This window comes from Triticum urartu, chromosome 6A, assembly GCF_056163025.1.
Source record: "Triticum urartu cultivar PI428250 chromosome 6A, HENAU_Tu73, whole genome shotgun sequence".
NCBI classification, from domain to species: Eukaryota; Viridiplantae; Streptophyta; class Magnoliopsida; order Poales; family Poaceae; genus Triticum; species Triticum urartu.
Window position 1 is genome coordinate 342,020,733 of NC_141878.1, and position 72,089 is coordinate 342,092,821.

The 72,089-nt window shown below is 44.8% G+C and overlaps 2 protein-coding genes across 4 annotated transcripts; one reads left to right on the top strand and one right to left on the bottom strand.

The window, feature by feature from the left end:
- The first annotated feature begins 24,142 nt into the window (after positions 1 to 24,142).
- On the top strand, positions 24,143 to 31,425 carry ATH13 (ABC2 homolog 13). 2 transcript variants are annotated; one of them, XM_048678410.1, is made up of 20 exons: positions 24,143 to 24,757; positions 25,254 to 25,389; positions 25,975 to 26,141; positions 26,884 to 27,004; positions 27,113 to 27,213; positions 27,319 to 27,417; positions 27,870 to 27,980; positions 28,068 to 28,147; positions 28,243 to 28,312; positions 29,004 to 29,077; positions 29,153 to 29,222; positions 29,305 to 29,393; positions 29,511 to 29,635; positions 29,750 to 29,830; positions 29,941 to 30,001; positions 30,103 to 30,157; positions 30,256 to 30,354; positions 30,447 to 30,536; positions 30,919 to 30,978; positions 31,067 to 31,425. In XM_048678410.1, the coding sequence occupies exons 1-20, from the start codon at positions 24,158 to 24,160 to the stop codon at positions 31,181 to 31,183; spliced, it is 2,406 nt and encodes an 801-aa protein (XP_048534367.1). In that variant the 5' UTR covers positions 24,143 to 24,157; the 3' UTR covers positions 31,184 to 31,425. The 2 variants fall into 2 exon arrangements, with proteins under 2 accessions (XP_048534367.1, XP_048534366.2); XM_048678409.2 differs by having other exon boundaries at positions 29,004 to 29,222.
- A 1,505-nt stretch (positions 31,426 to 32,930) lies between these two features.
- On the bottom strand, positions 32,931 to 42,129 carry LOC125513321 (LRR receptor kinase SERK2). 2 transcript variants are annotated; one of them, XM_048678407.2, is made up of 12 exons: positions 41,992 to 42,129; positions 41,666 to 41,910; positions 40,925 to 41,057; positions 40,771 to 40,842; positions 37,879 to 38,022; positions 37,370 to 37,441; positions 37,214 to 37,285; positions 37,018 to 37,133; positions 36,794 to 36,922; positions 36,320 to 36,661; positions 35,786 to 36,180; positions 32,931 to 33,506 (listed from the first exon to the last, which is right to left on the bottom strand). In XM_048678407.2, exons 1-12 carry the CDS (start codon positions 42,024 to 42,026, stop codon positions 33,195 to 33,197), a joined length of 2,067 nt encoding a protein of 688 aa, XP_048534364.1. In that variant the 5' UTR covers positions 42,027 to 42,129; the 3' UTR covers positions 32,931 to 33,194. The 2 variants fall into 2 exon arrangements, with proteins under 2 accessions (XP_048534364.1, XP_048534365.1); XM_048678408.2 differs by lacking the exon at positions 32,931 to 33,506 and adding an exon at positions 33,541 to 35,545 and having other exon boundaries at positions 41,992 to 42,127.
- Positions 42,130 to 72,089: the final 29,960 nt, after the last annotated feature.

The following is a 72,089-nucleotide window of genomic DNA, read 5'->3' on the forward strand; positions in this document are numbered from 1 at the left end:
TTAACTTCAAAGCAATATGGTTGCTAGAAGTGCAAAATCCAAGCAGCACCATTCATCTGTTGGTATCCCGGCTAGAATCAACATGGGAACCAAGAAAGAATGGTGATGGCGAGAAGTATCACTATACCAATAATTCTAAAGAGGTGGAGCAATTCTCACGACCTTCTAGACATATAAGATAGTAATACTCCAAGGTAAAGAAGAATAATTGCTGGATAGCAAGGATCTCAAAGTATAACACAAAACACGAATAAGTGTGTGTTGGAGGGAAGTCAATAAAGTGGTCGATGATAACACAGATCATCGAGGGCAAGGATGGTATTTCTCATAATGAACTCAATTGACATCCTAGAAGAGCTCAGAATGTCGATGATGATCAAAACACAATTGTTGAGAGATTTCAAGAAGATGTAATCGGTCGACGATGACATCAAGCCAGAGGAAGGGCGAACCGGAAGTTATCAGAACGATGGGTATGAAACAAACTCGAAATAAAGTTTGCTATTTCAAGGAGAAATGATATGACAAGGAAGATCGACGTAAGATTAGCTCACTGTCGAAATTTGTGCTCCATAAAGCAGGACCAGGTAGCACAGTGAAAACTTAGCCCAATAATGGCATAGCCGATTAGGCTAGGAATGACTTGAAGGATTATTAAACTCATAAGCAACAACAATTACTTAAGAGTTATTGAATCAGAGTGCGGAATCGATTCACTTATTGGTGTCCTCGGTTGACGACAACCCAGAACCCAGGAAAATTGGAATCGGTGAGAAATAATAGTTGATGAAGAACCCATAAGAAGTTATGCAGTTCTATGATATTCTTGAGATACCAGAGTGTAATACACGACGGTAGATCAAAGTAAAGGTTGGTCGGGTGCAATGATCTGTAGAAGACAATTACTTCAACTTGTCCGAGAAATGGTATTTAAAGGAGAACATGGTCGGAACCACATCCACAGATACAAGATGAACTTATAACAAGGGGAAAATTATTTTAAGAGAAGCTTCCATGATAAGGTATACATCGAGTCCATGGGCATGAACACAGGGTTCAAGGTCGACTCCCACTTGTTCAACGTATAACCTTTCATTCACCTCTCGCTTTTCAAAAATGACATTAGTTGTTGAAAGTTTTACCTGGTGCAATACTAGATGATTATGACCCGTGGAATCTTTCGGGTTTACACAGAGTAAGGAAGGCATAGGTTTAATCCATCGGGGCATCTTACGAACACATACCCCCAACTTCAGGAGTGAATAACTCAAGCTCGGGAGCAGAGCATGGTTGACAAAAGTAGGGGATACAATTTACCAAAGGCATTATGTATCCGATGAAAGGCTCACAAGTTTAATGAATATGAAGGACGGTGTTGGACAAAATCCAACAAAGGATCTGGTGGTCCATAAGGGATCTGATGTGAGTATCGGTACTCAACCAGAGGAAGAAAGAATGCAAGGAGATCAGATTATAGAAACAACTGACTAACTCAAAGCTCAAATGCAAAGGAATTATGAATTCCAGGACAAGGGATCAGAAGCAATGCTCTGATTAGGGATGGATAAGTTGAATAGGCTTAGGGGTACAATCGATGGCAATTTGGTTGGTCGAGATCCAGCTCATGTTTAAAATGATGTCTGAGCCGGAAGGATAATCCTAGGATTCGACTGATGATTGTGAACATTTGAAACTTATTGAATCAATGGACTCAAAAATGATAGTGACCAAGGATGCCACTAGTATTTGTATACTTATGGGATTAACCATAATGCAAGCAAGCAAGAATTTCAAGAGCAATAGGCTGCTCAGGATTTTCGGAAGACCGAATGATATTTCGAAAACTTTTGTGAAACACATGATCAATGGGAATGATTGTATGAATGGCAAGTGTATGTCGTAGTTATCCATAAGGATATTACGGTGGTAGGGAATTGCAAAGGCGATGAGCACATGTTCTCGGGAGAACATCGAAGAGTATCTTTGGATTCTTCTGGTGTAGTAGTCGACCATCGGTAATAAGATGCTCTCCGGGTGAAAGTGATCACGAGATCCTAATGTTTGATTTACCAAAATTCATTTAACCCGAATAGAGGGGAGATCAGAGTCCCAGAGCATAGATCGAGGAGTAAAATATACTAATACCACCCAATGGTGACGTGGGCCCGTAAGGCACACAGCCATGTTAGTAAAAGTTTTTGTAATGTCTAGACTCGACTTCGGCCAAGGAGTGTGCAAGGGGGATTCCTACAGGCAGTCGGCTCTTATACCAACTTGTGACGCCCCCGATTCAATCGTACACTAATCATACACGCAAACGTGTACGATCAAGATCAGGGACTCACGGGAAGATATCACAACACAACTCTACAAATAAAATAAGTCATACAAGCATCATATTACAAGCCAGGGGCCTCGAAGGCTCGAATACAAGAGCTCGATCATAGACGAGTCAGCGGAAGCAACAATATCTGAGTACAGACATAAGTTAAACAAGTTTGCCTTAAGAAGGCTAGCACAAACTGGGATACAGATCGAAAGAGGCGCAGGCCTCCTACCTGGGATCCTCCTAAACTACTCCTGGTCATCGTCAGCGGGCTGCACGTAGTAGTAGGCACCTCCCGAGTAGTAGTAGTCGTCGTCGACAGTGGCGTCTGGCTCCTGGGCTCCAACGTCTGGTCGCAGCAATCAAGTATACAAAGGGGAAAAAGGGGGAGCAAAACAACCGTGAGTACTCATCCAAAGTACTCGCAAGCAAGGAGCTACACTACATATGTATGCATTGGTATCAAATGGATTAAGGGTATCATATGTGGACTGAACTGCAGAATGCCGGAATAAGGGGGGATAGCTAGTCCTTATCGAAGACTACGCTTCTGGTAACCATCATCTTGCGGCAGGAGAAGAGAGTAGATGGTAAGTTCACCAAGTATCATCGCATAGCATAATCCTAACTGATGATCCTCCCCTCGTCGCCCTGTGAGAGAGTGACCGGTTGTATCTGGCACTTGGAAGGGTGTGTTTTATTAAGTATCTGGTTCTAGTTGTCATAAGGTCAAGGTACAACTCCGGGTCGTCCTTTTACCGAGGGACACGGCTATTCGAATAGATCAACTTCCCTGTAGGGGTGCACCACATTTCCCAACACGCTCGATCCCATTTGGCCGGACACACTTTCCTGGGTCATGCCCGGCCTCGGAAGATCAACACGTCGCAGCCCTACCTAGGCACAACAGAGAGGTCAACACGCCGGTCTAAATCCTATGGCGCAGGGGCCTGGGCCCATCGCCCATTGCACACCTGCACGTTGCGTACGCGGCCGGTGAGCAGACCTAGCAACCTCCATTACAAAGGAAGTTGTGTTACACGGTCCAACCCGACGCGCGTCGCTCGGCCGCTGACGTCACGAAGGCTTCGGCTGATACCACGACGTCGAGTGCCCATAAATGTCCCCGCATAGATGGTTAGTGCATATAGGCCAGTAGCCAGACTCAGATCAAATACCAAGATCTCGTTAAGCGTGTTATGTATCCGCGAACGCCGACCAGGGCCAGGCCCACCTCTCTCCTAGGTGGTCTCAACCTGCCCTGTCGCTCCGCCTCAAAGTAACAGTCGGGGGCTATCGGGAACCCAGGCCCACCTCTACCGGGATGGAGCCACCTACCCCTTCAGCCCCCATCTCCGAACAGTATCATAAGTAATGTAACAGTGTAAGTATATATTATATGCCCATGATCACCTCCCGAAGTGATCACGGCCCAGTAGTATAGCATGGCAGACGGACAAGAGTGTAGGGCCACTGATGATAATCTAGCATCCTATACTAAGCATTTAGGATTGCAGGTAAGGTATCAACAGTTGTAGCAACAATGACAGGCTATGCATCAGAATAGGATTAACGAAAAGCAGTAACATGCTACACTACTCTAATGCAAGTAGTATAGAGGAGAGTAGGCGATATCTGGTGATCAAGGGGGGGCTTGCCTGGTTGCTCTGGCAAGTAGGGGTCGTCAACACCCTAGTCGATCGGGGGTACCGGCAGCGGTCTCGGGGTCTACCGGAAAGAAGTAACGGAGGGGGAACACAATAAATAACAGAGCAAACAAAGCAACACAAAGCATAATATGGCAATGTGCAGTGCTAGGGGTGACCTAACGCCGTATGAGGTGATACCGGTGAAGGGGGGAAACATCTGAGAAAATATCCTAGTGTTTCGCGTTTTCGGACAAATGAATCGGAGGGGGAAAGTTGCGTGTTCGCTATGCTAGGGATGTGTGACGGACGAACGGGTTGCGTATCCGGATTCGTCTCGTCGTTCTGAGCTACTTTCATGTACAAAGTTTTTCCATCCGAGCTACGATTTATTTTATTTTTAATTTTAAAAGATTTAAATCATTTTAGGATTTATTTAATTATTTAAATCAACATTATCCAGAATAGTGTTTGCTGACATCATCATGACGTCGGCAGTCAACAGAAGTGTTGACTGGGTCAAACTGACGGTGGGTCCCACATGTCATACACTGATAACTAATTAACTAAATTAATTAGTTTAATTAACAGATTAGTTAGGTTAATTAATTAATTAGGCTAATCTAATCAGGATTAATTAATTAATTATTATTTAGCTATTATTTATATCTTTTTTAACGTTTTGGGCATGGGCCCCGTTCGTCATAGGCCTAGGGGGCCTTAGTGGGTGCTGGGCACTGGGCGAGTGGGCGCGGTTGCGGGCGAACCGCAACCCGCCAGTAGCGAGGCGCGGCCGGTGGAGCCAGCCAGCACGGGCGCGGCCGGCGCGGTGCGTGCTGCGGCAAGGCGGGCAACGGCCGCAGTAGGTGGGAGGGCAGCAGCGCCGGCGGCCACCACAGCGAGCAGCAGCGGAGAGGAGGCCAGGGGCGGTGAGCGGGCACCGGCGAGCATGGCCACGACCAGCGAGGACAGAAGCGGGGCGCGGGGCGTGGCCCCTCCGGCAGGCGCGGGCGCTAGGTGGTAGGGGAGCGGCAGAGGCAGCGAGCAGGGAGCGGCGAGCGCGTCCGGATGAAGCAGCGCGCGGCCGGGGCGCAGCCCGACCGCGGTGAGTACGCAAGAGGAGGCCGGGGCGCTGGCACGGGGAGGGCGCAGCGGCAGGGGGAAGAGGGAGGCAGGGTGAGGCTAGCAGCGGCAGCGGTGCTGCGGGTGGCGAGCTACAGGCGAAGGCGGTGAAGCGGAGCAGGGCCCGGGCGGCATGGGTGCGCGGCCGTGGGCGTGCCCGGTGTGCGGCGGAAATGAGGCAGAGGAGAAGGAAGGGGGCCTCACGGGGTAGATGTAGGGTACGTGGCAGCGTCGGGTTCGAGGAGGAAGATGAGGACGACGACGACGACGGAGTGGTGGAGGCGCGTCGAGCTCCGGGCGATGAGGATCCGCGATGGGGGCGAGGCCGCGGCTTCCGGCGAAGTCGAGGCGGAGGGGCTCTGGGCGACGGCGAGGACGTCCTCGGGCACTAGGGACGGCAGTAGGCAGCGTTTCCTTAGGCGCGGTCGCGCCGGCGAGGTGGGGCTCTGGCGCAGGGTGCTCGGCGATGATGGAGAACGAGAGAGAGTGGTGGGGGTCGTTACAGCGGCCAGAAAGGTGGGGGATCGAGCGTGGGCTCTCCCCTGGCGGCGCTGGAGGGAGAGGGTGGGGATCGAGCGACGTGGGGGAAGTGGGGAGTCGGTGGGTAGGGTTACGGGCATGAGGGGGGTTAAGTGGTGGGGCGGGCCGGTTGGCTATAGCTGGGTCGGTTGGCCCAGCACGGGGGGGGGGGTGTTTCTCTTTCTTTTAATTATTCTTTTTACTATTTTATTTTATTTTACGCATTATTTTAGTTTATTAAAATATGACATTAGCTCCTAAAACAATGTTTCAAAATAACCCACTGCCATAAAAGTTTTACCCCGAAAAAAATGGTTTGGTATTTTTCAAAGTTTAATAAACATTTATTTAATTGCTTTAACTACTGTTTTAATCATTTTGGAACACTTAAACCTTTTATAAAAACTTGGTTTCTTCACCAACAAAACTTATGATTTATTTGCCACAGTTTGCACATTTTAGTTTGACATTTGAAAACTTTTATTTTTGACTTTATTTTAAATTTTAATTTGAATCATTTTTGAACCATCGTGAGATTAACAACAGTAACCGAGGTGACGTGGCATCATTAGCGTGGAATAATTGTAGCTTAATTATCCGGGCGTCACAATAAAATTTCTGAAAGAGGTATTGAAGTGGAGAAAGCTAAGGTTGATGCAATTGAGAAAATGCCATGTCCTAAAGACATCAAAGGTATTCATAGTTTTCTAGGTCATGCTGGTTTCTATAGGAGATTTATCAAAGACTTCTCTAAAATTTCTAGGCCTCTTACAAATATTTTGCAAAAGGATGTTCCTTTTGTTTTTTATGATGATTGTTTAGAAGCCTTCAAAACACTCAAGAAAGCCTTAATTTCTGCACCTATTGTTCAACCACTTGATTGGAACTTGCACTTTGAAATTATGTGTGATGCTAGTGATTATGTTGTTAGTGTTGTTCTAGGACAAAGAGTTAATAAGAAACTGAATGTTATTCATTATGCTAGTAAAAATCTAGACAATACTCAACGAAATTATGCTACTACTGAAAAAGAATTCTTAGCAATGGTGTTTGCTTGTGATAAATTTAGATCTTACATTGTTGATTCAAAAGTAATTGTTCACACCGACCATGATGCTATTAAATATCTTATGGAAAAGAAAGATGCTAAACCAAGACTTATTCGATGGGTTCTCTTGCTACAAGAATTTGATTTACGTATCACTGATAGAAAAGGAGCTAAGAACCCCCGTAGCCGATAATTTGTCTAGGCTTGAAAATGTGCTTGATGACCCACTACCTATTGATGATAGTTTTCTTGATGAGCAGTTAGCTACAATAAATGTTGCACATAACACTCCTTGGTATGTTTACTATGCTAATTAAATTTTTGCTAAATATTTACCACCTATTTTCACATACCAACGAAAGAAAAAAATCTTCTATGATTTAAGACACTACTTTTGGGATGGCCCACATCTTTATAAAGAAGGAGTAGATGGTATTATTAGACGTTGTGTAACTGAGCATGAACAGGGACAAATCCTACGGAAATGTCACTCCGAAGCTTATGGAGAGCATCATGCTGGAGATAGAACTGCTCACAAGGTATTGCAATCTGGATTTTATTGGCCTACTCTCTTCAAGGATGCCCGTAAGTTCGTCTTATCTTGTGATGAATGTCAAAGAATAAGTAATATCGGTAAGCGTCAAGAAATGCCTATGAATTATTCACTTGTTGTTGAACAATTTGATGTTTGGGGATTTGATTACATGGGACCTTCTCCTTCTTCTAATGGGTATACACATATTTTGGTTGTTGTTGATTATGTTACTAAATGGGAGAAGCTATTCCAACCAGTAGTGTTGATCACAACACCACTATTAAAATGCTTAAGGAAGTTATTTTCCCAAGGTTTGGAGTCCCTAGATATTTAATGACTGATGGTGGTTCACACTTTATTCATGGTGCTTTTCGTAAAATGCTTGCCAAGTATGATGTTAACCATGGAATTGCATCACCTTATCATCCTCAGTCTAGTAGTCAAGTTGAACTTAGTAATAGAGAAATAAAATTAATTTTGCAAAAGACTGTCAATGGGTCCCGGAATAATTGGTCTAAGAAATTAGATGATGCACTTTGGGCTTATAGAATAGCGTATAAAAATCCTATGGGTATGTCTCCTTATAAAATGGTTTATGGAAAAGCTTGTATTTGCCTCTTGAGTTAGAACATAAAGCATATTGGGAAATCAAAGAACTCAACTATGATTTCAAACTTGCCGGTCAAAAGAGGTTATTTGATATTAGCTCATTAGATGAATGGAGAACCCAAGCTTATGAAAATGCCAAGTTGTTTAAAGAAAATGTCAAAAGATGGCATGATAAGAGAATCCAAAAGCGTGAGTTTAAAGTCGGAGAATATGTTCTTTTGTACAACTCTCATTTCAGATTCCTTGCAGGAAAACTCCTCTCAAAATGGGAAGGACCCTATGTTATCGAGGAGGTTTATCGGTCTGGAGCCATCAAAATAAATAATGCCGAAGGTACTAACGCGCAGGTTGTTAACGGGCAACGAATAAAACATTATATCTCAGGTACGCCCATTAATGTTGAAAGTAATATTATCCAAACTTTGACACCGGAAGAACACATAAAAGAGTCCTTCCGGAACACTCCAGAATCATGAAAATAAGGAGGTACGTGATACGGTAAGTAAACAGACTCCGAAAAATCTACAAAAATATTTTTTGTCAGTTTTGGAATATTTAGAAAATTAGGAAAATAAGAAACTTCCAGGAAGCGTACCCTGGTGGGCACAAGACACCAGGGCGCGTCTGCCCACCTGGGGTACTTTCCGAACTCCGTTTTTCTACAGTTTGCTTGTTTCCCAAGATAAAAAAATCTTTATATACCCCCCGAACCTGTTGGCCACTGTATCACAGAGAAATCTTCTGTTCCCTTTCTTGATGTCTTTGGTCAGCTCTGTTAAGCCAGGCATCATGTCTTCTTCCTCCTCCAACAACGTAGAAGAGGATGCTTGGTTGATGAAGATCGAGCTGAAGAGAGAAGAGCCCGTAGAAGCCGTCAAGGGAGACGAGAGTAAGGAGGCTACCGTAGATAAACCCTCGGTGTTCGAGCAAGCACTGCCAGCTGAGGAGGAAGAAGAAGATATCCTTAAACCTTACTTTCTTACCCCTACTGAGATTGAAGCCTTTCGCATCATTGAAACGGTTCGTGTGCAAAATAAGTATCTCACCCGTGAAAATATTCTGGATCAAGAGCACATCATCCACCTCTGGAGCGTCATCCGTCAATTGGAGAATCTCTTGTCCTTAAGGACAGGATCGCTTCATCGCCACCTTCTTCTTTATCACGAAAAGAAAATTGAGTATCGGGTATGGGCACTCCCCTTGGCTTCCGCCAAGCTTGGGGGAGGTGTCCCGGTATCGTATCATCCCCGCTATCTTTTGCATTTACTTATTTTAGTTCGATCTTTTGCTTTAGAGGAATAAAAGTTTAGTTCGATCCTTTCTTTTTGAGAGTTTACTTAGTGATCTATCTTTGTAATCGTGTGCGAGATATATAATAAAGTTTAGTTTGAGTTTTTGCTTTCTTTACTTTCAGGTTGCAATAAAATAAAGGAAATAAATAAGGAGAAAGGAAAATAAATGAAAAGGATCACATGCTAATCTTATGGTAGGTGATGACATCACATAAGGAAAAGTATAAGTAGGAAATTTTATTAGAGATTGACAAACATAGCATTAGTCAATGATGCAACTCATGAAAGAATTAATAAGAGAAGAGAAGATTCACATATAAATATATTATCCTAGAAATCTTTTGTGATTGTGAGCCCCCATCAAAATATTGTATGCCAAAATTGTTGACGTTGGACAAGGAAGACAACTTAATGATTTATGTTTGTTCATATTCACATAGAAGTCATATTGTCATAGATCCTTTAACATGTGGTGCTTGCGCCTGTCTTTGCTAGCCAAAAAATCCGTACTAAGTAGAGATACTACTTGTGCACCCAAAAACCCTTAAACCCAAATCTTATTTTCAAGAGTCCACCATACCTACCTAGGGATTGAGCAAGATCCCTCAAGTAAGTTGTCATCGGTGTAGTAGGGCAATAAAAATTGCTTCTAAAAATGTGAGATCATTTAGTGTAAGAGAAAATTGAGCGTTGTACGAACTTGTGATGGTGAAGAATAAAAGCGGCAGACTACATAATAAAGGTTGCCATCACAAGGGGCAATACAACGTGACGTTCTTTTGCACTAAGGGGGTTGAGCATACAAACAAATAAGCGCATGGCAACCTCTGCTTCCCTCTGCGAAGGGCCTATCTTTTACTTTTATGTATTTACTTTTATGCAAAGAGTCAAAGTTTTCTCTCTATTTTTTTCTCCTTTGGCAAGCATCATGTGGTGAGGAAAGATCTAGGCACATATGTCCAATTGAATATGGGTAGCATGAGTTATTATTGTTGACATCACCCTTGAGGTGGATACGTTGGGAGGCAAAAGTATAAGCCCCTATCTTTCTATGTGTCCGGTTGAAACGTTTTGCTCATGTGTATGCGGTGAGTGTTAGCAATCATAGAAGACTATATGATGGTTGAGTATGTGGATTTGCCTAAAGGCTCCGATACGCGACCCTTCCTAAAAAGATGATGAATTGTAGTTGCAAAGTTGACTGAGAACATAGTTTGTTGGTTTCTAATAGAGTTTTTGCTTTATACTTTAATAGTGTGATGAATTGTCACTTATTCATGAGAAGTCTATGATAAAAGTTCTATGATAAGAGTCTTATGTTTAAGTTTGTTGCTGTTATAATAATGAACATGATGCTTCTATGTCCATATTTTGTTTTTATCGACACCTCTCTCTCTAAGCATGTGGACATGTTTTTCGGTTTCGGTTTTTGCTTGAGGACAAGCGAGGTCTAAGATTGGGGGAGTTGATACGTCCATTTTGCATCATGTTTTCCTACTATTATTTATGATGTTTTTGTACATAATAATGCTTTTTGGAGTAATTCTAATGCCTTTTCTCTCATAATTTGCAAGGTACACACAAAGAGGGAGAATTTCGGCAGCTGTAAATCTGGACCTGGAAAAGCTACGTCAGGCTACCTATTCTGCACAACTCCAAATAGGCTGAAACTTCACGAAGAATTTTTATGGAATATATGATGAATATTGGAGAAAATAAGTACCAGAGGAGGTCCACCGGGTGGGCACAACCCACTTGGGCGTGCTAGGGAGCCCAGGCGCTCCCTGGTGGGTTGTACTCACCCAGGCCCACCACCGGTGCCCATCTTCTCGTATATAAGTCATTTTGACCTAGAAAAATTAAGGGGGGGACTTTCGGGACGGAGCGCCGCCGTCTCGAGGCGGAACTTTGGGCAGGAGCACTTTTGCCCTCCGGCGGAGCGATTCCACCGGGGGAAATTCCCTCCCGGAGGGGGAAATCATCATCATCATCACCAACTACTATCCCATCTTAGGGAGGGTAATCTCCATCAACATCTTCAACAGCACCATCTCATCTCAAACCCTAGCTCATCTCTTGTGTTCAATCTTGTTACCGGAACTATAGATTGGTGCTTGTGGGTGACTAGTAGTGTTGATTACATCTTGTAGTTGATTACTATATGGTTTATTTGGTGGAAGATTATATGTTCAGATCCAATATGCTATTTAATACCACTCTAATCTTGAGCATGATTATCATTTGTGAGTAGTTACTTTTGTTCTTGAGGTCACGGGAGAAATCATGTTGCAAGTAATCATGTGAACTTGATATGTGTTCGATATTTTGATAGTATGTATGTTGTGATTCCCTTGGTGGTGTGACGTGAACATCGACTACATGACATTTCACCATATTTGGGTCTAAGGGAATGCATTGTGGAGTAGAAATTAGATGATGAGTTGCGAGAGTGATAGAAGCTTAAACCCCAGTTTATGCGTTATTCCGTAAGGGACCGATTGGATCCAAAAGTTTAATGCTGTGGTTAGAATTTATTCCTAATACTTTTCTCGTAGTTGCGGATGCTTGTGGGAGGGTTAACTATAAGTAGGAGGTTTGTTCAAGTAAGAACAGCACCTAAGCACCGGTCCACCCACATATCAAATTATCAAAGTAGCGAAGACAAATCGAACCAACATGGTGAAAGTGACTGAAATTCCCGTGTACCCCCAAGAATGCTTTGCTTATCATAAGAGATTGTTTTGGCCTATCCTTTGCCTCAAAAGGATTGGGCTACCTTGCTGCACTTTTGCTACTATCATCGTTACTTGCTCGTTACAAATGATCTTGCTATCAAACTACTCTGTTACTTACAATTTCGGCACTTGCAGACTTTACCTTGTTGAAAACCACTTGTCATTTCCTTTTGCTCCTCGTTGGGTTCGACATTCTTACTTATCGAAAAGAGCTACAATTGATCCCATATACTTGTGGGTCATCAACTAGTGTCGTGCTCAAGTTGTCGTTAATGGCGAGATTTTCGCTCATCCCGACGTCCATGACGCCATTGGTGAACGCCGAGATTATGGCTTCGTCCGAGGCCTTCGGGATCTTATGGTGCACCTGGGTGAAGCGCTGAATGTACTTGAGGAGGGTCTCACCAGGGCGTTGCTTCAGAGCGGGAGGTTGTTGATGGTGAGGGCGCGGTCACGAGTGCCCTGGAAGTTGGCGATGAACTGCTCGCGGAGCTCATCCCACGAAGAGATTGACTCCTCAGGCAGGTTCATGAGCCAAGAGCATGCGCCATCTTGAGGGCCATGGGAAACAAGTTCGCCATGACCTTGTCATCGCAGTTCACTGCCTCGATGCTCAGGGCGTAGAGCTGGAGGAACTTCGTGGGGTCGGGGATGCTGTCGTACCATGGGGGAAGATCCGTCTTGAATTTGACCGGCCAAACCATCCGATGCAGCTCGCGAGTGAAGGCTGGCAGCCGGCGGTGCTCGCGGGCGCGCCTCGCGCGGGGAAGCGCAGTCTTGGCACCCTGGTGCTATGAATTCTTGGACGGCCCGGTCCTGACGCTGGCACTGCGGCTCGGGGGTGCATGCGTGCCGAGCGGCGCACGGTGCACAATCTTGCTGTTGGCCTCATCTCGGGTCGGCGCATGGACTCCACACTGCGGGTCACATGGCTGCACGTCATGCCGGCACTAGGTGTTGTCACCGCGAGGGGAGAAGACGGGGTCGCGCTGTGTGCCACATCACCAGCGCGAGACGGTGGAGGACGGAGCGAGTGAGAGGGCGTTGGGGCCTCGCCCGTGGCATTAACGAGCTCGGTGATATGATCAAGCCAGGCGTCGTAGCCCTCATAGGTAGGGCGGTAGCGCAGCAACTCGCATGCTGTGAGCAGCGTAGCATGCGTGTTCACCGGCCCGCGACGAGCATGGGAGGACGAGGCCGTAGCTGGGGTGAGCGAAGGCGTAGCGGTGCGGCCGTCGTGCTGCACAGAGGGGGCAGGGAGGAGTCCTGCTGCTTGTGAGCGGCAGGGTCCATGGCGGTGTTAGCCGCCGCCGAGGCGGAGTGGCAGCGGTCGCCACGTCCCGCAGACTCCATCTGGGCGACGCGAGCTGCTCGGCGCTCGGCACGAACGCGGCGAGCGTCGGCCATGGAGATGGTGGAGCAAGAACTGGAACGGAGCGGAAGAACTTCGGCACACCCCAACCTGGCGCGCCAAATGTTGGAATCGGGGCTCCGCGGACCCAAGAAAGGTTCGAACTCTCGGGTGTGCTCATAGAACTTCACTAAGCTACAACTCGCTGCCCACTACCTCATGACGATGCTCCAGCGTGCTCGGGCGAAAGGAAAGAAGAACATAGACATGGCAGTTTACCCAGGTTCTGGCCACCTTGCGGTGTAAGACCCTACTCCTTCTTTGTGTGGATTGCCTCGCGAGGGAGGATGAGTATGTGAGTACAAGGAATACGAACTACCTCGGGAGGCTCGGATGGCTCGAGGGATCCTTCAACTCGATCCCTCTCTATGGTGGTGTCTAGCCTATACTTATACCCACCTCGGTCCTCTTCCCCCGAAAACACTAGGCGGGAAGGGTTGCCACAATGACCAATTTCGAAGGGGAACAAGAGTACAACTTATCCTGACTAAAGGTGGTCTCCGTGTGCTAAAGCTTCCTGCCATGACGTGCTGGTGGGCTCGGCGATGGCCTCAGTCCTGGCGAGCCTGCTATCCTGGTCTTCTTGCACCAAAGTGGCAACCTTTGGGGATCGCTTCAGGAACCGACGTGCCGTCCATGCCCCCTTAGCACGAAATAGGAAAACCTCCTTATCTGCGCCTACTGGCGCCCTTCTGGCTCCGCTCGTCGCCACGCGCATCACCCACGTGGAGATGCAGGGTCACGTGACTCCTCCATCTGACCCTTGGGCTGCACGCCTCCGCGAGGGGCCTCGGGAGGCAACCTCGGGAAGCCGCCTCGCGAGAGAGCCTCGCGAGGCCCTTGGAGACACCCGATGATGCGCCCCTCGTGAGGTAGAGTCCTCGCGACGGCCCGGCTCATGAAGTCTGAAGGTGGGCCAACTTGGGCCTCTTAGTAGAGCCGCGCACTGGGCCACGAGCAGTCGGGCCTGGGTACCCCTAGTCTCACGAGCCCGACACATATGATTAAAATAGACTCGAGGGCCATAGTTTTCACTAGAGGCTTCTCTCTTGAACATAGCATACGGTGGGTAAAGAAATTACTGTTGGGAAATTGATAAAAAAGCGAATAATTATGACGATATCCAAGGCAATGATCATGTATATAGGCATCACGTCTGAGACAAGTAGACCGACTCCTGCCTGCATCTACTACTATTACTCCACTCATGAACCACTATCCAACATGCATCTAGAGTATTAAGTTCGTAAAGAATGGAGCCTTAAGCAAGATGACGTGATGTAGACAAAGTAAACCCAATTAATATGAATAAACCCCATCTTTTTTATTCTTAATGGCAATGATACAAATGTGTGTCATGTCCCTTCCTGTCACTGGGATTGAGCAACGCAAGATCGAACCCATCACAAAGCACCTCTCCTATTGCAAGATAAATCAATCTAGTTGGCCAAACCAATAGATTAGAGGGAAATACAAAGCTATAACAATCATACATATAAGAGTTCAGAGAAAACTGAAATAATATTCATACATAATCTGATCATAAACCCACAATTCATCAAATCCCAACAAACACACCGCAAAAAAGGATTACATCGAATAGATCTCCAAGAACATCAAGGAGAACATTGTATTGAAGATCAGAGAGAGAGAGAAGAAGCCATCTAGCTACTAGCTATGGACCCGTAGGTCTGCAGTAAACTACTCACACATCATCGAAAGGGCAGTAAGGTTGATGTAGAGGCCCTCTATGATCGATTCCCCCTCCGGCAGAGTACCGGAAAAGGTCTCCAGATGGGATCTCTGAAGAACAGAAACTTGCAGCGGACGAAAAAGTATTTGGGGTGGCTCTCAGATGTACGGGTAATATTTGGGAATTTATAGAGCTGGAATTAGGTTAGAAGGTGCCACAAGGGGCCAATAAGCCTGGGGGCGCCCCCCGGGGCGTGCCTGGCATGCTAGTCGCTGCCTTGTGGCACTTCAGGTCTTCTCCCGAAGCTTCTCGGGTCCCTTCTGGTCTAGAAAAAACCATCAAAAAGTTTCATAGCATTTGGACTCAGGTTGTTACTGATTTTCTGACAAGCCAAAAACAAGTAAAGAACAACAACTGGCACTGGGCACTAGGTTAATAGGTTAGTCCCAAAAAATATAAAATTGCATAATAAACATCCAGGGATGATACTATATTAGCATGGAACAATAAAAAAAATATGTTGGAGTATCAGAGTACGTGCTGGATTAGCCCCTGGGTGTTGCTCCCTCAAAGGATGAACCACCAGAAGAAGTTGCTGCTTATGTTTCTCATAGTGATGACTATGAGTCAATCTAGTGTCTCATGTTAACTTGCATGGATCATTAACTACAGAAGCGTTTTGAACGATCTACCACTCAATTTGTAATTAGGTCACTGGAAGTTCTGTACAAGAAATAGGCAAGGACCGAATGATTTGAATTAACCAAGGCCCTGATTGAGTGCAAGATGAAAGAGGGTTCCTTAATAAGTGAGAAAATAGTGAAGCTTGTTGAATATGTTGGTAGACTTGCTTCATTGGAATTTAGAATTCCACCAGCACTCAGTACAGATATTGTGCTTGCTTCACTACCCCCCATCTTACGATGGTTTACCATGAATTACAACATGAACGGGATGGAGAAAAGTGCAAACGAGTTGTTTGCTATGCTCAAAACTACGGAAGATGGGATGCCGAAGAACAAAGAAGTGTTGATGGTCAACAAGACTACCAGTTTCAAGAAGAAGGGCAAGTCCAAGAAGAAATCTACTAGTGTCGGTAAGACTGTCTCTCATAAGAAGAACAAGGGTGGAGCCACTAAGGAGACTGAATGTTTCTACTGCAAACAGAAGGGTCACTAGAAGCATAACTGCAAGAAGTACTTGGCAGATAAGAAGAACGGTTCTTCCAGTAAAGGTATAAAAGTTATACAAACTTAATGTCGTTTCATTTGTTTCTGTATGTCACAAGTATTTGATACTGATCGATTGCTCTCGTTTGCAATCTGATGCAGGGACTACTGAAAGCTCACAAGTTGAGAAGAAATAAAGACATAATGCTAGTCAAGGATGGTGATGGGATCGCTACTCAAGACTAATGGAGTCTATCTTCAAGATCTATCTTAGGATTGAATAATAGTTATTACGTTTTGGAGTTGTGTAAGACATTATGTTTTGGATTATGCGAAGGGTATTCTTATAAAGTTTAGAACAATAGTTGTTGAAGTGGTTAAAAGAATGTGTTTAGATTTACCTCAACTTTTGATGGTTTATTCATAAATCTTGATTTGAAAATTTCTATAACACTAAAGCTAAACGCCTTGAGAAGACTGATGAGCTCCACTTAAATGTGGCACTGCTTGGTTATATCGGGAAATAATCTTCATATAGATGAAGTATTGAATTATCTTGAACGAGAAATCAAATAAAAGAATACATAGTGATGTATAAAATCCGATCAATAACACATGAGCGATGGATAATTATGCTTCATTAAAGATTAGGAAAATATTATTTACTTACATAAAATCTAAAATATTTGAATAGTTCAAAGGAATTTCAGAATATATTATTTGAAGAGTTCAAATATTTTATAATGAAGATAAGGATCATTATGACAAAAGATAAAGTGATTCTTCAATATTGAAGAAAATTATCCGAGTCATAAGTTTAGCAAAACACTCGAATGATCGTGGTATTATTACCGATCTACTTATATAAAATTTAGGGGGTATAGTTGAAATAGCAAGATGTACACTAAATAGAGCACCGCATATTAATCTGGCTAATAGAAACCATATGAGTTATGGAATTTACAAAGTAGATAAATGTTGAATTGTAAGGTATCTCAAAAAAATTATTTGGATTCCTTCCATTGAAATGTTCAAAAGGCAAAGTGTTTGTCACAGATGAACACTTTTTCAAGAAAGGGTTTTCTTGTCAAAGAAATAAGTGGGAGGACATTACAGCCTGGAAAGGATTATTGGATCTCTAACAATAATAAGCAGGATTACCAAACCAGAAGTTGTTCCAATTTGTCTGAAAAATAAACCGTAAGTTACTACATTGGATGTAGAAACTCTAACATGATTATGCAAATCAGGAATATCGTTGAATTTTCTGAAATTTCACGATGAGATATTCATCTTAGAAGAAGATGAACTAGCACACTATAGGGAAGCGATGGCGGTGCCCAGCTCAAAGGAATGGCTCATAGCCATGCACACCAGAATGAAAACATATACAATTAAGTTTGGAACTTAGTTGTTACTTTTCATACATAATAAAAAAGTTTAGAACTTGGTTGATACTTCAAAGAGTATGAAGTAAATAGAATGGATATCAAAAAAGTTTCTTAAATAGGAAAAGAATGTATGAATGATACAACCAAAAAAGTTTTAAAATCCTTGGGATACCGGATAAATGTGCTCCTTGGGACACTTCAAAAGATTTTTTGGAGATTATAACAAGTGAGCTGGCATTGAGATCTTGATCTTGTCAAAATGATAAAAGTACTTAGTGTATATAAAAATCATTGGGAGCTATATAGTATTTCTGATCTCATATGTATATGAAATATTGTGGAATGGAAATAAAACTTCAGAGCACAAACAAAATGGTTTTGAAACATGGTTTCCATCAAATTGTAAGGTAGAATATTGGGCATAAAAGAATATGTAAAGATAGATCCAAAATGCATGATTGAGCTAAAATAAGTTTATATATTTTGACAAAGGTTTAAACAGAGAAAATGTTTTCTCTCAATGTCATATAACTCAATGCTTATCATAATCAATTGATAAGCATGGATATATGAATGAATTCATCTTGATAGTTATGATATATAAAAGGGCCAAATAGTTTTACTAAATGTTAGTAACAGATATCAAGGATCTCAAAGAATAAATGTATTATTTTGAGAGTATGAAGTTAAAGTTCATTATTGATATAATTGGGCTATGATAATTACATAGAATTATTTTATGAACAATATTGTTGATTCTATAACGATAGAAATATATGTTTTGAAAACATTAGATGTTTCAATATTGTCTGGATCAAGAAATGTCTTGATATAATTGGATGTTACAGAAGTTGTAAGAAACCCATAAACATTATATTATGAATATGGCTAATCAAGAAGAGGCTTGATATAAATGGGTGGATCCAGAGTATGATGTGAATATAATCAAGAAAAGTCTTGATATAATCGGTATGATTCAAAGTGCAATGAATTCAATAATATTTTATTTTGAATAAAATGTTAAAGCTCAAAGCAAGATGGATTGAGATCCTTAAAATCATACAATACTAACACAAATATTACAGTGTTTTGAATATGTTAAACCTAATGACAAAGGCTCTACCACAAGCAAAGCATGAGCAACACCAGATAAGACATAGGTGTTTCAGGACTATGCAGCTAGATTATTGACTCTAGTGCAAGTGGGAGACTGTTTGATATATGCCCTAGAGGCAATAATATTGTGTCATTATATTTCATTATTCATAATTAAGAGTTTATATTTCATGCTATAACTGCTATGATCATGGAATATGCCATTCAGTGGAAAACTCATATGCACGTGTGAAATGATAAATGGTTAAACAATAGGTTCCCGGTCTCACCTCTAAGGCTGGGTCAAGTGTTGTTGGTGGTCACATTTTCTGGATCTTAGGAACAACATTGAGGGTATGATGTTGGAAGAACGATCATATTGAATCGACCCAATACTTGTCTGTTATACTTTGTGATTATATCATCTGAAATCATCTATTATAACACAAAGTGTTAGCATGTTTTTAGTTACTCAAACCATGAGAGTGTCTCGGTCACTTCCTACCAGACGGTGGGCTTTGGGGTTGCTCAAACGTCATCTGTGACAAGGTGATCATAACGATAACTTTTAGGTTCACCAAAAAGTTTGACAAGTGACCGGATAGCTCGAGAGTGGGATTTGCTCCTCCGACGATGGGGATATATTCTTAGGGCCCTCTCGGTGTGAAGGCATCCATCATTGTCTGCCCAGACACAGGTGACTACGTCACAAGGATGCCGAAACACGTTAACGAGAAAGAAGAATAAAACCGGTAACATGAGCAATGGTATAGTGAGCATGGTGATGATTCAGGAGGATACCGACGCACACCGAGTTTTGTAAAGTATCGTGAAGCAAAGGGAACATCACATGATAACTAAAGGTTCACTCGAATACCATTCGTGTAATCGCAGGGACCGATATGGGTGTCCATGGTTCCGCTATCGGTCATTAAACGAAGAGGTTTTGTTCATGTCTATGATTTACCGAACCTACTAGGTCACAAGCTTAAGGTAATCATGATCTGATGAGTGTTAGTGGTATGGGAGTAATGAGAATATATTTGTGTAATTGTTTCACTAATACCCAGAATAGTTCCGAGAGGTTCCGGAAGCGTTTGGGGTCACCAATAGGGTTTCGGTGAATATTGAGTATTACCTGGTATTACCGATTAATTATATGTAGGTGGAAAATGTTTCCGGGGATGTTAAATTATATATAATGATTTGAAAATGTTTAGTATCAATTGGCCTAATAAGGCCAGGAGGTGGAGAAGGAATTGGGCCACAAGGGCCCAATAGGGAGGCGCCCCCCTTTCCCACTATGGGAGGCCTAATCCTACTAGGGGTGGGAGTCCAACTCCCCCCCTAGGCCGGCGCACCGAGGGGGACTCCTTCCCCCTTGGTGGCCGCCCCCTCCTCTCCCCTAAACCTATATATACTAGAGGATTTCCACCCTATGTTACACAAGTTTTGGAGCCTCCTCTAGGGTTGATCTAGTTCTAATTCTAGTTGGTCTCAGTTGACTAATTAGAGCTAGTCATATCCACCTCTAATCCTCATAATTAGAATCCCCGTGTTGTTCTAATTTCCTCCCTCTAATTCTCCGACGACGATTAGCTTTGGACGGCGAAGTGCTGCCAGATCGTGAAGACCGTACGCTTGCAACCAAGTAGAGAGACTATGCTTTTAGTCTTCCGTTCGAGGGATCATTAGAGGGAGGTTCACGAGATTGCCATCAACGTTCGAGGGTCTCCAAGTACGATCTACACCGACTCATCTACTTCCGGTACACTCTGGAGTCAGTAATGATCATTGATCTAAACCTGATATGCGTCTTCATATTGTTCCTGGGTGCTCGTAGGGCGTTTTTTTGTTTTCTACTACACTCCCCAACACTTTTCCTTTGCGGTTAACCACACTCGGACCCTTCCCTCTTCGTGTGTTCTCCTTCCCCCGAATCTAGGGCTAACAGGAGATACGACACTTGCCTGCCATAACCATGAGTCGGAGTGACAAGAGCACTTTAGCCCCCTACATGGCGTGCAAGATGCCGGAGTGTGTACTCAGGACACAAGGGACCGGGATACCATGTATTTGTGAGTTCGGCCAAGGGCTAAACGCCTTGTTAATCCATGGGCAGAGGCAAACCAGGACACATGGGGATTTTATACAAGTTCAGGCCACCATCTTAGCGTAAAACCCTACGCCATGTTGGTATTGATATAAACTGGGGGATACAAGTGCTTTTGTGTTACAAATGTGGTGGTCGGGCTAAGACCAGTGGTGGTCGGGGTACTAGTTAGAGTGCTTGAACACTCCTAAATATGCTCTTCCTCCTCTCTGCCTATCTTATCCTTGCCTTGTAGTTGCTGGTGGTGTGGTGGTAGCCAAGTGTTGTCCCCTTGTTCGACCATGGCCCTCCCCTTATATAGGTCTGGGGGATACCACATTTGGTCTACAAAATACATGTGAAAGTATACGAATAATGGTCGGCGAGGCGTACCACTTACCTCTGTCACATTGCAGTAGGTGAGCTGACACTGTTGCATGTGAGGTGCTCGAGTTTTTCCATCGACGTGACGCGCCGCACCGCCCTTCTCCTGCTTTACACCGCACCAACGTCCGGTCTTGTCATTCGTCCCTCCTGGTTGTTGTGATGATGACCCTACCCGTAGCCCTGCACCGGGCTAGGGGGGTAGGCCGACCGAGTATTTAATGCGTGGTTGATGGAGTACTCTACAAGGTCGTCCTCTCCGGTCGACGTGTGCCCCGTCTGCTCGGCGCCTCAACCCTCGAGTGTGTCATGGCTGGCATCATGAGTCTCTCCGGGGACCTTTTGTGACATATTTCACAGCGTGCGACCCGTTGCTCTGTAGTTCCTACACAAGTATTTTTACCAAGATACATTTTTGACCATAGTTATACTTTCCCAATGCTAGATATTTCCAAGGAGGCGCCGATGTATGGTTTTTGTGTATACCCTGATATCTAGTGTTCCGTCAACCTGCTGCAGCATGCGCCAGGGCAAACATCGTTCCGCCGCATGACTACACGGTGACCAACATGCATCCCTTGTTGAGAATCGTGACAGTTCGTCGGCTGTCGCCGCAGAAACCTCGTCAGGGATCGCCGAAGATTCGGCTGGGAGGGGTTGGATACGTGGGGGAATGCAAGGTGTTCTGTGGAGGGTGAGGAGAAAAGGGACAAGCCATTGGCTCCGATATGCACCGCAATGAACAATCCAATTGCGGTGACATGGCTGGTAGCATGCGCCAAGATCCCTGCAACAGAATCAAACAGCTACAACAGCGTTCACTAGGTAAGAGCAACTCTAGCAGACCCTGCATCCCGCCGCCGCAAAACGCGTTTGCAGTCGCGCAAAACCGCTTTTGCGGGCCGGCTTGGACGGCCATAGATGCAGACCCCTCAAACGGACCCGTAAAAAAGCATATGCGCGGAATATGCTTTTTTACTGGTCGGCTTTGCGGGGTCTGCTCTTTGCGCCGCTGCATCCCGCATCTTATCGGCCTGCAAATATCAAATCCAACATAAAGACAACAATCGAAAGCAAAACTTAATTATTCAAATCAAACATAATACAATAATCATCCACATTACAAATAATTATTCAAATCAGCATATCAAACTTAAATAATGCAATACAAAACTTGTCATGAATACAATTACAAATGAATACAAAAAAAGTCACTGTCCAACCCTTTGCCAATGGTGATCAATGAGATTCTCCTGAATTTAAAAGTGGGTGTTTGCATTTTCAATCTCCTTGTATGTTTGAAGGAAAGCTCTAATGCAGTTAGGGTCTCTAGCTGGTTTGACATGACTACCCACATTGTCATAGAAGAATTCCAAGTTCATTCCTCTGTCATCTTCAAGAATCATATTGTGCAGGATAACACAACATGCCATAATATTTTTCAAGGTTTTCTTTTCCCAAAAACGATCAGGACCATGGACAATGGCAAACCTAGATTGCAAAACACCGAATGCTCTTTCAATGTCTTTTCGGGCTGCCTCTTGCACCCTTGCAAATTCACATTGCTTTTTAGTTTTGGGTTCTTTGGTGCTTTTGACAAATGTGCACCAAGGAGGGTATATACCATTAGCAAGATAGTACCCCTTTGTGTATTCATGCCCATTGATAGTGTAGTTGCAAGCAGGAGCATCACCACTAGCAAGCCTAGCAAACAAATGAGACCGTTGCAACACATTGGTATCATTGAGAGTGCCCGACATACCAAAAAAGCAATGCCAAATCCATAAATCATCGGATGCTACGGCCTCAAGCACAATTATTGCATCACGAGACTTGCCACAATACATTCCTTGCCATGCCTTGGGGCAATTTTTCCAAGTCCAATGCATACAATCAATGCTACCTAGCATGCCAGGCCAACCTCCCCTCTCATTAGTTGCCATCAATTTCTTTGTGTCATTTTCGTTGGGTGCCCGAAGATACTCAGGACCAAAGACACGGATGATCACCTTTGCAAATCTACGCACAGACTCAATTGTAGTATCTTCACCAATGCGAAGGTACTCATCGGCATAGTCAGCCGGAATACCATATGCAATCACTCGCATTGCCGCGGAGATTTTTTGATATGCACTAAATCCCTTTAAGCCCGCAACATTTCTTCTTTGAGTAAAATACCGGTAATTTGCCTCGCAAGCTTGAACAATTTTGACACTCGACGCATTCGGTACCTTCTCCGGAAGAGGTGCGGTGGATACGTTGGATTCTCCGTGAAGTAGTCTTGCATCAACATCTCGTTCCTAAGATGACAATTCCGGGGAATGCAAAGACGCCCGACGGTCGATCCTCGCCTCCTCTTCCGGTTCTCGTCTTCGTGCTCCTTCACGGCAGGTGCCATGACCAAACTAAACCTAGATTGCAAAAATCACAACAAAACGCACTAACCAGTGGCGGACGCGGCGGGTGATCCCGGGCGGCGATTAGGAGGTGGGCACGACGGTGGTCGATCCCCGGCTGCGGCAGCGACGAGGGCGTCTCTTCTCGCCGGATCCGGGGGGCGGTGCAGCGTCTCGGGGCGGGAGGGTGTGGGCGGCCCCGTGGACCGATTCCGCCCGTAGATTTGGCCGGAAATCGCCGGCGGCGGGCGGGCAGAAGCAAGGGCGGTCGGTGGCGGAAGGAGGAGGGAAAGCGCGCGGGCTGAAATGTCCGTCCCGCCAACTGCTTCTATGTGACGCAGGGCACCGCAGCCGCGAGGGGGAAACCCGCGTATTCCCGGGTTGGGGTTGGGATTTTGCCGCGTCCCTCAAAAAATTTTGCGGATCGGGACGGGATGCGGGTTCTGATCGGGCAGGTTTTTCCGCCCCTACCCGCATTTTGACGGTTATTTTGTGGGTCGGGGACGGATGCGGGGTCTGCTAGAGTTGCTCTAAGTCTTAAAATTGGACGAACGCGAGATAAGATTTTTCAAAAAAAAAAAAAAGAAAGAAAGAAACTTTCCACGTGATCCTACCCCACCAACTGGGCCCCATCACTCACCGTCGCCCCAATCACCTCTCCACACGTGAGATCGCCTCATCCTCCGTGCCAACCATGTGGCTCCCCTCCCACCACCGCTCTCCTCTGGCCCTTCCCGCGCCTTGCTCCCTCCTCCACACCACTCCCTCCTCCGCCGCCTCCCCTCGCTTCCACCCCCTCGACCCCCACAGCCAAACCCTAGCTCTCCGCCCCGCCATGTCCGTCGCGACCGCGGCCGCCTCCCTCGTCGCCTCCTCTTCGCTCTCCGTTCCCGACCACCTCCGCCTCCGCCGCCCCCCGCCACCGCTCCGCTTCCGCCGCCGATCAAAGGACCGCCTCGTTCTTGCTGTTCTCGAGGAGAAATCCTCCTCTGCGTTTACTGAGGAGGAAGCCAGGAAGTTCGGGCTCAACGGGAGCGCGAGCAGGCTCGGGTACGACGATGCCGCGGTGGAGGCGTACCTCGGGTCCAACGGCAACGGAAACAGCAACAGCAACAGGAGTGCGAGTGGGAGTGGGAACGGCGCGAGCGTGAAGCCCGTGCCATCCGGGTCTGGCACTTCTGTGGTATCCGGCCGTGGGCCGGGTGAGGATGAGAGGAGGAGGAAGGAGAGAGTGGAGGAGATAGGCAGGGAGGACGCATGGTTTAAGCGAAGCGACGGAGAGGCCATGCCCAAGGTGAATATTTGTTTGCTCGGCGTTTTCTATTCCTAAGTATGCGTCTGTCAGTGTGTGCGATCAGTGCGTTGTGCCATTTTTGTTTTCCGAGACGGATGTGCGATATCTCCTGTAGTAAGCAGGACTGCCATGTTGTTTTGACTAAAGACTTCAGTGACACGTCAGTGTAAATGTGTAATGCAAGGAGTAGGTCATTCATATTTTGTTCTAGCTGGAATGAAGTTATATTCAGGGAAGGCCGGGTAATAGCATCGTCAGAAAGGAGTAATAGATTATGCACCGTGGTGGAGAGAAGTAAACAAGCTTGTCAGTTGTTTGTTCTGTCAGCCCTGTAGTGCTTTCAGCTTGTGCGGATGGAAGCATGACTTACCGTCATGCACATTTTGACTCCATGATTTGTGTTAATATTGTTGTTCATCTGGGATCAGCTGAAATGTTTATCTCATGCCATTATTAATGCTTCCTCATTCTGGGTTGAAAAATCTAAATCTTGCAGGTGTCTGTTGTTCCTGGTGGTCGTTGGAATCGGTTTAAAACCTATTCAACGATTCAAAGAACCTTGGAGATATGGGGCTCTGTCTTCGCATTTATATTCAAGGTTTGGCTCAACAACCAGAAGTTCACTTATCGAGGTTAGAACTTAATCACGCAAACAGAAACGACACGGTACTATATTAAAGGTTTTATACCACAAAGCTTAGGTACCTGGACTTCTATCTTTTCATACTCCACTACATGTCAGTCAGTTTCTTGCAAGTCTTTGGGTCATATTCCATAAAATAACAAATGATTGTTTTATGTGTCATATTTTTTTTGCACATTTAGGCTTTACTTGTCAACCACGTGCAGCCTCAGATGTTTATTTGTGTTAGTATATTCGTTACCAAGATACTTGAGAGGCAGATTTGGACTTATTTTTCTACTTGTGAAAATAATAGGCAATTCCATGGCTTTTGAGATGAAGTGTAATCCAACTACTTTAGCTTACATGTCATAAAAGGTGCCTTACTGTTTGAACATATAACAAGAAGTACTATATGATAACATGGAGAAAGGACGCCGGCTTAAAATCCTTCATCTTATAAACAGGGTGTATTGCATTTTAAACAATTCACTGACTTGCTGGATGCTGTTCGTTTGTGCCCTAAAGTTCCCTACATATTCTTAGTAAAATTGTCTGCATAAGGCATCCCTTCATGCCGATGAATTACCTGCAGGGGGGATGACGGAAGAGAAAAGGGTAATGAGGAGGAAAGTTCTTGCCAAGTGGCTCAAGGAGAGTATTTTGAGATTAGGCCCCACATTTATTAAAATAGGACAGCAATTCTCCACCAGGGTGGATATTCTTCCAAAAGAATATGTGGATCAATTATCTGAATTGCAGGTTTGCATGCACACTTCTATACTTCCGCATCTGGACACATCCAAAGCATCTGCGGTGAATATTGGATTATTGTTTATTAGCAAATCTGCATCTGTAATAGATTGCTATAGGGAACGTGTACTTAACCTATTAGAAAAACATAAGGGCTTGTTTCATTACTCGTAGCGAAAAGTCTGTGAATCTTAAAATAAGTATTCAGTACTCCCGCAAAAAAAAAGTATTCAGTAATGACCATGGGTAAAATCTGTACTAAGTGTCTTGACATAGATTAACTTCAAAAGATTATCTCTTGGATTTTAAATTGGGGGTCTATCAGAATCTCATAATACCTGCTATGAACCACCCTATCTGCATATGAAACATCGTTTGTTTTTTGGTGGTTTGATAAAACACAAGTATTTAAGGCCTATTAGAACACTTCCACCATCAGCTAACTGCTCTCAGTCGTTGAAATCTTACCGTCTCTTGTTTCTGTTAGCGCCGGCTAATCACGATCTCCTCCAGTAGCTTACGAGCTTCAGCTATATGCGCTTGATTGTTGCTGACCCAAATTCCCCAAAGTCCTCCAGTTGCAAATTTATGCATAAATATGTATCCAATTTAGTTAAATTGGTCAACAGATCAGCGTAGTAAAATAGTCGTTCTTGTCAGTTAAAAACTTCTCGCATTTCCTAGATTTTTGGTAACTAGCAGTGCTATATCTTTACTTTATACTAATGTTATCATGGACCCTCTTTTGCAGGATCAGGTCCCTCCATTCCCTTCAGAGACAGCTGTGTCAACTATTGAAGAAGAGCTGGGAGCATCTGTAAATGAGATATTTGAACGATTTGACGTTGAACCATTAGCTGCTGCTAGCCTCGGTAATAAGCTCGTAGACTAGATATGTAATCTTGAAATTTGACTAGAACAAAAGCATTTTATTTTCTTGTGTCAACTTGACACTGTAACAATACATCCCTTTTTGGCAGGCCAGGTTCATCGGGCAAGCCTAAATGGCCAAGAAGTTGTACTCAAGGTGCAAAGGCCTGGTCTGAAAGAGCTGTTTGATATTGATCTGAAGAATTTAAGGGCAAGTCTCTTAAAAGTGTACTTTTTCCCTAACAGATTGTGCCTCTCTATTATTTTTCTTTCTTTTCAAACCATCAGCTGATAGCCTCAACTGATGATGTTCTAGGTAATAGCAGAATACCTTCAGAAAGTGGATCCCAAGTCAGATGGTGCCAAGAGAGACTGGGTTGCTATTTATGATGAATGTGCAAATGTATTATATCAGGTGCGGCTGTCTTATGCTCACAACCTACGGTCTGTTACTATCTCACGCTTGTCAGATTTCAGGTTTTTGAAATAACACCTATTATATAACAGACTATCGGAAGCAAACGTATCCATTTTTTATGCATCTTTCCTCAGTGAGAGTAAATTGAGATAATTTGATGCGTAGGTAGAGTTCTCTAGGCATCATAAAACAGCGTTTTGGTGTCAATACTTCCATAATAGTGCGAGGATTGGGCTTGAGAGGCTTACATCTTGATGTTGACTTTGTTCTGTATTATTAGTCCATTTCATGATGCTCTTTCTTGCTTTGAGTTCTTTGTATCAAACTATCAATATATTTTCCTTAGATTGTATTAGATAAATTCTTTCAAATCAGCCATTTGATTTTCGGTGTTTCTTGTATATTTACATGAAAGCAAATTACATAATCATCTTATGGTTGTTTTTTAGGAAATAGACTATACCAAAGAAGCATTTAATGCTGAAAAGTTTGCTGAAAACTTCAAAAATATGGATTATGTGAAGGTTCCAGAAATTTACTGGGAGTATACTACACCTCAGGTTCCTTCCATGCAGAAATTTGTGAATAGACTCTCAAGCAACATAGAACAGAAGATAAGACTTAAGTTTATTTTGTATGCTTTGTAGGTTCTAACAATGGAGTATGTCCCAGGAATCAAAATAAATAGGATACAGCAGATAGATAAGTTAGGGCTTGATCGGAAAAGGTATCCTCTGAAGTCTGAATACTACTCGGCCATGACTTTTTTTGCAGTACCTACTAACATTGGTATCTTTTGTTGCCAACCGTAATCTTTTTCAGGTTAGGCCGGTATGCTGTTGAGTCCTACCTTGAGCAGATTTTATCGCATGGATTTTTCCACGCCGACCCGGTTAGTTGCACTATACATAAGCGAAATATGCTGTAGTTGTTTCAATTGGACTTCGGTGTCCAGGCAGGGAAGCTGCTTCCCTTTTGCAGTTTGAGAATTAAAGAATGTTCTACAAATTCTGATAAATTCATGGATACAGTACATATAAAGTAAAGCAGTGTCTGGGCTAATGGATGTCTTGTTCATTACTTCTCATTATATTCTCTTGTCCTCTTGATTACATGGATGAATTCGGGTATAACCTTTGCAGGTTCATTTTACTCTATATCTACTATATTAGTGTTTTATTTCCAGTGTTTTGGCAATGTCTTCTGCGCTCAAATAAAAAAAATGCAGTCAACCTTCTATTATTGCACTATAATGTTTTTTTGTGGGGGCGCTATAATGCATTCAAATGAATCACAAAAATTATTATGCACTAAGAGAAACTAGGTGTAGTTATGTGGTCATGCTCTGCCAGAGTCCCATCAGCAAAGCATATGTGCATTCCAAATCATCAAACGATCTCCAACCTTGGCAATTTTATTGGGTGCAGCTCTATTTATGTTAGCTATAGCCATAATGTCAAATATTATCATCTCTTAGATTATAAATTCCATGATATCAAATCATATGTACTCTATTTTGCTCCTTTTAAGTATCTCGATTAAATGCAGTAGCCGTGCACTGGTTAAATTGATTCCGTTTACAGCATCCAGGGAACATTGCTGTTGATGATGCCAATGGTGGGAGGCTTATCTTCTATGACTTTGGGATGATGGGAAGGTTGCTTATGATCATTTTGTTTCCTCCAAAGTCCATTTATGTAATCAATGTAATCTTCATTCTTTTTACTTGCAGTATTAGCCCAAATATCCGCGAAGGACTGCTTGAAGTATTTTATGGAGTTTATGAAAAAGATCCTGATAAAGTAAGTTTTTCTTGGTAGTTTACCTGCAGACAATAATGTAGACCCTATGAAGTTTGACAGAACATCATGTGTATCCATGCAGGTGCTTCAAGCAATGGTTCAAATGGGTGTCCTTGTTCCTACTGGAGATATGACAGCCGTCAGAAGAACAGCTCAATTTTTCCTGGATAGGTAATCTACTAGTCCTTTATCCCGGAAGGATGCTCCTTTGTACTTAGTTACAAAGTTTCCTAAATGAGATCAACAACGCCGCTTAGCCTCACCGAGTTCTGTTTATCTATTGTATAGCTTTGAAGAGCGTCTAGCTGCACAAAGGAAAGAGAGAGAGATGGCAACCGTGGAACCTGGATTTAAAAAACAATTATCTAAGGAGGAAAAGTTTGAAAAGAAGAAGCAGAGACTTGCAGCTATCGGTAATGGTTCATGATTCCTGCAATCTATCAGGGAACATGATAGAAGGAAACATGCCATGCATGTCATTCTACTGGTTTTGCTTTTCTGTTTTAACTTGCATCAAAATTTTACAGGAGAGGATCTTTTGGCAATTGCTGCTGATCAACCATTTCGGTTCCCTGCCACCTTTACATTTGTGGTCAGAGCATTCTCAGGTCTGACAGCTTTGCATGTAGAGAACCATGGCTGTAACATGATGCCATAGCTTCATGGCTCCTTATGCTTTGTCCATTCATGGCTCCTTATGCTTTCTCCATTCTTTCAGTACTGGATGGTATTGGGAAAGGTTTAGATCCTAGATTTGATATTACAGAGATTGCTAAGCCGTGAGTATTCTCTACATTAGTAGCATTCCATGTTCTTAATTGACAAAATCTTGACATGGCCTTCTCTGAATCTGATTTGATGCATCTATTTAAATTACTAGTTATGCCATGGAGTTGCTCAGATTTAATGAAGCTGGTGTTGAAGTACTTGTTAAGGCAAGTTAACCTTTGGTCCATAATTCTAACCTACATGGTAACGCCTGAGTATGTTTACCATGGAGTGATTGTTTCATGTGCATTTCGTTATACCTCAGGATGCAAGGAAGCGATGGGACAGGCAATCTCGTGCATTCTACAATGTGTTCCGTCAACCTGACAGAGTTGAAAAACTTGCACAGATCATTGAGCGTTTGGTATCTACAATGTTCTTTGGCCTATTTTCCGTGGTTTGCTGGTGCCATTCAACAATGAACTCAATGGTCTATTTTTTGTTGTTTTATAACAGGAGCAAGGTGATCTCAAGCTTCGTGTCAGAGCATTAGAATCAGAAAGATCGTTTCAAAGAGTTGCCGCTGTACAGAAAACAATTGGATATGTGAGTTTTATAAATTAATTAAGCTTTATATTGTGTTATGTTATCATTGCTATGGGAATTTAGGGCTGTCCAAGATAAAACTGATAGTGGGTGGGTGCCAGTTTTTCAACTCTTAGGATGCTATGCACTGTGTGTGATTAGGGTGTTAAAAAATGGTCTCACGGTGGGAACCGCTCAATTCATTTATTTGAACTGGAACTTGTGTCCTTGATCATGGCTAATGAAAAAGCTGTACTTTCATCTGACTGTCGGTTTTGGTTGGGTTTGTTTGAACCCGGCCATGAACACCCCTATATGTGATCATGATGTCGTGCTCTGTTTTTATTTTCTTTTGAGTGCTAATACCATCCTCTGTTGTGAAACGCTGCTGTGTGTCACCCAGGGAGTGGCTGCCGGGAGTTTGGTAAACCTCGCTACCATTCTGCACCTCAATTCGATCCGGGTAAGTTTCCCAAAGAAACTGCATTCATCTTTCAGAAAATTACCAGCACAAAACTAAATTCAAACACACTTCCATTTATCCATTGTAGATGCCAGCAACCATCGGATACTGTCTTTGTGCGTTCTTTGGGCTACAAATCCTGCTTGGCGTTCTCAAGGTGAAGAAGCTGGACCAACAAGAGAGATTGATAACCGGCACTGCCTGAGTTCACCAATCGACCAGTGAGAGCTGATCCAAAAGATTTCAGTGTAATACGTTGCGGTTATCATCCGCTTTTTCTTTTCCTTTTGCCTGTGTGCAGTTTTACCTCAGAGGTGGTGTAGCATAGCCATCGGCGTACGAGTATGAAATCTTTGTACATGCGGTGTAATAGATGAAGAGATGTACATACTGTACAATTGCAGAGTAAATATAAGCAGTATAGCACAGCTTGTGCAACCTGTTTCACTTTCTGTCGCATACATCAATTCATAGACGGTTGGTGTGTGCCTGTGTCGACCCGATTTGCGTTCACACGGACGCGCGCGTATCTGCTCGGTGTCAGCCTCAGGCCCGTGTGTTGGTTGCCCAACCACCTCTGCTGGTCTTGATAAATGTTATGCACGTGTTCGGGCCCGCATGCCAGCTGAGTGAAGGGCTGTGGAGTCCACGTGTCTTTTCTAATGGCAAAAGCGCGTGTGGGGTGGGGGGGGGGGGGGGGGGGGGTAGCTCATCCACTTCTTTTCCCCACTCCCGTCCACGTCTAGTCACGCGTGGCCCTTCGCCGGCCAACACTGACCCTAGTCGCCATGGGTGGCTTCTTCGACAAGGGAAAGCCTGGGCCAGCTTGTCGCACGGTCGTGCCAAGGAAGGAGGGCTCACCGGCCACAGGACCGGTTATACATTTCCGTGCACCGGGCGCAGTACCACTGCCGTGGCCGAATGTCAACCTCCCGCACAATTGGCATCTCGACCCCCACCACATCCCGGTGCTGCACCCGGAGTGGGTGCGTGCAGAGGAGATCCGCAAACGGCATGTCATCCTCACGCTGGAGCAGCGCACCGACTCGGCGTACGCGACAGTTAGTCCTAACTGAGACGTTTGATTCACTACGGAGCACAATGTGCACCGTCGCGGCGCCGTTCAGGTCAAGGCCCGCCCTGCACCACCGCCGCCAGTGGTGAAAAGGACAGGAAGGCGAAGGCAGAGTACCAGGCTGCACTAGAGGAGACACTCCAGCGCGAGGAGGGCACACGATGGCCTAGAGGAGGCGCTCCAGCTCTGCATGACCGGCAATTGCGTCTACCTGCCAGCGCCAGCGCCAGCGCCACCACCCGCACACGTCAGAGTTGGGCTAGTTTTTTTAAGTTTTTATTTATGTTTTACGTATAATTATGTTTGAAGTGGACTTTGGCAGGTTTTAATGTTTAATTATATTTTAATAATTAACATGTTTTTAAATTTGGATAGTTTATATTTCTATTTAGCTTTTTTTCTAAAACCACATGGACTAATGCAGTTGGGCCCACCTGCGACCCAAATCAAAAACCAAATACGCGCATCTGCTCAGCCACTCAAACAGACAAAAACTACATCCATTTGCGTCGGCCGGTTGGAGTTGCCCTAAAACCTCTTTGATCTCACACACACTGGATAGGGTTTGATACGGCCGGTTGTGATTTACTCCCTCAATATCAACATATAAGACGTTTCTTGCCACTGTCATAGTGTCAAAACATGGTCCTATATTTTGATACAGAGATTACACTGACTGACAATAGCTTTGAAGACACCACAAAAGAAGAGAAATGAATTGTGATTTACTCCCTCAATATCAACATATAAGACGTTTCTTGCCACTGTCATAGTGTCAAAACATGGTCCTATATTTTGATACAGAGATTACACTGACTGACAATAGCTTTGAAGACACCACAAAAGAAGAGAAATGAATGTCTATGCACCGACAAAGGGATCACAGAATAACACGTTGCACTTTTATCAGATTGATACAACAGTGCATTGCAAATTCAACACAAAATGTATGCCTTCCACCTTAACAAATGACTGCAGCCTAGCATAACTTCTCAGTGTGGAGGAGAATGGGGGAAAAATGCATCCTTTAAAATTGTCATTAAACAAAAGAGTACAAGCTACCTTTCATATTCACAAACAACAATTAGGCTGAATGACTGATCAAATGGTGATTTTTGCCTATGCCAGAGAACGACGTTGGTCATCTTGGGCCAGACAGTTCAACGGCGCGGAGGTTATATGTGGAGTCAACAATCCAGTCGTTGCGAAGAGGAGCCAACTCTGCCTCCTGCCTGACCACCTCCACCTTCTGCCATTCCTCCCATCTCTCTGCCAAGCCGTCACCTTCCAGCATCCTCACGACCTCTGACATCTTGGGGCGCTCCACTGGCGAGCCCTGCGTGCACAGCAGCGCTACCTGGATCAGCGATTCCACCTCGGTCTCTTCATAGTTGCTCTGCAAGTCTGGGTCCACCAGCATCTCAACTTTTTTCTCCTTCAACAATCCTTTCACCTGTAGAATTGGCAGTTGAATTAATCATTTGCCCACTTGTTACTGATAACAGAGTATAATGCATCCCACATATGATACAACTGGTTGTCTCTAGTGACAGCATATTAGCACATTCTGTCCTGGAAGGATGAACTGCCAGCTTGTCACTCACCAATGTATACCCTCTATATAACAAGTTAATGGGGCTAAGGACAGCCCATTATTACATGGGCTTGGTGACAATCATTTATAAGAAATCTTAAATTCCAAAACAGCATGATCATGAGAAAAACATTAGATGTGGTGATGATAATTATTTACGCTCACTCTTGAGCATGGTTTTCACTTTGTACTTTCATCAGAATTTCATTAATTTTGATCATAATGAAATAATTGTCTTCCCGTCAAACTATTTCAGCAAGTACAGTACAACAACAACAACAACAACAAAGCCTTTTTGTCCCAAACAAATTGGGGTAGGCTAGAGTTGAAACCCATAAGATCTCAAAACCAACTCATGGTTCTCGCACGTGCACGTGCATAGTTCTTTGGTGACATTCCATTCCTTCAGATCTCTCTTAGCAGACTCCTCTCATGTTAAGTTTGGTCAGCCGACCTCTCTTGACATCATCAGCATGCTTTAAACGTCTGCCATGCACTGACGCTTCCTATAGAACCTGAATAAACGTGGCATGCGTTGTATATGCCCAAACCATCTCAGACGATGTCTACTACACCGAACTGTTGGACATGTTGCCTTTTAGTTGGCCAACATTCATCGCCATACAACATCACAGGTCAAATCGCCGTCCTTAGAACCTGCCTTTTAGCTTTTGTGGCACTCTCTTGTCACAGAGAACGCCAGAAGCTTGGTGCCACTTCATCCATCCAGCTTTGATTCGATGGCTCACATCTTCATCGCTATCACCATCCTTCTGCAGCATTGACCCCAAATATCGAAAGGTGTCCTTCTAGTATACCACCTGCCCACCAAGGCCAACCTCCTCCTCGTGCCCACTAGTACTAAAACCACACCTCATGTACTCAGTTTTAATTCTACCAAGCCAAAAACCTTTTGATTCCAAAGTCTGACTATCGCCGCTAGCACCACATCATCCATGAAAAGCATACACCATGGGATATCTCCTTGTGACCTCATCCATCACAAAAGCAAAAGATAAGGGCTCAAAGCTAACCCTTGGTGCAGTCCTATTTTAACCAAAAAGTTTTCAGTGTCTCCATCACTTGTCACAACATTATCGTACATGTCCTTGATGAGGGCAATGTACTTTGTTTAGACTTTATGTTTCTCCAAGGCCCACCACGTGACATTCCGCGGTATCTTATCGTATGCAAGCCTTTCTTTTGCTCCATGTATCTCTTCATAAGTTGCCATACCAAGAAAATGGCTTCCATGGTCAACCTCCCAGGCATGAAACCAAACTGATTTTTGGTCACGCTCGTCATTCTTCTCAAGTGGTGCTCAATGACTCTCACATAGCTTCATTGTATGGCTCATCAGCTTAATTCCACGATAATTAGTACAACTTCGAACATCCTGCTTGTTCTTGAAGATTGGTACTAATATACTCTGTCTCCATTCTTCCGGCATCTTGTTTGCCCGAAACATGATGTTGAAAAGCTTAGTTAGCCATACCATCGCTGTCTATGAGGCTCTCCACACCTCAATGGGGATACAATTAGGGCCCATTGCCTTGCCGCATTTCATCTTTTTAAAGCTCCCTGACCACAGACTCCTAGATTCGTTGCACACAACCTATGTTGTATCATCAAAGGAGTCGTCCAGCTCAATGGTAGAGCTCTCATTTTCTCTATTGAACAACTTGTCAAAGTACTCTCACCATCAATGCTTGATCTCCTCATCCTGTCCTTCACCAGAAGGCGATCTGCTCCGTCCTTGATGCATTTGACTTGGTTGACATCCCTCGTCTTCCTCTCTCAGATCTTGGCCATCTTATAGATGTCCCTTTCGCCTTCCTTCATGTTTAAACGCTGGTAGAGGTTCTCATACGCCCAACCCCTTGCTTCACTCATAGCAACTACAGTAGTATGCACAAATTCGAATAATTCTCAAATTACATTTGAACTTTTTGAAATATTTAGTTAGATTGCAATCTAATTCAAGTGGAAACTTTGGCCCTTTGGCCGAAATGAAAACCAAAATCGCTGAATTCCAAAACCGAACCACTAAATTTCAGTGAAATTCAGTAATTTTGGCTATGGCTGAAATATTTCTGAAACTGAAATTCAAAACTATGCTCTTGAGAAGAAGTATTTACCCAGTCAAGAAGCATAACATCATCATCATTTGCAAGGCGAGCAAGATCAAATGCCCTCTGCCCAGTAATAAGCTCCAGAAGTGTGATTCCGTAGCCGAAAACATCAGTCTTCTCAGAGGACTTTCCAGTGGATAGGTACTCAGGAGCAATGTGTCCAATTGTTCCACGAACAGCAGTAGTTACATGAGTATCCTTGTAATCCATAAGTTTGGCAAGCCCAAAATCACCCACAACTGCCTCGAAATCCTCGTCCAAAAGAATATTTGCAGCTTTGACATCACGGTGGATGATCTTGGGATCACAGTGATCGTGCAAGTAAGAGAGTCCCCTTGCAGATCCAAGTGCAATTCGTCTTCTGGTATCCCAATCAAGGGGTGGTTCAGATGGCTGACGCTCTATGAAATCAAGCACCATAAATAAGAACAGAAATATTTCAGCATATCATCACAGCAGAAAAGGTCATATTTAATGTGATTATTGGCTGAGGAAGCCGCATTCAGAACGCGTTAGGTACTACAGGAAAGAACAAAGTACCTCGCAAACGTGATGCAACACTGCCATTGGCCATGTATGGATAGACTAGTAATCGTTCAGTAGGTGTCATGCAAAAACCACGAAGTCGGAGAAGGTTCCTATGCACTGCCATGCTAATCATCTCAACTTCTGTTTGGAACTGAAGCTCGCCACCAGGGGTACGTTCCTCTTTTAGTCTTTTCACCGCTACCAATGTACCATCTGCAAGCCTCCCCTTGTACACTTTTCCAAAACCACCTCTTCCTAAAATGTTCTTATTATTAAAGTTGTCAGATGCAACTTGAAGCTCTCGCAATGAGAACTTCTTAAGCTGACCAAGATGAACTTCTGGATCTTCCTCGGCTGAAGAAAAATGAGATGACATAAGAACATGATGTGTGGTGTTCGAGAAAATAAGAACAAAATGTGTGGCATGGATGACATGAGGACACAATTTTTGGCAAATGAAGAAAGGTATCAGTATATGAAACTGACCAGGCACATCGAAGAAATGTTCTTCAGGTTTACGACGGCGCCACATTGCAAATGCAATAGCAGGAACAGCAAACACCAGTGCAGCACCAGCAGCAACGCCACCTGCGATAGCTCCAGTGCTAGAGGCACCTAATGGAATAAAATCCATCAAGCACATGTACCAAAGTGCCATCTTTTCTACTGCCTTGAATATTGACAAGCAAATTCAAGTACTCATAACTTACCTGCTGATTGAGTTGGTGGTGTTGGAGGATTGTATGGAGGAGGTGGGGAAAAAGGAGGATCCCCAGGGCAGGGCTTTGTGGTACCAGGACCACAAAGAAGTGGATTATTCGCAAAACTGAGCCAAGAAATAAAACCTTGTTAAAACTGGCAATGGAGTTGGACTAAACATCATTCAATCTTTTGCAGATAGAAGACCTTATAGGGGTGAAGAGCGAAAAGGAGCCAGTAGATGGAACTGCTCCTGAGAGGTTGTTGTTTGAGAGATCGCTGCATTAATGTAACTGTTATATATATTCATCCCAACACATAACGAAACTACATGAGAACGACAGAGCACAACGTTCAACTTACAGTACTTGAAGAGTAGTGATATCAGTCAAGGATTTAGGAATTTGACCCGACATGCTGTTGTTGTTAAGACGGCTATCCTTCCAAGTAGGCATAATAGCAAAAAACAGTTAAGACTTATAAATACAAGGAAACAAATGATACAACTAATAATAGGAAACAGAATGGTACTGTTGGCACTTAATCTGCATGACAAGTTAGTAAAAAAATGGAAACAAAAAGTTATAGAGGAGTGACAAACACCAAAATCCTTACAAAGAGAAGTACACAAAAAATGACACATTAGTCAATGCATGCATCATGGCATTTGGATTATGCTTTTCAATGAGAATTATCTGTTTCCATTCTTAACACTAGTTCGTAAGCCTCATTCTCCCAAATGAGAAAAGATCGCAGGACAAGAACAACTGTTACAACTAAGAACAGACCAACTGAAAAGAATCTAAATAACATCAAAGTAACATCAGATATGCAACAACAGATGTGCTTGTAGCCAAAAGACCTATTCTTACAGGAATCGAAGCTTCAAAAGATTCCCCAGGCTGTCAGGAATAACTCCTGTGAACTTGTTCAGATACAAATCCAAACTGACCAGGCTAGTTAGGTTGCCCAGTTCAGCAGGTATTGGCCCACTTATGTTGTTGCTGTAAAGCTCCCTATAACCAAAGGAACACATATCAGTTTTCAAGTGTAGAGAAACATTTAGAAGTGAGGAAATATATACTAAACAACTAACAGAAGAAAACACAGAATATAAGCAAATTAACATCTTCAAAATGGCATGCACAAGTGTATAAATCTACAAAAATTGAGCATTCAGTTTTGTCTCCTGTTCCCAACCCTAGCCACCGCTCCAAAAGGTCTCCTCCATGCCGTCACCTCGGCCCCCCTCCTCTCCCACATCTGGCGGCCTCATCATCCGTTTTGTTTTTCTTTCCCTAACGTTTTGTTTCCCTAGCGGCATCGACGAGGTGGGCGTGTTGGAATAAGGTCTATCCAGCCCCCCCCCCCCTCCCCCTACCTCGACGACGACAAAGGGCCTGCCAGATCTGTTGGCTCTCTTTAGTTTGTGTGTCTATCAAGGAGAGCAGTTGGTTGGCCATTGGTGTGGCTACTTCGACATCTTCTTCAATGTTGTTATGCGGCATGGTCCGGTTTTCTCTCCAACTCTCTGGACCAGTGGTAATGGATCGTAAGCCTGTTCTGCGTAGTGTGATGCTCCAGCTGATGTTTCTTCAGCGATTTCTAGATCTCGTCCCAAGCGGCGAGTGGCTATTCCGGTCTTTAAAGTACGGTATGGCGAGGGCATTTGCAGGTGTCCCTGTCCTTTACTGTTGGTTCAGTGCAATTTTCAATCTCCGGCAGGCGGTGTACAATCAAAGGAAGAAGGCTAGTATGATTTTCAATGTAATTTTATTTTTTACTGGTCAATTCTGCGTCCAGTTATCTTTCCACTGTGCTGGCTTTTTTCCTTGATAATTATCAGATCTAAGACGCCCTTTGGGTGTCTTTTCTTCAAGATTTTTTTTGGACATTTCTGACAGTCCTAGCAAATGCGGTAGCAAATCTACAAGGATTATGTGCCACATAGGTTACAGAGTTTCTGGATATAAAAAAAGGGGCAGACTGGTGCACGTAGCTCCCACTTGCGCAGGGTCCAGAGGGAAGGGTCCGACCACTTTGGGTCTTCTGTACGCAGCCTTTCCCTACATTTCTGCAAGAGGCTGTTTCCAGGACTCGAACCCGTGACCATGGTCACAAGGCAACAGCTTTGCCGCTGCGCCAAGGCTCCCAAACTAGGATTGTGCATTTAGGTTACAGAGTTTCTGGATATCTACCCAAAATATTTGAAGCTTCATCGCAAGGTTCAGTTCACTATCGTTGTGCACAAGGATCTTGTCTGTACGGCTAGTGCTAAGATACGGTAAACAGATTAGTTAGGCCATCTCCGCCAAAGACGGTACACTACTGCAGGGCAGTGATGCAGGTTGGGAGGGGCTTTTGGCATTGGAGTAAAATTTAGGAGGCAGGTGTGCCATTCGTGACCAATCATAACTCGTGTGAAGGGTATAAATAGACCCAACTTAGTAAATCAAATAGCAAGTTAACTCATATGTAATCCCACAGTGAGTGCATTACAGGCTTGAGAGATGCCAAACCCTAGTTTGGGACCAGCTGTCTTCCACATGCTTAGAGGCCCTGAGGCCGAGGAGTGAGGAGAGAAAATCAGGAATGGGAGGATAGAGACATAGAGTAATTACTGCTTTCCCTTACTGATACTTCAATCCCCTTCTATAGAGGGGTTTCAACCAGACATAACTCTAAATTCAATATAGCTTCCCTGATTCAACACCTGCTCTTACTTCAAACTCCTAGCCATTAAGTGTTGGTCAATGAATAAGAATCCTAGATTCAGCCCAACCACAGATAAATCTTGTGTCTGACCATTAATAGCCCTAAATCTCCGGCAGTAGGAGGGTTCCCACGTGAGTGTCATCACCCCTCTTCATGGCAAACAACTCACCCTGAAGCTGGGAAAAGGTTAGTGCTGCTTGGTTTGTGCAATATTCTCCTATACAGCCTCACTCTGGAAGACAAGTCCATCTTACCAAGATTTGCCTAGTTCCATGAGCATGGCAGGTACATAGGACGAAAGACATAGTTCAAAGTACACACCCTTGCAACATGACGGGAATCATGGTACCAATCTTCCATTGATCACAAACAAGAATGTGCCAGATAATGAAACTTGGGATGCCATGCAACTAATCAAATAAGACCTGAGCCATAGAGCTAAGTGAATAAGGATGATGTACAGGGACGAAGTGGGCATATTTGGAGAAGTTGCCGATGATCGTCAGGATAGCCAATTTGACACAGAAGGAAACCTTCGACGAAGTTCATAGCAATATCAGGCACACACTGATGAAGGGCTACTCGATTAGTTGATTAGTTGCACTGTCGGCACATGATCTGACCTTTCACCACTGCCCATGTCATGTGGAACTACCGAGACCTGGTTAGCGGCAGCTAGGCAGAAGAGTTGGGCACACCTAAGGTTGCAGAACCCAAGTTGCTTAGTGTTGATATTTCTTGCCAAGTAAGTTAGGACTCCAGGAGTTAGAGATAAGTTAGGGAAGTGCTTGAATTAGGAAAGGATTTCTTTAAGTGGAGTGTATCTGCGGTTGTAACCCCTCTATGTAAGGCATGTGTTCCTCTAGAGTACAATAGATGCAAGTCACACAATCGACACCAAACGATTAAGAGTAAATAAACAATAAGATGTTATATGAATATATGAAGTGGCAAGATTTTAGTACTACATTTTACTGAATTTGCATGTAAGATGTCTTAAGTGCCAGTCTACAGTTTGAAAAAACTAGTGCATTGCATCCAGAACTTACAAATATTGGAGATTTTTCAGCTGCCCAAGCTGGGACACTAGTACACCGGATAATTGTGCATTTCCAAGGTCACTGAAAAGAGCAAAAGGGTATTATGAAGATGATCACTCTTGAACCCTTTGGTATGCATGCTGAGAGTTTTTCGTCAACTTACACTCTAATTACACTGTTATCATTGTTACATGTAACATGAAACCATGTACAAGGATTAACAAGAGTGGGATCCCAACTCTGCAATACATTGTTGCTATCCTTCAGACTCTGACGCAGGTTATACAGAGCATCACCTATTATCGACAAAAGGTAAATTAGCATGGGCCGACAGATAGAAGCTTATGAAGAATATATAAAGAAGCTCCTTGAGTGACTATATATGGAACAGTATTGCAAAGAAACAGGTATGCTGGGCAAAAGCTATGTAATCATCATCAAAGTAAATATACTATCAAGCAGCTCATCAATTTGTATACTGTTTGATGATGCAATTGTGCAAAAAAGGATTTCTTATCACTAGCCTTTACAAGAATGCACCCGCCTTGACTCAAACACAGATCAAATGAAATATCTCACCTGAGAGTCAAAATAGCAATTCCTCATTAGCGTGTTTTCTTCCACTTTGGAAGGAATAAGAAGAAAGGAACCAGATTTCTATCCTTACACACACAAAGCAGACCAATCAGGCCCAACTAGTAGAGACTATGAAAATCAACTATACGGAACTATAAATTCCCTTCCAACCAATTCGACTACACGAATAGACAGGATGAGACCGCCCGCCCAACCCTTCATCTCAAGCTTGTGCTAATAAAAGCAACCGAAAATCAGTAACCATACACCAAACCAACCGACCAGCATCCCCACATCAACGGCCATGTAGCAGATCAAAGCAGCTTACCCTCCGTGTTGGCGAAGACATGGCCCACCCCCGCAACAACCATCAACACAGCGACGACCACCGGTCGCCACCTCCCTCTCCCCAACACCGCCGCCGCCATTCCTGCTCTACCGCCGACTGGGCCCCACCTCACCGACGCATAGGCGGCCCCCGCCGGTTCTCCCTTCCCCCAGATCCCCCGAGCAGTACGGATCTGCTGGACCGCCGCGTCGCCGTTGATAGCTTTCTTCCTCCCTCTCTCTTCCCTGATGAAAGCGAGGAATGGGTGGGATAAATTTCTCTAGTAGCTTTAATTAAGTTCGTAGTGCGTGTGTGTATGCTCCAACCTGTAGTAAATTGTTCTACTGGGCGACGGGACCATCGCCTATGCTGGGGGAGGAGAAGGCTACAGCTTACAGGAATCTTACAACTTGGCCGACTTGTGGGTCACGGAGTTGAGGGCCCACATGAAAGCGAGAGGGAGTAGTGGTGGAGGAGTACATGGGGTGTTGCGGTGGGGCTAGTGAGAAGAATACGGAGGGAGCAGCTGACGGTGTGCCAAGGATCTCGTGGACGCGGTCCTTTTCGCCCCCTCGTCGCCCCTAGAGGCTAGAGCAAAATCATTGTTTTGACCTTGTGAACCAAGGAATAAGTATCTTTTTACTACTAAAAATAAAGTAGTTGGTAGCTTGATAGTTCGGTTTATTTTGGTCTGGTTTTATTTTCTTCCACCTCCCATCATCCCCGTACCACTGGTTTTTATCTTTTTACAGATCATTGCAAAAGGGGTAAAAATCACGTACTTCTAAGATTGCACTTACCTTATGTTGTTGCTTCCGTGCACTTGTACATCCCCTTTGCCTAGAAAAAAAATCACGCACAAAATCTCTGCTATCTCTGACTATATGGTATGTCCTGTGAGACACCTACCAAAATATATGTCTGTTCCGTAACAAAAGATCACATACCAAAAAACTAGAAAACACGCATGCGCAGGCCATCCAAATCAGTTCAGATCAATCATTCCTTAAACACACATGGGCAGGCCATCCAAATCAATCACCCCCGCATCCGTACGCATCTCTATTATTAAAGCTCAGAGAAAAAACCAGCACTGCGTCTTTTGTTTCCCGATGTACGTTTACGGTCTCCTCTGTCTCCCTCTTGGCCAGTTAGGGTTTCCCACACCCGATTTACTCTCTTCGCCATCGCCGACACTCCCTTCCCTCGCTCCCGACTCCCGAGATGCACCAATGTTTCCCTCCATGTCCACCCATCGATGACGGCCTCAAGGAGGATCTGGATTGGCGTCGCCGCCGGTGAGGCGCGACTCCTCAACCTACTCTGAGTGGCGGGGGTTCGAACTCCTTCGAGCATGTAGTAGGCGGAAATCCTTTCGTCTTGCTTCTCGGCTTGGTTGTTGATCTACTCACAACACGGCAACATGTGCTATTACCTGAGAGGAAGAGACTACGAAGACGGTAAGGGACGACTCCTGTGGCATGGAAAAAACCGGTAGGCAATATATTGTCACGTGAAAAAATCACGGGCAATAGTGCTTGTTGATCTGATGTCATTTATATGACTGATCAAAGACAAGCTTATATATTGTTTCCCTCTCCTACCTTTAATTGGCATCCATCTTAGCACCTTTTTTAAAAAAATTAACAAAGCATTCTTCTAATTGTGTAGGTGATGATGGAGTAAATACCGGGTTGTAACCTTATGTATGCATCTTGTTGTGTGTGTTATTGAATTTCCATTGAAGAAGAACTTGAATTTGAGATCATTGTCTTACAATAGTTAATTTTGTATTGTCAAGTTTTCTACAATCGGACATTAACAAATTTCCATCTGCCCATAACCACGGGCACGGCTTTCGAAAGTTCAAAACCCTGCAGGGGTGTCCCAACTTAGCCCATCACAAGCTCTCACGGTCAACGAAGGATATTCCTTCTCCCAGGAAGACCCGGTCAGTATCGGAATCCCGGTTACAAGACATTTCGACAATGGTAAAACAAGACCAGCAAGACCGCCCGAATGTGCCAACAAATCCCGATAGGAGCTGCACATATCTCGTTCTCAGGGCACACCTGATAGGCAAGACGTCGGGTTGGCATAGACCCTGGTTGCCCAGGGGGCGCCGGACATCGCCAAGTTTGGGCCAACACTTAGAGAAGCACTGGCCCGGGGGGGTAAAATAAAGATGACCCTCGGGAGAGCGACTCCCAAGGGAAAAGTAGGTGGTGGTGAGGCAAATGGTAAACCCAAGGTTGGGCCTTGCTGGAGGAGTTTTATTCAAAGCGAACTGTCAAGGGGTCCCCATAACACCCAACCATGTAAGGAACGCAAAATCAAGGAACATAACACCGGTATGACGGAAACTAGGGCGGCAAGAGTGGAACAAAACACCAGGCATAAGGCCGAGCCTTCCACCCTTTACCAAGTATATAGATGCATTAATTAAATAAGACATATTGTGATATCCCAACATATCCATGTTCCAACATGGAACAAACTTCAACTTCACTTGCAACTAGCAACGCTATAAAAGGGGTTGAGCAAAGCGGTAACATGGCCAAAGAACGGTTTGCTAGGAAAGGTGGGTTAGAGGCTAACATTGCAATATGGAGGCATGATAAAGCAAGTGGTAGGTATCGCGGCATAGCAATAGAGCGAACAACTAGCAAGTAAAGATAGAAGTGATTTCGAGGGTATGGTCATCTTGCCTGAGATCCCGCAAGGAAGAAGAACGAGTCCATGAAGAAGACAAACGGACGTAGTCGAACGAATCCTCACAACACGACGTTATCGGAACTAGCCCGAAGAAGCAACACCGGAAAGAAGCAAACAACATAGTAAACAACCAACACATAAACATGGCATGATGCACAACCAAGTATGATGCATGTCCAGTTTAATGAGGCATGACATGGCAAAGTGCACAAACAAACCTACAAATTAAGTGGAGCTCAATATGCAACGAGTTGCATATTGACGGAACACCACATGTCTTATTTAGTTCTCTCCCGTTTAAATATTATTAGAGCAAATTTAATCAAACAACAATTTAAATATTTTAAAAATGCATGAAAGTTGGATATTAAGAATCTAGATGCAATTCTAAGCATTTTTCACATATAAAGTTTTTACATATGATGCATTATTTATGAGTTATTAAATGCATGAAGTAAAGGGGGTTTTCTGTAAAACTGGTAACTCTGGAAAATTGGACAAAATCGCAGACAGTGAAAAAAACACTAGGTCGAAACTGAAAGGTACTCTGGGGCGGATGGGCTTCTCACCATGGGCCTAGGCCCAAATGGTGGATAGGTAGGCCGACCTTGGTGGTGCTGGGCTTGGAGGCGGTTGAAGCCTGGTCCACGCGAGCACAGTCAACGGAGCTGGCTGGCAACCCGATCGGAGCGGATGAGCGAGAAGAGCGCTCCGGCTTGATGCAGAAGATGAAAACGACAGGTTCAGGGGCGAGCGGCGCAGCTGGTCTCCGGTGGCGCAGCGCGGAGCCCTGGAGGCGGGGACAAGGCCGGAGACATGGGTAGAGGACGGTGGGACGGATGGTCCTGGCCGGAGACGAGACCGAGCGCGAGCAAGGGAACTTGGCACGACTCCGGCGACGACGAGGCAGAGCAGCGGCACCCTGGAACTTGCGGGAGACGGCAAAGGCAAGGGGGGGGGGTCTTGCTGGATCCAAGGCGGAGCGAGGGATTGGTGCTCGAGACGGACAGGAGGGCACCGTCCTCGTCATGAACAGTTGAAGATGACGGCGACAGGGTCTGCGACAGGCGAGGACGCAGCTTGGGCGGCGGAGCTTGTCGCGGAGGGGCGGCGCGGCGGTGCTGGTCCTGCTAGTCCGGCGAGAAGATCCTCGGGTGCGGCCGGGCGATGACAATGCGGTCCCTGTGAGAGAGAGAGATGTGAGAGGAGGGAGTAGAGGCAGGGAAGGAGAAGGAATGGAGCAGGGGAGGAGCGGCCACGGGGTTGGCCTGCAGGTGGTGGCGCTCTCGGGCTCCAAGGCGACGAGGAGCTTCTCTCCTGCTGAGGGACTCGGACAGCTTCACGACCCATTTGGGATCGAGGGGAGAAGAGGTCGCGGGATTGGTCGGGCACGAAAACGGAGGCGATGGTGGTTGGCTACGGTGGGAATGGGTAGGAGAGGAAAATGAGGAGGGAGGTGGATCTGGGAGGATCCCGATGGGGATTTGGCGGCGGCGTGGGGATGGATGGGACATCTCCCCTAGAAATTAGGGCTTGGTCCTATAATATATAGCGGTGGGATTAAGTTTAGGGGCTATACGGTCCATCCGATCGTTATCGGGCAGTCGAGAAAATATAGGTTAGGAAGTCCAATTAACAAAACGTAGATGTTTGGGGATGATCTGAGTCCAACAGTGACAACTGCCCCAGTCGGGTTCGGGGAAGTTTTCGGACGCGCGCGCGAAGAGGGCCGCGGGCTGACGAGAGAGGTTAGGTTGGGCCTGGCGGTAGGTAGGTGGGCTAGATGGACTGTGCAAGTGGACCATTGGTCTGAGAGAAGAGAAGAGAGAGAGACCCGGCAAGAGTTTCCGGAGACCGAAAACGTCTGACAATTTGACCGACTATATTGCCGCTATAGTTATCCGTTGGGGCATCAAACGAACTCCGAATGCAATGAAACTTGGCAGGCGGTCTACTGACAACATAACAACACCGCGTGCCAACTTTCAACCCATTCCGAGCACATTTTCCGGCCACTTATAAAATAATATTTTGGACGTGTCGCGGGCGCGTGCAAGTGTGTCTGGGCTCAGAACGGACAACGGAAAGAACGAGGAGACCGGGACGGATGCAAGTTTTGAAAACATGATGATGCAATGCACATGATGACATGGCAAGATGAAACACGCAAGCGAACGACATGGCAACGACGGTGAATAACTGGAAGACACCTGGCGCAACGGTCTCGGGGCGTCACAACACTCCACCACTACGAGAGGATCTCGTCCCGAGATCTAGAATGGCACCGGAGAGAAACAGAAGAGGAAGAGAAGAAGTAAAACTAAGTTGCTTCTTTGACAAACGAGTGAAACCAAAGAACCTTGAGAGGTTAAAACAATTGAACGAAAGAATACAACGAAGATGAACAAAGTTGAAGCACTCTGTTAGAAAAGAGGAACAAGGAACATTACGAGATCCTTGTAGGTTGAAAAACATAAGAAAAGGGTTGCAATGGACAAGAAGTACATGCAAGCACTCCGGTTTAAACAAGATGTATACGGGACGATAAAGATTAATTACGACAACACTCCCATTGAGAAGGGAGGCAAAACTTGATAAGATGGAAGAACTTGAATGAAGGACACGACACTCCGGTTAAATGGATAGGCAAAAGGAAAGAACATGATCTTTGACAAAAATGGGATGATGGGTGAAGAGAGCGACATCACAATGCCTCTGGAACGAAAGAATAGAAGTTGGATCGTTGGAAAGGAAAGAATTGAGAAGAAAATGACAACTTCTGCCACAACTGAGTTTGGAAAGCACCCTTCCAAGAAGGTTATAACGGAGTTGTTGGAAAACCAACAACGAAAAGAACAAGCTTGTAGTGGGCTTATGGAGAACATCTCAAAACTATGAGGTGAAATTCTGCCACTAACGGAAACAATAGATTGGATTGATATCAACAAGAAGACGAGAAGCTGATTTCACCAGGAGGAGAAATGAAGAACTTGGGTCATTTATGAGCACCATAAATAGCAATAATCCTTAGGGAAAGATTTAGGTGAAATATAACCCAAGATAATTCCAATGAAGAGATCGATGGGTTGAAAAGATGTCTTGAGCGAAGAGAAAATGACGGATTCAGATATGTCACTCTTGGAAAACTTGTGAATCATGAAACACGAAGGGAAATTATCAAGAATGACATAACACCACCTCAAAAGATAAGGTAGAAGGAATTGCACTTCGGAATGCAAGATGAAGAATACTTGAGCTCCTCTGAAAAGAATCTTGATGAGCACTTCGAGAAAGAATTAAATCCTTGCTAAACCATCATGTAGAACCTCTATGAAGAACTCCGGTAACAAAAGGATGACCAAACGAAAGGAAAGAGAAGTTGAAAACACAAGGTGAAGCCTTGCAATGATTTGAATGGATCTTCGCGACGAGATAAAGCGGAAAACTTGAAACTCCGGAAAAGAAATATGAATAACTAGAAACCGAGAATTTTGATGAACCTCCGGAATAAGGAATTGAATATACTCGATGAAACAAGAATAAGAATTACATTATGTGTATCCTTCACCAATTTAAATTGATGACAAGCAACGGATTTGGCATACTACTTATTCTCGTAGAAAGGATTAAGAGAGATATAGCGCAAACTTGAGAAGGTCTTTGACGAACCACCAGAAGGATTTGGAAAGAAACGAATGAATTGATACAATAACAACGGAAGAGAATTCTTGAACGAACCACCGTAAGAATTGAAAATTAAAATAGCAAAGGCACAATTCACCGGGGAGAATTGGAGAATGAACGAAGATACTTTAGGGGATTTTGATACAAATGAACGAAGAGATCACAAGCTGATTAGAGAAAACGTGAATGATGCGCCGTTAAGGTTTAGAGAACAAGAGCTGAAAGCTGGAATGCATAATTCTGAGATGATGGGCTCCGGAGGATCAAACTGAAAATACTCCTGAATTGCTTCTGATGAGTGAAAAGAATTCTCACAAACGAAAAACAATTATGAAAGGATGGCATCAAGCTTGAACTTCACATCTTTGGAAGAACGGGTAAGAATTTAAGAGGAACTCTTCTTCGTTCTTCAAATGCAGAGAATGACGATGAGAAACACCACCATGAATTGTTGAGGCACTCCAGAATGAAAAATTAGAAAGGTAGAACCAACGATGAAAAGAATTTGAAAGCGATATTGGAGAAGGCAATTGACTCATGATAATTCATTCTTACGTCAAACTTTGAAATGAATTTGAGAGTTACACCGGCAAAATGGAAGAGTCAGGTAAGATCCTGGGAAAAAACTTATGGGTTAGGGCCCACTCAAAAGATACACCGTTGAACGATTGCTTAAAAAGAGAGATTGCACCGGTTGAACTAAATGGCTTGAATGAGATAACATCCTCGAAAGAGCTTGAACGAATGCAGAGTGGAAACATGAATCTTCGAGATATCTTGAGCACTCTGGAACAATTGAATAGTGAGAGGTGAATGATTAAGAGGTGCACCGGCATGAGAAAACATTTGAAACGAGAAAAAGGATAAGATCGACAAAGCTTGACCTGAATCCACTGAGGAAGAAAAAGAATGACGAATGATGAACTTGTAGCTTCCTTAGCATCTTCCTGAGAATCACCGGATAAGAACCTTGACGGAAAAGAATGGAGAGACTTCACATCCATAAGATGGATACTTGATTAAGAAATCTTAGTCCTTGAAGAAAAAGGGTGGGAGGGCGGGAAAAACAAAGACAATTTGGGACGGATGAAACAAACACTGTTGAGAAGAACTGATAATTTGAGCGAATGTTGAAATGACCGGATCCACTTGAAGAGAAACATGCCGGTTGGAAAAGAATTAACATGACAACGTCGATGATCAAGAAGGATTGGTATTCACATAGAAGTATGAGAACACCGCTTAGGAAAAGGTATGGAATCAACACTTGACATTGAAGCAACTCGAATACCACAAACCAAAACAAAACAAAGGATTGGCTTGCAGAATAAGCCGGAACAAACATATGATAGAGATTTTGTCTGAAGTTTTCATGGTGGGGCCCATACGGGCTCGATCGTATAGCACCATCATGTACAAGGCAGTGCACATGACATACGAAGCATCCCCGAGTCAGCATAGCCAAGGACTCTTTAAGACACAATGAGACCACTGTAAAACCAACTGTGGATAGGCGGACCACTAGACGTCGAACCCCAATCTCATATCATGCATCTGTCGGAAAGATATCCTAGGGACTACTTGAATTCCCACTTATAAACTCCCGAAACTTTCTGGTTATGCAATCAGGTGTTGGGGATACAGGGGAAGCATAATATCTCACCCAAAACTAGCAAATCCTACATCCAGCTGTATCCATCCTTCAACACATAACCAAGAAACCTTCGAAAATCATGTACCTCAACCTTTGAAAAGCATCCGTTATACGAGTTATGGCAATACTCCCGAACTCCCGCCCCATTACTGGGTGGCGTCGAGGTTATCTCACCAACAACCGCATAAAAGCGATTTTCGATGTCGGCGAACTTAGGTATTCCAAAACTACAACGATAAAATTGTGACGACAACACCTCGGAGCCCAACTCCTCGGGACACTGCCACAACCCCTAAATGTCAGGAGGCACCAAGAACAATGTTCTCGTCACAAAACCATCGGAACGATTCCAAGATACCCGCGTGATCCTAAAAAAAATTTGTAAAATTTGAGGAGAGAAGAGTCAAAACTCTACGTCAGGAGGCCTCACCAAAGCGACGAAGGGATTGAGGAGTAAAAAGAATCCTACTCTCCGATATATATAATCCTATAAGACTCAAAACATTTTCTTCTAGACTCAACAACGTCAGCGATTCGATCAAGCAGGGGGCTCCTAAGTCGGGGAAGGCTCTGATTACCAACTTGTAACACCCACGATGCGGCTATATCTCCCACGTGTCGGAGCACGACTTAGAGGCATAACCACATAGTAGGCATGTCGCAAGAGGGGTAATCTTTACACATCCCATGTACTGAATAAGAAAGGGATAAAGAGTTGACTTATAATCGCCACTTCACACAATACATAAGTATATCATACATCATCCAGAATATAATCAAGGTCCGACTACGGAACCAAAATAAAGAAAGACAACCCCAATTGCTAGATCCCCGATCGCCCCAACTGGGCTCCACTACTGATCAAACGGAAAAGACACAAAACAATGACTAAGATCTTCATCGAGCTCCCACTTGAGCTTGGTTGGGTCACCTGCTCTGGCATCATCGGGACCTGCAACTGTTTAGAAGTATCTGTGAGCCACGAGGACTCAGCAATCTCACACCCGCGAGATCAAGACTATTTAAGCTTATGGGTAGGAAAGGGGTAGTGAGGTGGAGCTGCAGCAAGCACTAAGCATATATGGTGGCTAACATACGCAAATAAGAGCGAGAAGAGAAGCAATGCAACGGCCGTGAACTAGAAGTGATCAAGAAGTGATCCTGAAACTACTTACATTCAAGCATAACACAAGAACCGTGTTCACTTCCCGGACTCCACCGAAAAGAGACCATCACGGCTACACACGCGGTTGATGCATTTTAATTAAGTTAAGTGTCAAGTTTTCTACAACCGGACATTAACAAATTCCCATCTGCCCATAACCGCGGGCACGACTTTCAAAAGTTCAAAACCCTGCAGGGGTGTCCCAACTTAGCCCATCACAAGCTCTCACGGTCAACGAAGGATATTCCTTCTCCCAGGAAGACCCGATCAGTCTCGGAATCCCGGTTACAAGACATTTCGACAATGGTAAAACAAGACCAGCAAGACCGCCCGAATGTGCCGACAAATCCCGATAGGAGCTGCACATATCTCGTTCTCAGGGCACACCGAATGGGCAAGATGTCGGGTTAGCATAGACCCTGGTTGCCCAGGGGGCGCCGGACATCACCCAGTTTGGATCAACACTTAGAGAAGCACTGGCCCGGGGGGGGGGTTAAAATAAAGATGACCCTCGGGAGAGCGACTCCCAAGGGAAAAGTAGGTGGTGGTGAGGCAAATGGTAAAACCAAGATTGGGCCTTGCTGGAGGAGTTTTATTCAAAGCGAACTGTCAAGGGGTCCCCATAACACCCAACCGTGTAAGGAACGCAAAATCAAGGAACATAACACCGGTATGATGGAAACTAGGGCGGCAAGAGTGGAACAAAACACCAGGCATAAGGCCGAGCCTTCCACCTTTACCAAGTATATAGATGCAGTAATTAAATAAGACATATTGTGATATCCCAACATATCCATGTTCCAACATGGAACAAACTTCAACTTCACCTGCAACTAGCAACGCTATAAAAGGGGTTGAGCAAAGCGGTAACATGGCCAAAGAACGGTTTGCTAGGAAAGGTGGGTTAGAGGCTGACATTGCAATATGGGAGGCATGATAAAGCAAGTGGTAGGTATCGCGGCATAGAAATAGAGCGAGCGACTAGCAAGCAAAGATAGAAGTGATTTCGAGGGTATGGTCATCTTGCCTGAGATCCCGCAAGGAAGAAGAACGAGTCCATGAAGAAGACAAACGGACGTAGTCGAACGAATCCTCACAACACGACGTTATCGGAACTAGCCCGAAGAAGCAACACCGGAAAGAAGCAAACAACATAGTAAACAACCAACACATAAACATGGCATGATGCACAACCAAGTATGATGCATGTTCGGTTTAATGAGGCATGACATGGAAAAGTGCACAAACAACCCTACAAATTAAGTGGAGCTCAATATGCAATGAGTTGCATATTGACGGAACACCACATGTCTTATTTAGTTCTCTCCCGTTTAGGTACCCCAACAATATTAAATGTTGTTAAACATGGCAAGAGACGAAGCATGAGCAAACTAACTATCTAGTCAAATTTAAATGAGGCCGGAAATAACAAACAACAAGTCCGGGAAATCCCCATGTGCATATTTTAGGTTTGGTACTGTTCTGCCCTAAACACAATTTTAGAGTTGTTAAACATGCAAGAAGAGTGCACCATGTTAAACTAGGCATTTTTCTACCCCATTTACATATAAAGTTTGTTAGGTTTGGAGCCACGGTTATTAAGTTATGAATTAAAGCATTTTAACATATTATTAGAGCAAATTTAATCAAACAACAATTTAAATATTTTAAACATGCATGAAAGTTGGATATTAAGAATCTAGTTGCAATTCTAAGCATTTTTCATATATAAAGTTTTTACATATGATGCATTATTTATGAGTTATTAAATGCATGAAGTAAAGGGGGTTTTCTGCAAAACTGGTAACTCTGGAAAATTGGACAAAATCGCAGACAGTGAAAAAAAACAACACTAGGCCGAAACTGAAAGGTACTCTGGGGCGGATGGGCTGCTCACCATGGGCCTAGGCCCAAACGGTGGATAGGTAGGCCGGCCTTGGTGGTGCTGGGCTTGGAGGCGGTTGAAGCCTGGTCCACGTGAGCGCAGTCAACGGAGCTGGCTGGCGACCCGATCGGAGCGGATGAGCGAGAAGAGCGCTCCGACTCGATGCAGAAGATGAAAACGACAGGTTCAGGGGCAAGCGGCGCAGCTGGTCTCCAGTGGCGCAGCGCGGAGCCCTGGAGGCGGGGACAAGGCCGGAGACACGAGCAGAGGACGACAGGACGGATGGTCCTGGCTGGAGACGAGACCGAGCGTGAGCACGGGAACTTGGCGCGACCCCAGCGACGACGAGGCAGAGCAGCGGCACCCTGGAACTTGCGGGAGACGGCGAAGGCAAGGAGGTCATGCTGGATCCAAGGCAGAGCGAGGGATTGGCGCTCGAGACGGACAGGAGGGCACCGTCCTCATCAGGAATAGTTGAAGACGACGACGACAGGGACTGCGGCAGGCGACGGCGCAGCTTGGGCGGCGGAGATCGTCCCGGAGGGGCGGCGCGGCGGTGCTGGTCCTGCTGGTCTGGCGAGAAGATCCTCGGGTGCGGCCGGGCGACGACAATGCGGTCCCTGAGAGAGAGAGAGAGAGATGTGAGAGGAGGGAGTAGAGGCAGGGAAGGAGAAGGAAAGGAGCAGGGGAGGAGCGGCGACGGGGTCGGCCTACAGGTGGTGGCGCGCTAGGGCTCCAAGGCGACAAGGAGCTTCTCTCCCGCTCAGGGACTCGGACAGCTTCACGACCCATTTGGGATTGAGGGGAGAAGAGGCCGCGGGATTGGTCGGGCACGGAAACAGAGGCGATGGTGGCTGGCTATGGTGGGAATGGGTAGGAGAGGGAAAAAAGGAGGGAGGTGGATCTGGGAGGATCCCGATGGGGATTTGGCGGCGGCGTGGGGATGGATGGGACATCTCCCCTAGAAATTAAGGCTTGGTCCTATAATATATAGCGGTGGGATTAAGTTTAGGGGCTATACGGTCCATCCGATCGTTATCAGGCGGTCGAGAAAATATAGGCTAGGAAGTCCAATTAACAAAACAGAGATAGTTTGTAGATGTTAGGGGATGATCTGAGTCCAACGGTGACAACTGCCCCGGTCGGGTTCGGGGAAGTTTCCAGACGCGCGCGCGAAGAGGGCCGCGGGCTGACGAGAGAGGTTAGATTGGGCCTGGCAGTAGGTAGGTGGGCAAGATGGACTGTGCAAGTGGACTAGTGGGCTGAGAGAAGAGAAGAGAGAGAGACCCGACATCAGTTTTCGGAGACCGAAAAAGTCTGACGATTTGACCGACTATATTGCCGCTATAGTTATCCGTTGGGGCATCAAACGAACTCCGAATGCGATGAAACTTGGCAGGTGGTCTACTGACAACATAACAACACCGCATGCCAACTTTCAACCCATTCTGCGAACATTTTCCGGCCACTTATAAAATAATATTTCGGATGTGCCGCGGGCGCGTGCAAGTGTGTCCGGGCTCAGAACGGACAACGAAAAGAACAAAGAGACCGGGACGGATGCAAGTTTTGAAAACATTACGATGCAATGCACATGATGACATGGCAAGATGCAACACGCAAGCGAAAGACATGGCAACGACGGTGAATAACTGGAGACACCTGGAGCAACGGTCTCGGGGCGTCACACAATTGCAAGTGCGCGGTGATCATGCAATTATTCCTTGCTTCTTTTTGTAGTGTAAATGCACGGAAATGTCATGCATGTAATCTTCACATGGTACTTGCCAAATAGCTAATGTGTGGTTAACATGGTGTTTACTTTCATGTACGCAAGTCGGACTATCATTTGGTTTGATAGCTGTCAAGAAACCCAACAAATGCATTTCAACCCATCACCATCCACGGAAAAGGAAAGGGTGTGTTGTTGGGTGGGGTTTTTATTGGATCGCATGTTGGAGATAACATGTCAAATAGTCGAGACAAACGCATTTCTCCCACACATATGGATTGGATTTGGCGGAGCCCAGACTGTGTGGATGGTTGCAATTTTCTGAGCCTGCAGGGTGCCCACTTGATGCCCGAGACACCTTGACATGTGACGGAGAAATGATCTTTGAACTTGAAGATGACCATAATCAATTTTTTATTCATTTAAATGCATTATAGCTCATAGCAACGCACAGGCGTTCTCCTACTTCCTTGTTAATTCACTCCATAGGTTTCCCCTCCTCCCTCCTGAGCCGCACGCGCGGGCGGCTTCGGAGGGGAAACCCTAGCCACCCCGAGTACCTCCTCTTAGCAATTCCCTGCTCGCCGGGGGCGCCCGGCCGTCAAAGGCGGTGGCCAAGGGGTACGTGCCCCGACGGGACTCCTTCATGGGGGGGGGGCTCTTCAAGCGGGCGGCATGGCGTTTCTGGTGTGGCGGCGGTGGGGAGCACGGGAAGAGGCAGAGCATGGTCGGGAAGATAGGTGCAGCGGTCTCACTGGGGCGCTAGCGCGGGAGTCGACGGTTGTGGCGCAGATGGCATCTAGCGGCAGTGGATATCGGTCAGGATGAAGTGGTCAGGAGCGGCGGTCTGGAATTCGCTACAGAGGCCATGGCGCACATGACGTCTATCGTTGTCGCCGGAGTGGCCGGGGAAGGCGGCGCCTTGGGGCGTTGGTGGCTGCGTGGGATGGATCTGGGAGCTCGATCCAACGCCTCACATCAGGATGTGCCTGGTGGGTGCGCTCGTTGCGTGCGGGAGGTGAGGTGCTATGGTCTCTCGCGTGCAAGGCCCTGGATCGCTCCGAGGCAAGGCAGGCTGCCGGGAGGTGGCGTGGCCAGCCCTTGCTCGTAGTGCTGGCGGATCTGGGCAGTGCTGGAGGGGTTGGTCTGGAGCTCGTCTTCTTCGACCGTGTAGGAGTTGGGTGTTGGTCTGAGTGCTCTCGGTTGTGTGAGGGGTCGATGTTCCGCGATGGTTTGATCATGACGACGAGGTGCTGCGGCACCGGTGGTGTGACCCGGACTAGTCGGCCAAATCCGCTGGTAGGGGTGGGAGTTGTGCGACGGTTTGGATGAAAATCCTACTCGACTTCGGTTGGAGCTGGTGACGACGGCGCCCGTGGGTGTCGTTTCCCTCCTTGGAGGCGTCGCTGTGACGTCTGAATAATTAAACTACAGTGAACCTCTGCTAATGATGCCACGTCACCTCGGTTACTGTTGATAAACCCGCGTTGATTGGAAACCAATTCATATTCAAATCAATAATCAAGTCAAACAATAAAAGTTTTCAAATATTAAAACTAAAATGTTATGGATATGACAAATAATTCATAAGTAATAATGGTGGATAAACCACAATTTTTATAAGGTATTTAAAGGCACTAAAATTGGTAAACAATGGTGAAACAATTATTTAAACGTCTCTTAAATGATTAAATTTTTGAAAACTACTTTTTATAACTGCAAAACTAATGGTGGCAATGGTATAATTACTACTACTAATTGAGGTGCCAACTATATGTTTTGCAAAACTAAAATAATTTGAAAGATTAACTAAACATAATATAAAAGAGGTAGAACCTAGTGTGCACTTGGGCTTTAATTCTACAGTATAAGGCCCAGCCCACCTTGCACCTCCTCCTATCTCTGTTCACAGAGGATGTGCTGGACGAGCAACGCTCGTCCATGGCTCATATGGCCGCGTGTCGAGCATGTGCCGGCTCCCTCGTCCGATAAGGTCGCCCTGGCTCTCTCTTCCTTCCCTACACCGAACCCTAGCCCCCCCGGTAACCCCCTCTCATTCTCCCCCTCTCAGATTTGCTCGCGTCCGAGACACGATCGCCGCCACCTCGTCGATCCCGTGTAGCCACCGAGCCCCACTCGCCTAGCCGACGTGCCCACTAGCTTCGTTGGCCTCCGCTACGACCTCTACGACCGCTGCTTCAAGTCGGAGACCGGCACACCAAGCAGACCGGCGCCGCCTTCCTTCTTCGTCCGCTGTCGTTCGTCGTCGATTCCGACGGCTTCACTGCATCCCGCGCCTCCCCGAGCCTCTCCCTGTCAACGATGTGAGCCGTCGCGCTTTTCCCCTCTGCCTCCCCCTCGATCTGCATGCTCTAGCCGCTATGCTCGTCGTTGCCGTCTTGCGCTAGAAGTCGCCATGGTTGGCACTCCACTCACCTTGCCTCGGCCCCGCTCGCTCATGCCCACGCCCGCCCCGAGGCGCGCCCCTCAGCCGCTCGTCGCGAGTGTCCCACGCGCTGATGCTTTCTTCTATACTGCTGCCTGCTACTGCTCCCCTGTTGCGCTGCTGTTTGCTGCTACCCGCGCTCACCCGCGCCTGTTGCGTCCCGGACCCCCATGCTCGCTCTGACCGCGCGTGCGTCGCCCTGGCCCCGCATCCCGGCCGCCCGTGCGCTCCTTGGGGTTCCGCTGCCGCCCTCTCTCGAGCCCTCGGCCGCCCCGCTCGTGCTTGGTCGTTTGCGCCAGGACGGCGCCGCCCGCCCGCCCGCCCGAGGCATGCTCTGCTCGTCTGACGGCCGCCGCCGGTGCCCGCCGCTCCTGCCGGCCCGTGCTCCGGCCGCCGCCGCTGGGTACCCGCCGCTTCTGTCACCCGTGCTCAGCCGCGGGTAGAGCCGGTCGACTCTCTCCCACATGGCCCCTGGCCTTTCTTTTAATTAGCGCCTAATCCAGATTAATGCACTAATCCCCCCCTAAATAGTGTATGACATGTGGGCCTTCTCTGTTGATTGAAATTGCAAATAAAACTATGTTAAATATCAGCCAATGACAGGTGGGCCTGCTGTCCAGTTTGACCAAGTCAAACTACTGACTGCACTAGCCTAGTCACTGACCGATGGGTCCCTGCTGGACCTTTGACGAGTCAAAGCTGACCAGTTGACTGCTGACTTGGCAGTCAACTGGGTCCCACTATCAGCCTCACAAGCCACTACTATGTACACTTCTGTGTGCATTTAGCAATTCCCCTTTTTAATTTCGAATTAATAATAAATCTAGGAATTTCAGAAAAACTTTAAAACTTTAGAAAATCATAGAAAATAATCCGTAACTCGGATGAAAATACTTTATACATGAAAGTTGCTTAGAACAACGAGACGAATCCGAATACGCAGCCCGTTCTTCTGCCACACATCCCTAGCATCGCAAACATGCAACATTCCACCTCTATTTCATCTGTCCGAAAACGCGAAACACCGGGAATACTTTACCGGATGTTTCTCCCCTTTGTCGGTATCACCTCTTACCGCGTTAGGGTACCCCTAGCACCGTTATATGTCATGTAGTGCATCGTTATGCATCTGTTTGCCTTATATTCATTGTTTCTTCCCCCTCTTCTCTCTGGTAGACTACGAGACTGACGCCGCTGCTGCCCCGATCGACTACGGTGTTGACGACCCCTCCTTCTTGCAAGAGCAACCAGGCAAGCCCCCTTTAATCAACCCTATATCGCCTATTCCTTCTCTCTACTGCTTGTATTAGAGTAGTGTAGCATGTTACTGCTTTCGGTTAATCCTATTCTGCTGCATAGCCTGTCTTTGCTACTACTGTTGTTACCTTTACCTGCAATCCTAAATGCTTAGTATAGGATGCTAGTATTCCATCAGTGGCCCTACATTCTTGTCCGTCTGCTATGATATATTATCGGGTCGTGGTCACTTTGGAAAGTGATCACGGGTATATACAACCTACACTATTATACATGATACCTGGTGGTGCTAAAGTCAGGTCGGCTCGTAGAGTGCCCACAAGTGATTCCGATGTGGGGGCTGAAAGGACAGGTAGTTCCATCCCGGTAGTGGTGGGCCTGGGTTCCTGACGGCCCCCTACTGTTACTTTGCGGCGGAGCGACATGACAGGTTGAGACCACCTAGGTGAGAGGTGGGCCTGGAGTTGTGCAGAATAGGTCTCTAATATTTGCTACTTTTCCAGCCTAGAATTCCAGCTGCCGGCATTCTCCCTCTTCGTGCAAACCTTGTAAAATAAGAGAGAATAGGCATAAGTATTATGACATAATGTGTAATAACAACCCATAATGCAATAAATATTGATATAAAAGCATGATGCAAAATGGACGTATCAACTCCCCCAAGCTTAGACCTCGCTTGTCCTCAAGCGGAAACCGATAACGAAAAAATGTCCACATATTTAGAGATAGAGGCGTTGATAAAATAAAATACGGACATGAGGGCATCATGATCATTCTTATAACAACAATATATATATATATTGTCATATGATTTCTTATGCTAAAGTAACAATTCATTCAAAATTTCAAGTATTAATCAGAAACTTCATTAAAGACTAACAAACTATAATCTTAGTCATTGAAGCAATTGCAATTTATCATAACATCGGAAAGAGTAAATATAAGAGTTTTTCAGCAAGTCCACATACTCAACTATCATTTAGTCTTTCACAATTGCTAACACTCACGCAATACTTATGGGTATGAAGCTTTAATTGGACACAGAGAAAGATATGGGCTTATAGTTTTCCCTCCCAACCTTTTACCTCAAGGGTAATGTCAACAATAATAGTTTATGAAAACCCACATCCAATTAGCTATATATCAGGATCTTTCTAACACACGGTGCTTGCCAAAGGATAAAATGTAAAAAGGAATGGTGAAGATCACCATGACTCTTGTATGAAGTATAGGGCAAAAATAAAAGATAGGCCGTTCACAGAGGGAAGCAGAGGTTGTCATGTGTTTTTATGGTTGGATGCACGAAATCTTAATGCAAAAGAACGTCACTTTATATTGCCACTTGTGATATGGACCTTTATTATGTAGTCTGTCGCTTTTATTTCTTCCACATCACAACATCGTATAAAGCTTATTTTCTCCACACTAATAGATCATACATATTTAAAGAGCAATTTTTATTGCTTGCAACAATGACAACTTACTTGAAGGATCTTACTCAATCCATAGGTAGATATAGTGGACTCTCATGGCAAAACTGGGTTTAAGGATATTTGGAAGCACAAATAGTATCTCTACTTGGTGCAAAGAATTTGGCTAGCATGAGGGGGAAAGGCAAGCTCAACATGTTGGATGATCCATGACAATATAATTTATTTCGGATGTAAGAAAGCATAACCCATTACGTTGTCTTCCTTGTCCAACATCAACTTTTTAGCATGTCATATTTTAATCAGTGCTCACAATCATAAAAGATGTCCAAGATAGTATATTTATATGTGAAAACCTCTCTTTCTTTATTACTTCCTATTAATTGCAACGATGACTAAAACTATGTTTGTCAACTCTCAACAACTTTTATTCATCATACTCTTTATATGTGAAGTCATTACTCCCCATAATATAAATATGATCTATTTATTTATTTTTATTCTTACTTTTATTCCCTCAAGATCATAGCCAGATAGCAAAGCCCTTGACTCGAAACTAATCTTTATTATATATAGTTCAAGGACTCGATTACATAGAAGGATCATAAAGCAAAACTACAAACTAGATCATACTAAAATTTTATTCTACTAGATCAAGACATTCCCAAAAGGATCGAACTAAGAAAAACGGTAAAGATAAAAGTGTGATGGTGATACGATACAGGGGCACTCCCCCAAGTTTGGCAGTTGCCAAGGGGAGTGCCCATACCCATGTATTTATGTCTCTTTCTTCGGAGGTGAAGGAGATGGTGATGATGACAATTGTGCCTTCAGCTTTTTCATATTGTAATTGAGAAGAGCGATCTCCTCGTTTGAATCATCGACCTCCGATTCCATCTTCAAGATCTTGTCACATAAATCTCCTTTGCTTTTCTACCGAAAACGAGAAGGAATAGATTGGTTGTTAGACAGTTTAGCCCTCTTAGGGAGACTAGACTTCTTGAACTTCATGTGCATATCCCCAGGTTGAGGTAGAGGAACATCCTCCTCCTCCGAACTTGAATCATTGATCCTCCTCAAATGAGCATCCTCCTCATCATCTATAGTTCAATCACAAGGAGATAGGTCCCCATAGGTCTTTGGGTCAGCAACGAGATGTGAGACATAGCTCTCTCCGTTGGAGTCTTGAGATGACATCTTGCTCTAAATCTGCACCAGAAACAGCTCGGAACAAAAACAGAGGATATTTGCGTGGTACAGTGCTCAAAACCTTCGGGAGATTATATAATGAATTTTTACCGACCAAAAGAAGTATCGTGTAAGAAAACGGAGTCCGGAGGACACACGAGGATCCCACGAGGTAGGGGGCGCGCCCTCCACCCCCGTGGACTCTTCGTGTCCTTTCCGGACTGCTTCTTATTTTCCTATTTTCTTAAATATTCCAAAATAGAGAAAAATTGCTATTAGAACTGTTTTGGAGTCGGTTTACTTACCGTACCACATACCTCTTCCTTTTCGGAGGTTGAAACGTTCTGGAAGGTGTCCCTTATATACTCCACCGAGGTTACGGTTTCAATAACATTAGTTTCAACATTTATAGTATTACCTGAGATATAATGTTTGATTCTTTGACCGTTCACCACCCTCGGATTTGTGCCTTCGAAGTTGTTGATTTTTATGGCACCGGAACGATAGACCTCCTCGATAACGTAAGGACCTTCCCATTTAGAGAGGAGTTTTCCTGCAAAAAATCTTAAACGAGAGTTGTATAACAATACAAAATCACCTACATTAAACTCACATTTTTGTATCCTTTTGTCATGCCATCTTTTAACCTTTTCTTTAAACAGTTTGGCATTCTCATAGGCCTGGATTCTCCACTCATCAAGTGAGCTAATGTCAAATAGTCTCTTCTCACCGGCAAGTTTGAAATCATAATTGAGCTCTTTAATGGCCCAATATGCCTTATGTTCTAGTTCGAGAGGTAAGTGACATGCTTTTCCATAAACCATTTCATACGGAGACATACCCATAGGATTTTTATATGCAGTTCTATAGGCCCATAATGCATCATCAAGTTTCTTGGACCAATTCTTTCTAGATCTATTAACAGTCTTTTGCAAAATTAATTTAAGCTCTCTATTACTCAGTTCTACTTGACCACTAGACTGTGGCTGATATGGAGATGCAATTCTATGATTAACATCATACTTAGCAAGCATTTTACGAAAAGCATCATGAATAAAATGTGATCCACCATCAGTCATTAAGTATCTAGGGACTCCAAACCTCGGACAAATAACTTCTTTAAGCATCTTAATAGAGGTGTTATGATCAGCACTACTAGTTGGAATAGCTTCTACCCACTTAGTAACGCAATCAACAACAACTAAAATATGTGTATACCCATTAGAGGAAGGAAACGGTCCCATATAATCAAAGCCCCAAACATAAAATGTTTCAATAACAAGACAATAATTCATAGGAATTTCTTGATGTCTACTAATATTACCAATTCTTTGGCCTTCATCACAAGACAAGACAAACTTACGGGCATCCTTGAAGAGAGTAGGCCAATAAAAACCGGATTGCAATTCCTTATGTGCAGTTCTATCTCTAGCATGGTGTCCTCCATAAGCCTCGGAGTGACACTTGTGTAGGATCTGTTCCTGTTCATGCTTGGGTACACAACGTCTAATAACACCATCTACTCCTTCTTTATAAAGGTGTGGGTCATCCCATAAGTAATGTCTTAAATCATAGAAAAACTTTTTCTTTTGCTGGTATGAGAAACTAGGTGGTATAAATTTAGCAACAATGTAATTGGCATAATCAGCATACCATGGAGCAGTACGAGAAGCATTTATGATAGCTAATTGTTCATCAGGAAAGCTATCATCTATAGGTAGTGGGTCATCAAGAACATTCTCTAACCTAGACAAGTTGTCTGCAACGGGGTTCTCAGCTCCTTTTCTATCAATAATATGCAAATCAAATTCTTGTAGTAGGAGAACCCATCTAATAAGTCTAGGTTTAGCATCTTTCTTTTCCATAAGATATTTAATAGCAGCATGATCAGTGTGAATAGTTCCTTTAGAATCAACAATATAAGGTCTGAACTTATCACAAGCAAATACAGCTGCTAAAAATTCTTTTTCAATAGTAGCATAATTTCTCTGGGCACTGTCTAGAGTTTTACTAGCATATTGGATAACATTTAATTTCTTATCAACTCTTTGTCCTAGAACAACACCTACAGCATAATCACTAGCATCACACGTAATTTCAAAGGGTAAATTCCAATTAGGTGGCTGAACAATGGGTGCAGAAATCAAGGATTTCTTAAGTATTTCAAATGCTTCTACACAATCATCATCAAAGACAAAAGGAACATCTTTTTGTAAGAGGTTAGTCAAAGGCCTGGAAATTTTTGAGAAGTATTTAATGAACCTCCTATAAAAACCGGCATGACCAAGGAAACTTCTTATACCTTTAATGTCCTTTGGACACGACATCTTTTCAATAGCATCAATTTTAGCCTTATCAACTTCAATACCTCTGTCAGAAATTTTATGCCCCAAGACAATGCCTTCATTAACCATAAAGTGGCACTTCTCCCAATTCAAGACAAGATTAGTTTCTTCACATCTATGCAAAACTCGATCAAGGTTGCTTAAGCAATCATCAAAAGAAGTTCCATATACGGAAAAATCATCCATGAAAACCTCAACAATCTTTTCACAAAAGTCAGAGAATATAGCAGTCATACATCTTTGGAAGGTAGCATGTGCATTACATAAACCAAAAGGCATACGTCTATAAGCAAAGGTGCCAAAAGGGCAAGTAAAGGTGGTCTTTTCTTGATCCTCTTTTGACACAGGTATTTGAGAGAAACCAGAATAACCGTCTAGAAAGCAAAAATGTGTATGTGTGGATAATCTTTCTAACATTTGATCAATAAAAGGTAAAGGGTAATGATCCTTTTTAGTAACTTTATTTAATTTGCGGAAGTCAATTACCATTCTATAACCTGTAACAATTCTTTGTGGGATCAATTCATATTTATCATTAGGAACAACAGTAATGCCTCCCTTCTTAGGGACATAATGGACAGGACTTACCCACTGAATATCAGCAACGGGATAAATTATACCTGCCTCCAGAAGCTTTATTATTTCTTTTCTTACCACTTCTTTCATCTTAGGATTTAACCGTCGTTGGTGATCAACAACCGGTTTAGCGTCTTTCTGTAATTTTATTTTGTGCTGGCATAGAGTGGGACTAATGCCCTTAAGATCATCCAGAGTATATCCAATAGAAGCACAGTGCTTCTTTAGAGTTTTCAATAATCTCTCTTCTTCCCGCTCTGAAAGGTTAGCACTAATAATAACATGATATATCTTATTTTCATCAAGATAAGCATATTTAAGAGTATCAGGCAATGGTTTAAGCTCAAACACGGGATCACCCTTGGGTGGAGAAGGATCCCCTAGAATTTCGACAGGCAAATTCTGTTTCAAAATAGGTCCCTGTTTAAAGAATACTTCATCTATTTCCCTTCTTTCATTCATAAACATATCATTTCCATGGTCTAGCAAATATTGTTCTAAAGGATCATTAGGAGGCACGATAATAGAAGCAAGACCAATAATTTCATCTTTACTAGGCAATTCTTTATCATGGGGCTGTCTATGAAATTTAGCAAAATTAAAATCTTGAGACATATCCCCTAAACCAACAGAAACAACATCCTTTTTGTAGTCTATCTTAGCATTAACAGTATTCAAGAAGGGTCTACGAAATATAATGGGACAAAAGTCATCTTTTGGGGAACCAAGAACAAGGAAATCAATAGGATATTTAACTTTCCCACATAAGACTTCAACATCTCTAACAATCCCAATTAGTTAAATAGTATCTCTATTGGAAAGCTTAATTGTAACATCAATACCTTCTATCTCAGCAGGTGCAATATCATGCATAATTTCTTCATATAAAGAATGAGGTATTGCACTCACACTAGCACCCATATCACATAAGCCATGATAGCAATGATCTCCTATTTTAACAGAAACAACAGGCATGCCAACAATAGGTCTATGTATATTTTTAGTATCGGGTCTAGCAATTCTAGCAGCTTCATCACAAAAGTAAATAACATGCCCATCAATATTATCGGACAGGAGGTCTTTAACCATAACAATACTAGGTTTAACTTTAATTTTCTCAGAGGGTGTAGGTGTTCTAGTATTACTCTTACGAACCAAAGTTGAAGCTTTAGCATGATCCTTTATTCTAGTAGGGAAAGGTGGTTTCTCAATATAAGCAGTAGGAACAATAGGATCAACATTATAAGTGATAGTCTTTTCTTCAACTTTAATAGGTTCAACTACTTTTACTTCAATGGGAGGATGCCAGTTAATCCACTTCTCCTTAGGGAGATCAACATGAGTAGCAAATGATTCACAGAAAGAAGCTACTATCTCAGAGTCAAGTCCATATTTAGTGCTAGATTCACGAAAAGCATTGGTATCCATAAAAGATTTAACACAATCAAACTTAGGTGTTATACCTGACTCCTTACCTTCGTCGAGTTACCAATCTTCAGAGTTGCATTTAATTCTTTCCAATAAATCCCATCTGAATTCAATAGTCTTCATCATCAAAGAACCAGTACAAGAAGTATCGAGCATGGAGCGATTATTGAGAGAAAGCCGAGCATAAAAATTTTGAATAATAATTTATCTTGGGAGATCATGATTGGGGCATGAATATAACATTGACTTAAGCCTCCCCCAAGCTTGAGCGATGCTTTCTCCTTCGCGAGGCCAAAAATTATATATATAAGTACGATCATGATGAACCAGATGCATAGGATAAAACTTCTGATGAAATTCCAATTTCAATCAGTTGTAGTTCCATGATCCAATATCATCACATAGCCTAAACCATGTCAATGCCTTTCCCTTCAAAGATAAAGTGAAGACCTTCTTCTTTATAACATCCTCGAGCATACCTGCAAGCTTAAATAATCCACAAACTTCATCCACATAGATTAAGTGCAAATCGGGATGCAATGTTCCATCTCCTGTAAAAGGATTAGCTAGCAGTTTCTCTATCACACCCGAAGGAATTTCAAAGTAAACATTTTCAGTAGGTTCAGTAGGTTGAGGAGCAACTCTTTGCTCCACTGGTCGGGGTGAAGATACACCAAACAAGTCCCTCAAAGGATTACTTTCCATAGTAACAAGTGACAGTAAATTTCAGCACACTATATAAATTTTTCCTTACCAAATTCCACCTACCAAAGGCGCTTCACTCCCCAGCAATGACGCCAGAAAAGAGTCTTGATTACCCACAAGTATAGGGGATCTATCGTAGTCCTTTCAATAAGTAAGAGTGTCGAAAGCAACGAGGAGCAAAAGGAAATGATAAGCAGTTTTCAGTAAGGTATTCTCTGCAAGCACTGAAATTATCGGTAACAGATAGTTTTGTGATAAGGTAATTTGTAATGGGTAACAAGTAATAAAAGTAAATAAGGTGCAGCAAGATGGACCAATCCTTTTTGTAGCGACAAGCCTGGACAAACTCTTATATGAAGGAAAGCGCTCCCGGGGACACATGGGAATTATCGTCAAGCTAGTTTTCATCACGCTCATATGATTCATGTTCGGTACTTTGATAATTTGATATGTGGGTGGATCGGTGCTTGGGTATTGCCCTTACTTGGACAAGCATCCCACTTATGATTAACCCCTCTTGCAAGCATCCGCAACTACAAAAGAAGTATTAAGGTAAACCTAACCATAGCATGAAACATATGGATCCAAATCAGCCCCTTACGAAGCAACGCATAAATTAGGGTTTAAGCTTCTGTCACTCTAGCAACCCATCATCTACTTATTACTTCCCAATGCCTTCCCCTAGGCCCAAACAATGGTGCAGTGTCATGTAGTCGATGTTCACAGGACACCACTAGAGGAGAGACAACATACATCTCATCAAAATATCGAACTAATACCAAATTCACATGACTACTTATAGCAAGACTTCTCCCATGTCCCCAGGAACAAACGTAACTACTCACAAATCATATTCATGTTCATAATCAGAGGGGTACTAATATGCATAAAGGATCTGAACATATGATCTTCTACCAAATAAACCAACTAGCATCAACTACAAGGAGTAATCAACACTACTAGCAACCCACAGGTACCAATCTGAGGTTTTGAGACAAAGATTGGATACAAGAGATGAACTAGAGTTTGATATGAGATGGTGCTGGTGAAGATGTTGATGAAGATTGTGTTGGGTCTCGGGTTCTGGCAAAACCCTTAAGGTTCGAACACTAGGGTGCGCGTGAAGATCTCCCCCTACCGATCCACGTCCTAACTTTGCTAAGATCTCAGGGACTAATTCGACGAACTCGCAACACAAAGGACATAAGATTTATACTGGTTCGGGCCACCGTTGTGGTGTAATACCCTACTCCAGTGTGGTGGTGGTGGATTGCCTCTTGGGCTAAGGGTGAATAGTACAAAGGGAAGAACAGTGTAACGCCCTGAGACCGATGTGCCAGATGTCTTCCAGTTATTCGCCGCGTTGCCATGTATTTTCGCTTGCGTGTTGCATCTTGTCATGTCATCATGTGCATTGCATCATCATGTTTTCAAAACTTGCATCCGTCCGGGTTCCCCAGTTCCGTCCGTCGTCCGTTCTGAGCCCAGACACACTTGCACGCGCCCGCGGCACATCCGAAATATTATTTTATAAGTGGCCGGGAAATGTTCTCGGAATGGGATGAGAGTTGACGTGTGGTCTTATTATAGTGTAGATAGACCGCCCGTCAAGTTTCATCGCATTTGGAGTTCGTTTGACGCCCCAACGATTAACTATAGCGGCAGTATAGCCGGTCTATCGTCGGGCATTTTTGGTCTCCGGAAACAGTCGCCGGGCCTCCCTCTCTTCTCTTCTCTCAGCTCGAGACCGTCTACATAGCCCACTACCTACCGCCAGATCCAACCTAAGCTCTCTCGTCATCCCGCGACCCTCCTCGCGCGCGCGTCTGATAGCTGTCCCGGACCCGACCCGAACAATTGTCACCGTTGAACTCAGATCATCCCCAAACATCTACTAAATGTCTCCGTTTTGTTAATTGGACTCCCTAGCTATTTTATTCGCGACCGTCGGATTAAGATCGAAGGGACCTAATGCCCCTAAACTTAGCCTTTTTGCTATATATAGATCAAACTCTAGCCTAACCCTAAAATCTAGGAGATGTGTCCCGTCGCCCGCCGCCGCTTTCCAAATCCCCCTCGGGATCTTCCCCTGCCGATCCACCCAACCAGCGCCCGATCCTTGACCTCTCGATCCTCTCCAGATCCATCCACCAACCAGCGTGCCTCCTACCCCGAGCTCCTCTTGTGCTCCTCCCATGGCGCCCTCGTCCCGAGCACCTTGACCCCTCCGCTACGTCCTCGCCACCCATTGGGGCAGGCCAATAGCTCCACCACGCCCGCCCCATCTCTCCTTCCTTCACCTGCCTCCTCTGCTTCTCCTCCTTGTGCCTCGCGGGAGCAGCTCCAACATCGGCCGAAGCCCTGCAGGACGAACAGGAGCTCCCGCCGCCGCGCCATGTTGCCGTTCCTCTGCTTCGTCGTCCGCGCCGACGACCAAGCCGTCGCCCCGTTCCCACTATCCGCTCCTCGCCAAGTCCCCTGCTTCGCCCGCTCGTTCGAAGCCGAACGCGACCCAACGGCCTCCTCTCAAGTCCGGCACCGCCAAGCTGCTTCCTCGCGGGATCTGCCTTTCCGCCGACGACCTCGACCATCAGCGCCTCGGCAAGCCGCTGCCGCGGAGCCTCTGCATCAGCCGCTACATCGCCTCTGCATCGAGTGCCGCTCGACCCCGCCTTGCCCGCTGCTTCTGCTGCTTCCTGCAACGCCAAGCCGCCTCCCTTCCCTTGAGTCCGTCCAGATCCGCCAAGTTCCGCCGTTCGCCGTGGCCGTGGAGCTCGTCGGCGTCGTCCTCGTGCCGTCCCAGCCTTGTCGCCATTTGCCTCCTCGCGTGGCCTCCTCTATTCGCACGCACGAGGCCAGCGCCTCTCCAAGGCCCAGCTAGCTCTGCCTGCCCCAAGCCTCTCCATCAGCTGGGCCTCAGCCCATGGTGAGCCTCCACTGTGCCCCCCCTTCTCTGTTGGGCCCTGTTCCAGATCCGGCCCGTGTAGGTTTTTTAGGATCTGCGATTTAGTTATTTTCCAGAGTTTGTCAGTTTTGCAGAAAGCCCCCTAAACTTCATGCATTTAATAACTTCACAACCGTGCGTCGGATTAAAACAAACTTAATATGAAACTTGCTTAGATTTTCATCTAGTTTCATAGTATGTCTTTTTCACCCATGTTTAAAATGCTTAAAATGATGTTTGTTTAAATTTGCTCCTATGTTATGCTAAAATGCTTTAATTCATAACTAAATAACCGTAACTTGGAATTTAATAAACTTTATATGTAAATGGGGTAGAAAAATGCCTAGTTTAACATGGTGGTTTTACTTTGCATGTTTAACAACTCTAAAATATGCTTTAGGACAGAATAGTACCAAATCTAAAATATGGACATGAGGATTTTCCGGAATTGTTGTTTGTTGTTCCGACCTCATTTAAACTTGCCTAGATGTGTAGTTTTATTATGCTTCACCTCTTTCCATGCTAACAACATTTAATCTTGTTGGGTACATAAACGAGAGCGAACTAAATAACTTGAATGTGGTGTTTCGTCAATATGCAACGGAGTTGCACATTGAGCTCCACTTAATTTGAAGGGTTGTTTGTGCACTTTGCCATGCCATGCCTCATTAAACCGGACATGCATCATACTTGATTGTGCATCATGCCATGATTATGTGGTGGTTGTTTACCATGATTGTTTGCTTCTTTCCGGTGTTGCTTCTTTGGGTTGGTTCCGATAACGTTGCGTTTGTGAGGATCCGTTCGACTACGTCCATTTGTCTTCTTCATGGACTCGTTCTTCTTCCTTGCGGGATTTCAGGCAAGATGACCATACCCTCGAAATCACTTCTATCTTTGCTTGCTTAGTTGCTCGCTCTTTTGCTATGCCTATGCTGTGATACCTACCATTTGCTTATCATGCCTCCCATGTTGTCAAACCAAGCCTCTAACCCACCTTGTCCTAGCAAATCGTTGTTTGGCTATGTTACCGCTTTGCTCAGCCCCTCTTATAGCGTTGTTAGTTGCAGGTGAAGATTGAAGTTTGTTCCTTGTTGGAACATGGAGATGTTGTTCCTTGTTGGAACATGTTTACTTGTTGGGATATCACTATATATCTTATTTAATTAATGCATCTATATACTTGGTAAAGGGTGGAAGGCTCGGCCTTATGGCTGGCGTTTTGTTCCACTCTTGCCGCCTTAGTTTCCGTCATATCGGTATTATGTTCCCGGATTTTGCGTTCCTTACGCCGTTGGGTAATAATGGGAACCCCTTGACAGTTCGCCTTGAATAAAACTCCTCCAGCAATGCCCAACATTGGTTTTACCATTTGCCACCTAGCCTTTTCTTTTCCCTTGGGAGTCACGCTCTTGAGGGTCATCATTATTTTACCCCCCGGGCCAGTGCTCCTCTGAGTGTTGGTCCAAACTAGAGTCCTGTGCAGCGCCCCCTCGGGGAAACTCGAGGTTTGGTTTTAGTTGTATGGAGAGCTCATCTGAGTGTGCCCTGAGAACGAGATATGTGCAGCTCCTATCGGGATTTGTCGGCACATTCGGGCGGTGTTGCTGGTTTAGTTTTACCATTGTTGAAATGTCTTGTAACCGGGATTCCGAGTCTGATCGGGTCTTCCCGCTAGAAGGAATATCCTTCGTTGACCGTGAGAGATTGTGATGGGCTAAGTTGCTGCAGGGATTTGAACTTTCGAAAGCCGTGCCCTCGGTTATGGGCAGATGGGAATTTGTTAATGTCCGATTGTAGAAAACCTGAAGTTGGCCTTAATTAAAATGCATCAACCACGTGTGTAACCGTGATGGTCTCTTTCTGGCGGAGTCCGGGAAGTGAACACGGTTGTTGGAGTTATGCTTGACGTAAGTTGTTCTAGGATCACTTCTTGATCATAGTTGTTCGACAGTGCTTTTGCTTTCTCTTCTCGCTCTCTTTTGCGAATAGGTTAGCCACCATATATGCTAGTCGCTTGCTGCAGCTCCACCTCATACCTTTACCTTACCTATAAGCTTAAATAGTCTTGATCGCGAGGGTGTGAGATTTCTGAGTCCCCGTGACTCACAGTTACTTCCAAAACCAGTTTGCAGGTGCCGTTGAACCGAGCAGGTGACGCAACCAAGCTCAAGGAGGAGCTCGATGAAGATCTTGTCCTTTGTGTTGTTTCGTTCTAGTTGATCAGTAGTGGAGCCCAGTTGGGGTCAATCGGGGACCTTGTCGCATTTGGGGTTCTTCTTTTATTTTGGTTCCATAGTCGGACCTTGATTGTATTTGGATGTTGTAATGCTTTATTCATGTATTTGTGTGAAGTGGCGATTGTAAGCCAACTATGTATCTTTTCCCTTATGTATTACATGGGTTGTGTGAAGATTACCTCACTTGCGACATTGCTTTCAATGCGGTTATGCCTCTAAGTCGTGCTTCGACACGTGGGAGATATAGCCGCATCGAGGGCGTTACAAACAGCCTCCCGAGGAGAGGTGTTCTTGTGCTTGGTGGGTGTGGGGATGAACTTGCTCGTCCTGGATGAGTTGGATCTCTCCCCTAGCTATAGTGGTGGCTAGTCCTATTTATAGAGGCCCTGGTCCTCTCCCCAAATATTGAGCGGGAAGGGAGCCAACAACGGCCAATCGAAAGGGGACGGCTAGTACTACTTATCCTGATAAAGCAGTCTTCGCCTGCCAAAGGCTCTGGTGGTGACGCCGTCTTGGGCTCCACGGCGACCTCCGTCTTGCTGTCCTGCTGGTCTTGGTCTCGTTGCACTGATATGGAAACCTTTTGCTTGACGCCTCGGTTATCCGCGCCTGCGCCTGCTTCCTTAGCACCAAAGAGGAAACAAGGACACTACGCGCGCTGGCGCCCGCCTGGCGCCAGCCTGACCTTGGTCATCATGGCTCACGTCATCGGAACCTTGCGGGGTTTGCCTGGCCTTGATCTCTCCGCCCCTAGCGAGCCAGCCTGGTGAGGCTTCTCCCGAGGAGGTCTTGTGTCGTCTGCCTCGCGAGGCTTGGCCCCTCGTGAGGGCCTTGAATGCTTGTTGGTGAAGATGGGCCGTACGGGCCCGCTTGTAGAGCCACGCCATGGGCCGCAGGTAGGCAAGTCTGGGGACCCCCGTTCCCAGAACGCTGACAGTAGCCCTCGGGCCCAAGACACGCTCGGGCTTGGCTTCGAGGCGAAGCCAAGGGGCAAGTGCGGAGCGCCGTGGGCCGCAATAGCCTGCGGCCT

What these genes read in the sequence shown, in the direction of transcription:
- LOC125513321 (XM_048678407.2), bottom strand. Translation starts at nt 42,026, where the DNA reads ATGGTCCCGTCGCCCAGTAGAACAATTTACTACAG. An exon ending in ACCACCAACTCAATCAGCAG is followed by an intron (nt 36,923 to 37,017) that starts GTAAGTTATGAG and finishes TTATTCCATTAG; the next exon opens with GTGCCTCTAGCACTGGAGCT. An exon ending in TGTTGCATCACGTTTGCGAG is followed by an intron (nt 36,181 to 36,319) that starts GTACTTTGTTCT and finishes TTGATTTCATAG; the next exon opens with AGCGTCAGCCATCTGAACCA.
- ATH13 (XM_048678409.2), top strand. Translation starts at nt 24,158, where the DNA reads ATGTGGCTCCCCTCCCACCACCGCTCTCCTCTGGCCCTTCCCGCGCCT. An exon ending in GATTTTTCCACGCCGACCCG is followed by an intron (nt 28,313 to 29,003) that starts GTTAGTTGCACT and finishes TTCCGTTTACAG; the next exon opens with CATCCAGGGAACATTGCTGT. An exon ending in ATGAAAAAGATCCTGATAAA is followed by an intron (nt 29,223 to 29,304) that starts GTAAGTTTTTCT and finishes GTATCCATGCAG; the next exon opens with GTGCTTCAAGCAATGGTTCA.